General features: G+C 37.5%; 4 protein-coding genes and 1 long non-coding RNA gene across 6 annotated transcripts; 1 reads left to right on the top strand and 4 right to left on the bottom strand.

The window, feature by feature from the left end:
* Positions 1-25,423: 25,423 nt before the first annotated feature.
* LOC145042739 (Galactose oxidase/kelch repeat superfamily protein) lies at positions 25,424-28,148 on the bottom strand. Its single transcript, XM_078991207.1, has 5 exons — positions 27,607-28,148; positions 26,684-26,872; positions 26,086-26,592; positions 25,789-25,995; positions 25,424-25,692 (listed from the first exon to the last, which is right to left on the bottom strand). Exons 1-5 carry the CDS (start codon positions 27,823-27,825, stop codon positions 25,525-25,527), a joined length of 1,290 nt encoding a protein of 429 aa, XP_078847333.1. The 5' UTR covers positions 27,826-28,148; the 3' UTR covers positions 25,424-25,524.
* Positions 28,149-56,908: 28,760 nt separating this feature from the next.
* On the bottom strand, positions 56,909-59,924 carry LOC145042738 (protein SHOU4-like). 2 transcript variants are annotated; one of them, XM_078991206.1, is made up of 6 exons: positions 59,634-59,924; positions 59,122-59,243; positions 57,974-58,882; positions 57,735-57,890; positions 57,449-57,660; positions 56,909-57,355 (listed from the first exon to the last, which is right to left on the bottom strand). In XM_078991206.1, the coding sequence occupies exons 3-6, from the start codon at positions 58,853-58,855 to the stop codon at positions 57,163-57,165; spliced, it is 1,443 nt and encodes a 480-aa protein (XP_078847332.1). In that variant the 5' UTR covers positions 58,856-58,882; positions 59,122-59,243; positions 59,634-59,924; the 3' UTR covers positions 56,909-57,162. The 2 variants fall into 2 exon arrangements, with proteins under 2 accessions (XP_078847332.1, XP_078847331.1); XM_078991205.1 differs by lacking the exon at positions 59,122-59,243 and having other exon boundaries at positions 59,634-59,923.
* A 1,302-nt stretch (positions 59,925-61,226) lies between these two features.
* On the top strand, positions 61,227-61,903 carry LOC145042737 (uncharacterized). The gene is made up of 2 exons (XR_013680739.1): positions 61,227-61,509; positions 61,606-61,903. It is a non-coding gene; the product is annotated as an uncharacterized LOC145042737 (long non-coding RNA).
* A 45-nt stretch (positions 61,904-61,948) lies between these two features.
* On the bottom strand, positions 61,949-66,164 carry LOC145042735 (uncharacterized). The gene is made up of 2 exons (XM_078991204.1): positions 65,766-66,164; positions 61,949-62,192 (listed from the first exon to the last, which is right to left on the bottom strand). Exon 1 carries the CDS (start codon positions 66,054-66,056, stop codon positions 65,784-65,786), a length of 273 nt encoding a protein of 90 aa, XP_078847330.1. The 5' UTR covers positions 66,057-66,164; the 3' UTR covers positions 61,949-62,192; positions 65,766-65,783.
* A 3,314-nt stretch (positions 66,165-69,478) lies between these two features.
* On the bottom strand, positions 69,479-71,344 carry LOC145042734 (uncharacterized). The gene is made up of 5 exons (XM_078991203.1): positions 71,062-71,344; positions 70,530-70,787; positions 70,268-70,419; positions 69,984-70,120; positions 69,479-69,800 (listed from the first exon to the last, which is right to left on the bottom strand). The coding sequence occupies exons 1-5, from the start codon at positions 71,088-71,090 to the stop codon at positions 69,630-69,632; spliced, it is 747 nt and encodes a 248-aa protein (XP_078847329.1). The 5' UTR covers positions 71,091-71,344; the 3' UTR covers positions 69,479-69,629.
* Positions 71,345-72,089: the final 745 nt, after the last annotated feature.

The raw sequence follows: 72,089 nt of genomic DNA, 5'->3' as shown, positions 1-72,089 counted from the left end.
CTTTTTACTGTTCTTGATATTGTTTGCGTCCAGATTCGATTTGTGATATTCCAGATTAAATTCAATCTAGCATTGACCTTCGTAGTCAAATTAATTTTCGATTTCGATGGTTTGTCTGCTATTTTTTGATTTCTTGATCATCGACTGTTCATTACTTCATTGTTCTTGAATCCGATACTTTTGTGATTTGTTCTTATTATCTTCATCATATAACTCTCAGTGGATGAAAGAGATCTTATTTTCAACTTCATCATCTAAATCGAGAAATCAAAATCAAAATGTTTTTATTTCTCTTATTCTTGATTGATTTCATTAACTAAATCAATTTGGAATTATGTTTAGAGATGTTAATCTGAGTCGGTTTTCAAAGTTTAGTTCATCTGTGATATTGAATTCGAGTTAAGATTGCAATTGATATTGAATCGATGATTGGTGATGAGTTCAAATCAAATGAATTAAATTTCTTTGGAGTTGATTGTTGTGGAGTTTGAATCAATTTCATATCTATAATCGAAAGGTTAAACTTTAAGAAAAGTCAAAAGACGATTGATGATGAACAGTTCGAAATAATTTTGAAATCGAGTTCGGTTTGGTTATTTGGTTCATTTTGTGAGTTTGCAATTTTGATTTCTGCTGATTAATTTGATATTGATTGAAGTAATGGACGAACAAATGAGTTTTGGTTTTGGGTTCTTGAATGAAAAGCTGATTTCGATTTTTATTGGAGTCGACTATTGATTTCGAATTGTTTGGATTGTATGATGATCGATTTTGAAGTCGATTTTCAAGGGGTTAGTGAGTCACTGTTGATGATGTAGCTTCAAAGATCTGGATTGATGATCAATGGATCGATTGTTGATATTGGTATTGTCAATGATTGATCGGGAACAGATGATGAAAAATCAAACAGTTGGATAATTGGTTTAAGTTTTAACTTTCAAATAATTAATAATGGGTCAAAGCTTCATACGAAAATGATTTTATAGTCAATTTCTACTTTGGTATTGACTGGAATGAAGGATCGATTGGTTTGGATGAATTTTGGATTCAGGTTAATGCACGAAGGGTTTCTGTGTTTGTGATTGGAACGAAGAACTGGGTCAAGCAGTTTGAACGAAGGGTCACTGTTCGTTTGTTTTTAGGTTTGAATGAAATGGGAAGATTATTGGGTATTATACGAAGGGTTGAAAATTTCGGGTGTTTTAGATTCGAAGGGGGTATATTGAAAATTCATACGAAGTTATTGTTCATAACTGAATCTTCGTATGCTTCGGGCTTCAAATGAATTGAACAAATGGGACAAAGTTTCGAAAAAGACCCATAAACCTTCGAATATTTGACACTTCGCAAATTAACTCAAGTTTCGTGTGTTTGACACTTTTCACCCAAATTCGAAAAAATTTTGGAGCTTTGTATATTTTGGGCATGCTTCGTATGATTTGTGCATAAGGGCAGAATTTTCAAAAATGGTCCATGAGACTTCGAATTTTTAGCAGTTTTCACCCAAATTCGAAAAATGACTATTTTTTCTGAAAATTTAAGAAAGTGCATTTCATGTCCCTGTAGTTTGTGCAAATTGACGCTTTTTACCCAGATTTGAAAAAAAAGGGAGTGTTATGCATATTTTGTTGTTTTGGATGCAATGGGTCACTGCAGAATTTTGAAATTGACAATTATCACCCATTTTTGAGAAATTTCGTCAAAGGCGATCCGCGAACGAAGCTAAAAATTGATTATTTTTTGGATTTTCCGGATTGATATGAAAAATTCCAAATAGAGCACGTTCTTTTTCCAAATAGAGCACGTTTTGTTTTCCTTGGAGTTTTATAATCAAATTTTGATTATAAAAAGGGGGAGAAGTTTTATATGGAAATTCGAACTTGAATTTTTACGCGGATTTGAAGACCGAAGTGATCTTGAAGTTTTGAAGCCACGAGATGATACAATTGGAAGTTCGGAAGTAATGTATTCGAAATGGGTTTGGTTTTATTGAAGATTTTTGGGGTGTGTTTTTATGTGCAACTTTTGGGTGATTATTTGAAATTAATCATTCGTTGCTGGTCGGATTGTATGGTCTCAAATCCTAGAGCCCAAATTGAAGAATCATGGAAGAATTGAAGATTGAAGATCGTTTCAACATGTGTCACCTTTGAGGCTCGGACCGCGTAGTTGCTCTACTTTGGAAGATTTGAAGTGGGTCATTCATTCCTAACTTTGAGGGGGAGAATGTTGGGGTGCAAAGTTATTCATGATTGGCTTTGTAAATGTTTTACTTTTGTAAAACCCACTTGCATGTGGAGTATTAGCCTTTTGACACATGTTTAGATGAGTGTGAGAGAGAGACATCTAAACACCTCTATATAAGGTGGGTTTGTCCACTTATAGAGGTGTGCTTGAGAGATGTAGTCATAGTGATTAGTGAGTGAGATGTTTATGAAGCTCTAGACTAGATCCCTTTTTGTACTCATTTACTATGATCGAATATATCTTTTAGCACCCAAATCACCATGTTAGTTATGAAAACTTAAATTCCGCATGCCAAACCATGTTCTTTGTCACAACAATTTCACTCACAACTCGCCGAGTTTATCCTTGAACTCATCGAGTTCCTCTTCATATCAGTTGGGGCATTTTGCTCTCAACTCGTCGAGTACATCCTTGAACTCGTCGAGTTCCTCTTCATATCAATCAGGACATTTTGCTCTCAACTCACCAAGTTCATCCTTGGACTCGTCGAGTTCTTTGATCTTCAAGTCCATAAACATGCCTAACTCGCTGAGTCATCTTCTAGACTCAACGAGTTTGCTTAGTAACAACAAAGGTTTGGGGACCACTATGAAATCAAGATGATCTTATGCGTAGGGCAATGTTTGAAAACTCAAACCTTGAGTTAATGCTTAAGATCATTGTCTGCAACTAAAGAATGTTCCCGTCAAGTCTGGCAAGACCCGTCTAGTCTGAGTTAATGCATTCAACAAAGTATTCAAGACATAAATGAAGAATGGAGATAATGATCAAGGTAAAGACAATAAATAAACAAGAAAAATATTTGAGTGAATGATTTGAAAGAGAATTGAAAGTGAAGTAAACTAGAATAATGCTAACTTTGGTTGAGCAATCCATCTTGAATTATTGTCATTAAAAGCTCCATATATAGGAGAAGATGTTACATCGTACATACCATTTAACATACATAGGACCGGATAAAAGATTTGCACATGATACTCTGATTATCCATTTTGACAAAATGAACTAAGTCCTATGAGCTATTACTCTGATTATCCATTTTGACAAAAAGAACTAAGTCCTATGAGCTATTACATCACATAAACGACATGAATAATTAATGACAAAATATTTCTTCATTCCGGACACAAGTTGACTTCGGACGTCAGCCTTAAATCTTCACTCCTGACCATACACTGACTCCGGAACATAGATCATTCCGGACTAAAACTGACTTCGGAACATATGGAAATTATGGATTTCTAGCGGTTCACTTTCATGTACTAACAATCTACCCTAGGTGAGCTTAGCAATCCAGTTTGTTTAGTTCGAGTCCTCTTTGATGAACACATATGCTCTGTATATCCATTCTCTGACACCAATATACCATTGCGGTTGACTGACGAATTTGGACTTCACATGCTCGGGTGCTTTGGGCTTAGATGCTCGGCTTATGAACTTCTGAAGGGTCTTGGTAGGAACAAGGTGTTTGTTAAGGACTCGGAAGAAATCCTTCCGATTGGTTTTTCTTTGAAGGTAGATAAAGCCAGCACCAGATCATCGATGGGTCCTTTAGCTAAGACTTCAACTTCAGGCAGTTTAAAGTTGACTTTGGCCACATGCTTCTTTGTTTCAAATAGATGGGCCAATTCAAAGTTACATTTGCGAAATTCAGCTACATAATCTTTTAATAAGCATAATGCAGCATGATAGACTCCCATGCTAAGATCATTGTTTTGTTGATTTCAGAAATATGAAACTAATGTGAGTATATCGTTTGGATTGATGGCAGGAAAAATCAACATCAGTGATTGTCTTAGAAGTTGATTTGTTGCGGAAAATGTGATACCGGAATAGCGTGTAGTTCAGTTCAAACTTGGTCAGTATCTTCCTTCCGAATCCAGAGATCTTGGTGATCCTTTTCCGAGACCACACTTCTATTTGAGGAAGTGCATTCTTGGAGTAAAAGGTCTTCAATCTTTCACGCTCTGTCCGGATGATCATTTGAGGATCACATTCCGGATGGAGAGGAGCGAACTTGGTATAGAATTTTCCGAAAGGAGAGAGGGGAAAATCGATTTGTTCAGAATCTTGGTTCGGAAGATCAAAGTACATAAAGGGTACTAGTTCGACATCCTTTAAAATTCCCTCTCAGAAAAGGGGAGAAATCCCCAGCATCGGATGAGGATTATCATCTTTGAAGGATTGGATCTGGATGCTTTCTTCAAGAGCCTGATTAATGTCTTCTTGCGACCAACCAAGTTTTTCTTTGAGAGGAGGTCTGGAGTGAAAAGCTTCAGATTTGGGCTTTTTACCCTTGTCTTTTTGTTGGAGAGCAGAGATAATGGTTTGCATGTTTTCATCAATAATAAACCTTGGAGGAGAAGAAGGAAGAGGCTCTTTCGGAAGGTCATCAAGCTTCAAGAATGGAGAACCTTCATCAACATGTGCAATTTGTGGAGTAGGAATTGGTGGCAGCATGGATGTGGTGGCTTGGAAGACATCAACTGTTAATTTGCTTTTAGCCTTAGCCATTTCAATGCTTATTTGAATAGCATCAGGTAGTGTAGATGGCCATGAAACTACTAACCAAATTCTTTGTTCTTCTTCCGTCATCACTTTAGTAGGGAGCTTCCTGGGCGCTTGAAGTCCTAATACTCCATTTGTAGCATAAGCATCTGCATCTTCATCATAATCATCATCCTTATCATCACTTCCATGAGGAGAACTGGAGAGAACCTGAAATTCATCCGAACTTTCATTTTCATCTCGGAGCATAAATTATGTGGCAGGTTTCCATGATTGATTTGGGCCTTCTCCTCCTCTTGTAACGGTGGACCTAGTAACCGGTGCAAGCGACAGCTTTAAATACAAAAACTTTTCAAACAACTTCTGAAAGCTGGTGTTGAGCTGAAAAGTCAGGGTGTCGTAAGCTTCAGCGGTGGGAGCCTGAGCTTTGAGATGGTTGAATAGTTGTGCAAGGAATGACAACATCTCATCAAATTATTATTCAGAACATCCACGATATTCCAACACACCCTGAGTAGCTTCATGAGGACTTGTTGCATGATGAGGTTCATTTCGTCTTTCTTCCAGATTTCTTTCACCAATCACTGGATTTGTTTCTCATGACGAACATGAGTTTTCTTGATGAGCTCGTTGGTAGCATTGACTAGGTCATCTTGAGCTTTCAACATCCGAGTGATTGTATCTAGATAATGATCGATAGAAGTATCATATTTTTGTTCAACTTCTTCGATTGTATTTAAGATAGAGAGAGATAAGTTGATCAAACTAGGATTCTCGTTCAACAACGGCGGGTCCAGACTTATTTGTTTCGGACAATGATTAGAGAATGGCATCGAGCTTGGAGTCAAGTCTAGAGACTTTTTCATCTATCATGGTGTTGAGTCCGACCATGGTCTTTTCGATGGTATTAACCTTCTTCATTGTATCAGAGACATTTTCTTGGATGTTAAGGAGAGTAAACGGATCATTATAGTTTCCTGCAGAAGAACTGGTGTCCAAAGTGGAATCTTGAGGCTTGGCTTTGTTGGGTTCCAGATTAACTGGTGGTTTGGAAGAATTGGGTTTGTTTGTAGTAGCATCATCATGAAGCTTGGGAGTTCATTATGTTTCTGCATCAGAATTGCAGGAGGAGGATCCGAAATCGAAGGCTGATTTGGATGAGGATGGCTTGGATTAGAAGAAGTGAGAGACAAATGTTTGAGGAGTTGCAACGAAGGTGCCTTCTTCATTGAACATAACTTCTTCAGAAAGTTCCTCATTAGGATCTGAGTGAAGGTGGTTCGGATTGATGTGGCCTTGTGTTTCACCGGCTGTAAATTCCAAATTTGTTTCATCATCGTTAGAAATAACAAAGAGCATTTTGCTTTGGATGGACTTGTTCCTCATGGAAATGAGGGTTGCTTCGACCTGAGATCTTGTGAGTTCTAGATATCGAGTTTGAGCCCTGTCAACATAATCCTCCCAAGCAGGATCATTATCACCTAGTCGTCATGTACCCTTACCGGGTATCAGACCAGTTGAGGCATCCAAAGTAGGAGGGACTACTCCTTCTTCGGAATGATTGGGGTCTAGAACAGGGGTTTCAAACCGTGTATGTATAGAAGAGAGTGGGATATCAAAAGTGACACTTTTGTTTGTTCCAGGGGCAATGAACTTTTTTCAACACCGGCATCACCTTTTTGGGAAGGTGAGTGTGGATTATTTGTAGAATCCCCATGGGTGTGCTCATGTGATTTTGAAACATCGAGGGGTACCTAAGATGAGTGGTTAGGTGGGGTAGGCTGATGGCTAGAGTCAACCGGAGTGTCATGGGCTCCTTCCTTTTGAGAGGATGAACCAACTTTGGTTCTCTTTCTAGCTTTTGGCTTTGAGGGGGAAGTCTTCCTCTTAGCCGACTTCTTTTTCTTTCCTCCAGACGAAGTAGATTTGGCCACTTCCGGAATGGGCTCAATGGGGACCGGGGCAGGTTGTGTCGGGTTATACACAACGGAAGTCTCCAAGTGGTGTTTCAAGTGAATAGATCCAGAAGGGATAAGGGCCAACATGTGTTCCAACAAACGTCGAATAGGTCCAAATGATGATTGGTCCGGAATATGATAATGTTTAACAATTTTGAAAGAAACATATCCTCTTTCGGAATTGTAGCCGCCAAAATTGGTTCGGACCTCACTCGATATAATTGTTGGATCATCAATTCCCAAAACCTAGGGATCGAAATTTTATTTGCCTTGTGTTTGATGGCAAACTTCCAGAAATATTGCCATAGGACTTCAAGAAGATCCACAACATTGTTCTTTTAGGAGAAGATGATCTAAACGACATACAACTTGTCCTTGCTAAGGGTGTTCGTACCTCAATGTTTTCCGGACAATCCCCTGAGGATGAAGTGCATAAGAACGGTCCAAAGACCAAAAATGGATGATTTCTTAAAGTCCTTCGCCTTGTACTCCTGATCGTAACCAATGTGGTTCAAGAATTATTAAAATTCCTCGGCAGTTGGTTCCTGAACTTTTAACCCAGTGGGTTTTTCCTTAACACTGATAGCTTTGAGGAAGCTAGAATTATGGATTGGAACAATATGATTGTCGGTAATTTTGGTTTTCAGAACATCATTGTCGATTTTAATCCTCTCGAAGGTTGTGTGAATAAAAGTGAGTGGAAGTGGGGGTTCTTGGATTTTAGTGGGGGGAATGGAGATAGGATGATGGGCAATGAACTCAATCATCACTCTAATCGATTCATTGAAATCCATGGGATTGGGCGAGAATAATTGTGTAGTCTCCCTGATGAATGGTTCAGGCAACTGTGAGGACGATGATGCCTTTGAATACTTCTTCTTGTCAAGAGTTTTGGTGATTTTGGGGGCAGATTTGGAGGTTTTGAAGGGTGACGAGGAGGCCATTATTGTAGGTGGATGAGAAATTGAAGAGCACAACACGGGAAGAAGATAAGAGGATGGAATCGGGTCGGGTCAAAGATGGTAATGATGAAATCTGAATTGGGAAATGGATTGCCTTTAATGTTTTTCCGTTTTTGGGATGAATTGACTGTGATGACGAAAGGTTTCGATAGAATATAGTGGAGAATAGAAAACGTCATACGGAGAAGGGATGGTTGCTTTATGGAGACGTGAAAACATGGAGCGGATTTCGAGGGTGAAAAGATAAGCATCTTTGAAAAGTAACCGTTAGAAAAGCGTTTCACCTTAAAACCTTTTGGACTTCATGTTGTTTGTTTCCGAAACCTTTGAGTTCCGGACGGTATGAAACATGTTCCAGAATGAAGTGATTTTGAAAACAGGTCTGGAAAACATTGAAATGAAAAATTCCGGAACTAGGTTTTGAAAAGATTTTGGAACAGAAGTTTGAAAAGAGTCCGGAGTGAAACTTTGAGGTGGTTTTACGGAGTAAGGTTTTAGTGTTTTCGGAGCAGATTTTTGAAATTTCGAAACAAGATTTTAGAAATTCCAGAGCAAGATTTTGGAAATTCCGGAATGAGAAAAATTTGAGTAGGATTTTGAAAATTTTCTGGAGTGAGATTTACTACCTGTCCGAACCTGAAGTCTAGGATGATTTTATGAAGTCAATTCCTAGAAGCTATTATTACTAATGTGACTATATTAGTTTTTGAACTTCAAAAGACTTAGGAGTTGTACAACTTAACACTAAGATTGGAGGTTAGATAAAAAGACACATAAAATGATCCTGATTATTCCGAGAGACAATAGTTCCGAGATGTGATGAAGATTCTGCTTCAGAACTAATTTACTTTCTGATGTTGCCATTAAAGAGTGCATACCTCTTGAAAGAATTGTGGATCAGGCATCATCATACCCATTTTGTTCAGAAAATCATTGAACTTGGTTTCGTCTAATGACTTAGTAAAGACATCAGCAATTTCATCGTCATATTGAATAAAGACGAGTTCAATGTCACCATTTAAAATATGATCTTTAATAAAATGGTATCGTATATCGATGTGCTTCATCATGGAGTGCTAAATTGGATTGTGCGAAATAGCAATTGCACTTTGTGAATCACAATAGATAAGAATGCGTTGAAAGCAATAACCATAATCCAAAAGATGAGATTTCATCCAGAGAACTTGAGAGGTACAGCTAGCAGCAACAATGTATTATGCTTCGGCTGTAGAGAGTGTAATGCAGTTCTGCTTCTTGGATGACCAACTAACCAATCGACCTCCTTAAAATTGACAGCCACCATATGTGCTATTACTATCCAGTTGAAGACCGCCATAGTTTGAGTATGAGTAAGCTTGAAGAAGAAGACCTTCATTTGTTGGATACCAGATTTCGAGACTCTTTATTCCTTTGAGATATCAAAATATTTGTTTTACAGCCAAAAGATGTGACATTTTTTGATTGACTTGAAATTTGGCACAAAGACAAGTAGCAAACATGATGTCCGGACGACTTGTTGTATGATAGAGTAAGGACCCAATCATTCATTTGTACTTCTTTTCATCAACTGCTACACCTGATGGGTCCGAAAAGATCTTGTGTCCGAAACCCATAGGTACCTTGGCTGAGGCACAAGTGTCCATTGAGTACTTTTTGAGTTCCGAAATGTACTTTTCTTGGTGAATGAAAATTCCTTTGTTGGTCTGTTTGACTTGGAGACCAAGGAAGAAGCTCAATTCACGATTCATACTCATTTGAAATCTACTGACCATTAACTTAGCAAAGTCAGCAACCATTGATGAATCGGTGGATCCGAAATTGATGTCGTCAACATAAATTTGGACAAGCATGAGATGTTTTTCATTTGACCTTCGGAACAGAGTAGGATCAAGAATACCTCTTTGGAAACCTGAGCGCTTGAGAAAGTCGATGAAGGTCTCGTACCATGCGCGAGGAGCTTGCTTGAGGCCATATACTGTTTTCTGGAGTTTGTAGCAGTAATTCGGATATGAGAGATTGACAAAACCAGGAGGTTGCTGGAGATACACTTTGGTATCAATTTCACCATTTAGAAAAGCACTTTAACATCTATTTGGTAAACCTTAAAGCCTTTGTTAGCAACATAAGCAAGAAAGATCCTGAGGGCTTCAAGACTGGCAACAGGAGCAAAGGTCTCGTCGTAGTCAATACCTTCGATATGTGTGAATCCTTTGGCCACCAATCTTGATTTATTCCGAATAATGACTCCCGCATTATTTAGTTTGTTTCTGAACACCCATCAAGTACCAACAATTGGGTGCTCCGGAGGAGGAGGGATGAGAGTCCACACTTCATTTCTATCAAACTCTGTTAATTCTTCCAACATGGATGTAATCCAATCAGCATGTTCTAATGCTTCTTTGATTGATCTGGGTTCGACCATTGAGATAAATGTCGAAAAATGAGATTCATTTTGTACACTTGCAACAAATCGAGTTTGAACACCAGCGTTTGGATTTCTGATTACTTGATTTGGAGAATGATCTCGAGTCCAGATATGAAGTCTTGGTAGCTCTTGAGTAGCAGACGATCCGATATCAATAATGGGGTTGTGTTGCTACCCCTGAATAGTTTGAACTTGTGGATGATGCTCCCACTGAACTTATGAACTAGAGAGGTTGACATCATCATCAGGTGGGAAGTCAAAGAAATCTACATCATCATCGTTGTTAAACATATTGGAATCAAATTTAGCAGCTGCATCAAGGAATCGATCCATATTTGATTTAACGGAGGGTTGACCATTCTCCCCCTCAACCTGAGAAGGTTGAAATGGTTCAAAATCAAATGGGGGAAAGGTGGGTGTTGGAATGAATTTTTTTTTGAGAAACCAGGGTTTCAGTTGATGAGATTTGCCTTGTTCGAGATTCCGAATCAAGAGCTGTTTTTGAGGGTCTGAAGAGAGTTTCAAAGTGAACTTCATGGATTACTTGAATGTTTGGATATTCCGGTGGAGGAGCATCGGACTCCATGATGTGAGTGGTAACATGAGTACGACCAGAATTCCGAACGAAATTATCATCAAAGGTTACATCAAAGCTTTCCTCAATGACTCGAGTACAACGATTTAGTACTCAATAATCGTTTGATTTTGCAGAATAACCAAGAATGATGGCTTCATCAGCTTTAGGTTGGAACTTGGTAAGTTGATCACGATTGTTTTTGACGAAGCATCGAAATCAAAAAACATGAAGAAAGGAAATACTTGGCTTCCTACCATTCATGGCTTCATACAGCGTCATGTTGAGGCATCGATTAATGATACTTCGGTTCTGAGTGAAACAAGTTGTTGACACAGCTTCAGCCCAGAGATAGAGTGGTAGATTGGAAAAATTAAGCATGGATCTAGCAGCTTCGACTAACATTTTGTTGTGTCTTTCGACTACACCGTTCTGCTGTGGAGTGTTAGGAGCAGAGAAGTTGTGATCAATTCCTTTCTCGGTGAGGATTTTTTCAATGGTTCCATTGGTGAATTCCGAGCCATTATCACTTCAGATTTATCTTACAAGAAGTTTGACGAGAATTATTCCTTTGATGAAGTTAATGAGTTCAGAGGTTGTTTTAGACTTTAGCCTAAGGAAGAAAACCCAGGTGAATCTTGTAAAATCATCAACAATCATAAGAATGTATTTATTATGGTGAAGACTCTCTACAGTTGAGCGTCCACATAGATCAATGTGTAGATATTCCAAAGGTTCCAAGATAGATTTTTCAATGATGATAGGATGACCCTTCTTCAATTACTTTCCACACTCACACGCAGCACACAATGATCATTTTCAAACTTGAGGAGTGGCAGTCCTCTTATCATTTCACCAGATACAAGATCATTCTTGTACCGAAATTCAGATGAGCAAGCCTTCGGTGCCATAACCAACTAACGCCAGAAACATCTTTGGAGAGAAGGAAAAGCTGAGGTTTGCCGATGATCATGTTGATGTCGAGTGGATACATCTTTTTGTTGTGATTTGACTTGATTAAGCATTCTTTCTAGTCTTCAGTCATTACATAGATGTGTTTCTTGTAGAATTCAACTCGTCGATTTGAGTTAGTGGGTTGAGCTACACCAATCAAGTTGTGCTTCAGGTCAGCTACATAAGCCACATTCGAAATAGAGAAATTTCCATTTGTGAGGATGCCATAACCACGAATCTGAGAGTTGGAGTTGTTTCCATATGTCACGTAACCTGCATTTGGAGAAAGTTTGAGATCACGCAGAAAGTCCTTCTGCCCCGCCATGTGCATGAAGCAAGAACTATCAATATACCATATTGTATCTTGCTCTGAAGCACAAAGTGCCTGAAAAATGAGTGAGTGATGTAATTTTTAGGCTCCGAGTTAGGTTTTGGGATAAGAGTATGGGCTTTGGACTTGGGTTTTGACTTCAGGACAATAGTGTGTTTCTTTGAGTTATTACGAGAATTCTTTGGAACCAAACAGAAGGACATGGTTTTCTCATCTATCCAGTAATCATACTCAATGACATGGTGGTTCGGAATGACCTTCTTCAGATATGTGGCCTCCGGAGCAGTGGGTATCACTGTCTCGTCCGGAGTCAAGGAATTTTTTACTTTCCAAGCAAGTTTTTGTTTTGAAGATTTTTGTGAAATTGGTTTTTTTGAAAATCTTCTTTGTTTGATGGTACATATGATTTTGAAATGGATTGAGATTTGAAAATTGTACTATCTGCTTTGGCTATTAAAACTGATGAAACATTCCAAAAATAGTCATTTTGGATTGATTAAGTACTTGAACCTGACATTTCAGGAGTGTGATTGACAATTTTCTTAAATTCTGACTGACTAGGAGGATTGGATTGTCTTTGGATAATCTTAAAAGGAGAAAATGTGTTATGATTATGAGGAGATGTAACGTTCCGTTCCTGGTATGCATTTAAATTCTTTAAGTATTAATTTTGAAAGAGCTACTCGACGAGTTGGTAGCCCTAACTCATCGAGTAGATGCCAGTTTGAGCGTTGGATTTAGGTGGTCTACTCAACGAGTCGAAAGCCTTGACTCGACGAGTAGGTCCGTCAGGAGGAAAGCCTAATCTTTAGGGTTTGCACCCTATTTAAGCATCATATCAGGCCTCCACCCCAGCCTCCATCACCTCCACATCCTACTCTCGAAACCCTAATCAGCCCTCGAGTATTCTTAAGCTTTTTCTTGCCATTTGTGTGATTTGAAGCTAGGAGAAGGAAGGAGACCCTTGGTGATTCAAGAAGAAGCAATAAATCCAGAGCTTGTGTTGCATTTCAGACCCTTTGGAGGTATAAAGCTTATACATTGGCTTCTTTTCACTTAGATCTTCTTATAGGGTTGCATGTTGTCATTTTTGGGCCATTTCCAAGGCCATTTTCGAGTTGTGAGCTTTTGGAAACGTAAGGACTTCAGATTTGGGCACTCTTGAGCTTTAGAAGCTCAATGTTGCCACCTTTATTCAGCCATGTCCCCATTCCATGCATTAGGTCTTCATTTTAGCTTGGTTTTGGTGTTTTAGCTTCATTTTAGCTGAAGAACTCAGTGAGTCTGTGAAGGGAATCGATAAGTTGACTCGTTTTGTCCCAAGTCTGTACTAGATAGAACTCGGTGAGTCTGCGAAGGGACTCGACGAGTTGACTTATTTTATCACGCGTCTGATAGCATAGAACTCAATGAGTTAATAGATAAATCGATGAGTTGGGTTGACTGGGAGTTGACCTTGGCTTTGAATTTGACCAGAGTCTGGACTTTGACCAAGAGTAAAATGGTCATTTTACCCTGAGAAGGATTTTTAGATCTTGACTAAGTATTATTGTGACTTTGATAGCCGGGGAGACGTTGGAGCAACTATCATATATTCCTCACTACGATATTTCACAGACAGCTTTCCGAGGTGAGTTTTCCTCCAGTAGGAATGGGTTGAAGGCACCAATCCCGACCTGTTCATGTATGTTAGTGTATACCGGACTCAGGTCCAATGTCGGGGATAGCCCGATGCATTTTGTATGTTCCGAACATCGGTCTGATGTCGGGGCAAGCCCGAGGGATGTTGTATGCTTGATGTCTTTATGATTCTTGCATGTATTTGTTGTATGTTCCAAACTTCGGTCTGACGTTGGGGCAAGCCTGATGAAGAATTAGCTTATATGTTATGTGTCATGTGTACTGGACTTCGGTCCGATGCCGGTGCAAGCTCGAGGAAGTTTAGTATGATTATATGTTATATGCTTGTGTGTTATGTGCTTGTTGCTATAATATGTATTTCGGACTTCAGTCTGATACCGAGCGGGGCCCGATGTCGGATTAGTCTGATGTCGGGCGAGGGCCGATGCAGTAGGCAAGGCTCAATATGTGTTATTGTATGGTATGTGGTAGTTTAGGGGAGCTCACTAAGCTTCGTGCTTACAGTTTTTAGTTTTGGTTCCAGGTACTTCAGGTAGCAAAGGGATGGGCCTGTGATGATCGCATGGAACACACCACAGTTTTCTAGCCTGGGAGTTTACTCTGATATTTAATATTAGATTTTGAGATATTGATAGATGTTATGATGTTTTGGGATACATGTTTTATGATTTTATATTGTGGTGATGATCTTCATGGTATTAATAACGATTTAAAAATGAAAAATTTAACTGTATTTTTGGGATGTTTCAAGTTGGTATCAGAGCCTTGGTTTGAGGGAATCATGCACACTTTCGGGTGTGTCTAAACTCAAACTATGGAATTAGTATAGGATTTTTCAAAAGAAAAATCATTTTTATAAAAGGATTTTGAGAAAAGAAAAGATTTTTAGAAAAAGTAAAAAGAAAAGGGTTTTGAACAAGAGAAAAAGGGTGTGGTGTATGCAATCAGCCGAGCTCACGTAAGTACTCCCAAATTACCCATACAAGTTTATGTTATGATATGCTTATCAGTTATATGAGAATCGCATGCTAGATTAGGACTAAGGATCTAGGAAGGATGCCTTATGTGCATGTTATATGTGTATCAACTATAAGAGAACTGCATGCTAGTACAGAGTAGTCAGTATGATGACCTGATTAGAATATGCTTGATTATGTATACTCAATGCTCGAATGTTGCTTTCTTTGTGCTTTTAGGAGTTCTAGTTGTCTTTTACTAACTAGTAAACAAATATGTTAAGTTACATATTTCAAGGACTAAATAATTTCAGAAGGTTAGGTTTAGCCTTATTTCGTAGCTCTCGTTTGAGTCTAACCGTTGTAGGGTAGAACCTCTCATTCTAAGAATTATCTAGTCTTAATGATATGTAATAGTATTTGTGAGCTAGTTAGGGGAAGATAGTAGTGGCTTCTTATGTAGCTAATGGCAGAGAGTGGGATGGTGATTACCCTAGGGCAAGCCTAGGATCAGAGTAGTGCATGAAGCAGTAGTGGTAGAAGGGACTTGGTAGAGTCAAAGCAGTTCTTGAGGAAAGTATGGATAGATATGGAAGGTAGTATGGGCCCGTACTACTGAAAGCAGAAAATCCGTACTCGAATCAAGGAAGGCTGAGATGGATCCTGGGAACTTGTATTATATGTGATCCCTCGAGTTATGTTTAGTATTCTGATGTTTGTTGTGATGCATTTTTCAGAATGGTGGTTTCACGCCCTAGACCAGCAGTTGGCAGTTCAAGTGAGGGATCAGGCTGTGGCTCTGGAGCTGAGCAGCTAGACAAGAAGACTAGGGAGTTCATCTCCTCAAAGATCACATGCAGCATACTAAACTAGACTCCTGTGATTTTTGGCAGGACGAGAGATTGAGTGCATTCTACATTGAGGTAGCGGCCATGATGGGGTCGCGTACACTAACTTTCAGGGAGTTCAGAGCTTGTGGAGCTCCCGACTACCGTTGAGCGCGGGACCCCATCACGAGTACTAGATGGTTGGCAGATGATGCCAACGCATTCTACACCAGCAGATGTCCTGGGGGACATGGTTAGACTTGCGTCTTGTCTCCTGAAGGACAAGTCACGTGACTGGTGGGAGGAGGTCAGACATATCATTGGTGATGATGCAGATCTTGACGCGATGAATTGGAGTGACTTTACCACCAGGTCCAGAATCTCTAACAGAAGACTGAGACAGTGGCGGAGATCACTATGATGTTCAGGGAGAGGCCCCTTCTCGTTCCGCAGTATGTGGCGGACGAGGAGATGAAAAAGGCCTGATACCATGAGATGTTGTAGAGTGATATTGTAACATTCATAAAATTCGAGCAAATTTAAAACTTTTTAATTCATATAAAACCATTCAGTTATTACAATTTATTTTCAAAATAGTTTAAACATGAGAGTTCCCAGAATCATAATCATAAATCGAGGAAGTGTGTGGTCACACCTTCGCCTTCCCGCAGTCATCCGCTGAACCTAAAACAATAAATTGAAACTGTAAGCACGAAAGCTTAGTGAGTTACCCCCAAAACATCAACCTCATATAACCATAATCATATCAAATCAACAAATACATAACAACCATGCATCTAGATTCTGCAGTGTGACTAGTCCACCCGCACCGGGCCTTCAGTCCACCTGGTCCACTCCCTAAGTCTACAGTATGACTGGACCACCCGCACCGGGCCTTCAGTCTGTCTGGTCCACTCTCCGAGCCTCGGCACGTCTGGACCGCCCTCTCGGGCCTTCAGCCTATCCGGTACGCTCGCTGGGCCTTCGGCCTAACTATGTGACCTCTCGGGTCTGCAGTCTATCCGGTCTGCCCTAGGTATGTTGGCCTATAGCACAAAGCAGGACCCGCCTCAACCCAACCCCAAATAAACAACCATGTGCACGTATAACAAAGTAATCACATAACATTCCATAGACAAATAAAATGATCTAACAGATCATATAACATAGCAACCTCCTAACCAGGATACTAACCTAACCGGTCACTAACAATATACCATCCTAAGTACCAGGATGCAGACCAAATAGATCGATAAGCATATCAAACCAAACCAGTATACAATCCAATAAAGGGCCGGCCTTGGTGCCTTAGACCCTGTTGATATAATGAGGATAACTTACCTCGAAATGTCGATCTGACCGAAGAAGCAGATTCCCGAACCACCATCTCACCGACAATCCCGAACTATCCAAAATAGCGAATAACAAGTCAATAAACAGAAATATAAATTTGACCAAGAATCCCTTATAACAATAGCCTAATTTGCCTTTCCTTTAATTTGGGCCATGGCCCAATACCAAACCCATGATCCGTAAGTCCTTATAACAAGGCCTATTATTGGCCCAACTTTCCAAATTGGGCCCACTTACCTAATTTGGTCTAAATCCAAGATCCATTAACAAGAATTGGCCCAAAACACCATATCCATAATGTCAAGCCAAGGCCCAAGTCCAGCTAGCCCATAAACAGTCTAAAAATCAAAGCCCAAAGTCAAAAGCCCAACAGAGGGGTACGCACAGAGGGTGTATGTTGGGTGTAACGCCTCGTTCTTAAAGTATTTAATTATGAGTCCCTGAGATTTAAGAGGAAGGGTAATTTTGGTCCTTTTTCAGGAAATGGGTTTTATCCGAGAAGGTTTGGTCAGGTGTGTGGGTTGATAGAAGCATAGGGCTTCTCGCCACCCTCGTGTGAATGTAAAGTTTATTGGGAGCGGGTTTAGAGTAGAGGAGTTGCGGCGTTTTGAAGATGATAATTGATTATAGCTCTTAATGGAAAAAGTGGAAAAGGGGTCCCATGCAAGCCATGCATGTGTATTTGAGTTTGGCTGGGTACGCCCAACGTAAGCTGGACGTACACCCAACATAGTGAAGGGAGAAACGCGGGGGGCAAGGGTGAGTACGCCCAGCGTACTCTCAGAAACCCCAAACCCTAATATTAGGGTCAGCCACTATATAAGGAACATGTTGGTTCATACCCTAGCCTCCATAAGCTCACCCTCAACCTCAGAAACCCTAGAAATCTGTATTCCCTCCATTGTTAGGTGTGTTTGGTCTTGGAAAGATTATTTTAGCAAAAGAGAAGCTAGAAGAAGAAAGGAGAAGTTGTCAAAAAAGGAGAGGAATGATTGGAGCTTATAGATCTGGAGAGATATCATCCTTTGGAGCTTATTTGAGGTATAAAGCTTCTTGCTTGTCAATTATTTTGCATAAATCTAAGTGTTGTGAAGTTTTGGCATCTTTCTTGTCCCAAAAGTCCTCATCTTGATACATGCTTTGTGTTGGCCGAGATTATCTGTCCTTTCAGACCTTTGGAGAGGTCTTGAGTGAGAAAAATGAGGTCCCAAGGGCTGTAGTTGTTCCATGTGTGAGATATATAGGTTTTAATGGATTAAGACCTTGGATTAAGAGCTTTATGGACTTCCCAAGTGATAAAGTTTGAGACTTTATGAATCTTAGGCATATTTGGCCTAGGGATCTAAAGTTTGGGCTTAAGAGCTTAAGCCATTAAGAAGTTATGAAGACTTTATGAGTAACAAGGTTACGCCCTGCGTAACCTTTAAGTATGCCCAGCGTAGAGAGTAATTGCCCCGATTCCCTTCTGCGAACCAATGATGTACGCCCCGCGTACCAAGGAGGGTACGCCAAGCGTACTCCCCCTGATTGGACTTCCATGTTGAGCCTTAGAGTTTGGGCCGTTTGTGGGTTGTTGGTTTATGGGCCATGACTGGAAATTAATGGATGGAGTATTTTGGGCCCAATTACTGTTATGGACCTTGGATCTAGGCCCATTTGGTGAGGAGGGCCCAATTTAGTAAATTGGGCCAATATTGGGCTTTGTATAAGATTTGGACATTGGCCTTGGCCCAATAAGTGGATGTATGCTTGGCCTAATGTGTATTTGTGCTATGTTGGCTAGTTCGGGATTTACGGTGAGTTGGTGATTCGAGAATCTGCTTCTTCAGTTCAGAGTATCGGAAATCGTGAGGTGAGTTATCCTCACTATATCAACAGGGTCTAAGGCACCAAGGCCAGCCCTTTATCGGATTGAGATCCGGGTATTTGTTGTTATGTTATTGCTTTGATATGTTTGCATCCTGGTAGCTAGGATGGTATATGCTAGTGACCGGTTAGGTCGGTATCCTGGTTAGGATGATGATATGTTATGTGATCTGTTTGATCGGCTTGTTGACTGTGAACTGTTATATGATTGTATGTTTATGTGCACATGGTTGTTTGGAATGGAGTTGGGTTGAGGCGGGACCTGCTTTGTGTTGTAGGCCAACATACCCAGGGCGGACCAGTTATTCTGAAGGCCCAGCGAGCATTCCGGATAGGCTGTAGGCCCCACGAGGGCGGACCATACGTGCCGAGGCTCGGAGAGTGGACCAGGTCGACTAAAGGCCCGATGCGGGCGGACCAGTCATAATGTAGACTCAGAGAGTGGACCAGGTGGGTTGAAGGCTCGGTGCGGGCGGACCAACCACACTGCAGACTCGAGGGACATGACTAGACTCGGAGGGTGGACCCGGTGGACTGAAGGCCCGATACGGCGGACCATTCACATAGTAGACCCGATATGCATGGTTGTTTTGTGATCGGTTATGATATGACATGTTATATGTGTATGGTATATGTGGTTGGTATTTTAGGGGTATCTCACTAAGCTTTCGGGCTTACAATTGTGGTTTAATGTTTTTCAGGTTCTTCAGGAGACTGTGGCAAGGCGAAGGCATGATCGTACTGCTCCTCGTGTTTATGTTTTATGTTATGTTTCTGGGAATACTTTGATAATAAATGTATTGAAAACCTTTTCGTAAAAACTTAAAGTAATTGGGTTGTTTTGAAAAGTTAAAATTTGTTGAAAAATTTATGGTCGTTACACTGGGCGTACCCCTCTGGTACGCGGGGTGTACCTCGACTCAAGTTGACTGGAAGACGAGGACGTTGACCCTGTACATTGGGCGTACAGCTTCCTACGTGGGGCATACACAAACTGAACAAAAACCCCCATAAGTGCTTAATGGCTTAAGTACTTAAGCCCAAGCTTCAGATCCATCGACAAAATATGACTGAGACTCATAAATTCTCGAACTTTATCACTTTGGATGTCCAGAATGTTCTTAATCCAAGGTCTTAATCCATTAAGACCTTTCTACTACTTGCATCGGACCTCATAAGCCATTGGGACCTCATTTTTAACACTCAACACCCCTCAAAGAGTCTAGAAGGACAGATTATTTCGTCCAAAACACAACATACATCATCTTGGAACTTTTGGGATAAGAAATGATTCCAAAATTCTAGAATGGCTAGATCTATGTTATACAAACATAAAGATTGAAGCTTTTTACCTTCTTGAGCTTCTAGGGTACAACACAACTTTAGATCTACAAGCCAAACTTCTTCTCCAACTCGTTGATGCAATGACTCCACCTTCAAGAGCTCAAAATACCCACCAACTCACACTCTCTCACAAGGACTAGGGTTTTGGGACGTTTCTGAAAGATGGAGGCTGAGAGTGATGAGAAGGAATGGACCATAAGTATGTTTATATAGCCCCTAACCCGAGATATTAGGGTTTCCTTCGGTTATAAGTATGCCCAGCGTATACAAGATTACGCCCAGCGTACTAGGGCGCGCCCTAGTACGCGCAACGTACCCTCCTGTACGCGCAATGTACTTCTCTTGGTCCCAAAATTACAATCTAGCCCTTAGGCTCTTCATGGCTTTACCCTTCCACCGCCAGGGACTACAAATGACAAAACTTGGGATGTTACAGATATTTGCCAGTTTGTGAGCTGCTCCAGCTTCAAGACACTGGAGGACATGATCGACAGGGCTCGAGAGAAGGAGTTGGATTTAGAGCTGGAGAGGAAGAAGAAACCCGAGGGTGTTTAGTCAGGGAGCTCAGGCAAGAAGCCAAGGTATCAGACCACAAACCTAGGAGCCAGTAGAGCTGCAACCGTTGTAGAAAATGCGACAAGTTTCATGAGGGGACGTGCAAGGCAGGGAGTTCAAGCTGCTTCAAGTGCGGCCGAACTGGGCATATGAGCAGGGATTATACATCTACTACCACCACCATGACAACATCAGATCTGATTTTCTTTCAGTGCAATCAGAGGGGACACAAGCGGTCCCAATGCCCGAGTTTAGCAACTACAGGGTAGGTGGCAGTACCCTCCCCTGCAACATTGAGGATTACGGATGGCCGTCAGGGCCGGGGTAAGATGCATGTGGCAAAGAGCAGGGCTTTTCAGTTGACAGCCGAAGAGGCATGAGCAATTCCCGACGTGGTGACGGGTATGTATCTTTCTCTTACCTCTTATTTGATATTGATTGTTACTGATGTTTATATGTTTTGTTATAGGATCGTTCTTAGTGAACAATATATTAGCTTTGGTATTGTTTGATTTGGGTGCCACCCGATCTTTTGTGTTGCTCACGCTCAGCAAGCGATTTATAGGAGCTCCGGGGGAGCTGGATTGCCCACTTGATGTTGAGATAGTAGATGATAGGACTGTTAGGGTTGCTAGGGTTCACCTAGGATGTACTCCTCAGTTATTCGATCAGCAGTTTTCAGTAGATCTGGTTCCTATTCCCCAGCGTGGGAATAAGGTTATAGTGGGCATGGATTCGTTAAGCCCTAATGGGGTAGTGATTGATTGTGAGAAACAACTAGTGAGGGTTCGCACTCCTAGTGGGAAATGGTTAGTGATCCAGGGTGACAGGCCATAGTGTGGACTGGTTCTCTGTTCAGCAGCGAGGGCAAGGCACCATCTTCAAAGACAGGTTGAGTTTAGGATTGACCTGGTCCCTGGTGCAGCTCCAATAGTCAATGCACCATATCAGTTGGCTCCTTCCCCGAGATATAGGATTTGTCTACGCAGCTGAGAGAGCTGCTAGATAATGGTTTTATCAGCTCAGGTAGTTTACTATTGGGAGCCCCGATCCTGTTTGTGAAGAAGGACGGGTCACATCACATGTGCATAGACTACCAGGAGTTGAACAAGGTAACAGTGAAGAACTGTTACCCACTTCCGAGGATAGATTATTTGTTTGACTAGCTTCAGGGAGCATCTTGGTTCTCCAATATTGATTTACGATCAGGATATCACCAGATGCGAGTCAGGGACGACGATGTGCAGAAGATCGCCTTTAGGACTCGCTATGGTCATTATGAGTTTGTGGTGATGCCGTTTGGGATCACCAATGCTCTAGCCGCATTCATGGACCTCATGAACCACGTGTGCAGATCGATGTTGGATCGGTCTGTAATAGTCTTCATTGATGACATCTTGGTTTACTCCAAGACTCAGGAGCAACATGAGGAGCACCTGAGGGAGGTGATGGAGATACTGAGGAGGGAGAGACTTTTTGCGAAGTTCTCCAATTGTGAGTTCTGGTTGTGCAAGGTGCAGTTCCTTGGGCATCTTGTCATCCAGAAGGGTATTCTTGTCAATCCGGTCAAGATAGAGGTCGTGAGGCAGTGGGAGATTCCAGGGTCTCAACTGAGATTCGGAGTTTCCTAGGTCTGGCAGGGTTTACAAGAGATTTATTCAGGACTTCTCCAAGATTTCAGTTCCGTTGACCGAACTGACCAAGAAGTTTGTGGTTTTTCGCTGGGGACCTGAGCAGTAGGCATCCTTTTGAGACTCTTAGGCAGCGATTGTGTGAGACATCGATTCTCACTTTTCCAGAGGGTGTAGATGAGTTTATAGTCTAATGCGATGCTTCGATCACAGGCATGAGAGCAGTGTTGATGTAGCGGGGCCATTTGATATCTTATGCCTCGAGACAACTGAAGCCTCACGAGGCTAACTATCCGACGCATGATTTAGATTTGGGGGTTGCGGTATTCGCCCTCAATATTTGGCGACACTACCTCTATGGGGTCCGTTGTACCATTTACACGGACCACAAGAGTTTAAGGTACCTCATGGATCAGCCAAATTTGAACATGAGGCAACGTCGGTGGTTAGATGTGGTGAAGGACTACGATTGTGAGATCCTTTACCACCCGGGAAACGCCAACGTAGTGGCCATTGCTTTAAATGTAACTTGTTTGGTAGGCTCTTCGTTATCAATAGTTGCTCCAACTTTAACCATAAAGAAGCGGCTGAAGTTTGCAAAACATTTGACAATTGTAGACGAATCTGTGATTGAGTTTTTAATATTTCGTCTCTTTATCTTCTGTCGTCCATGAAGCGGGCATATTCTCAGAACCCAAAAACGCCTTGTGTAAATCCATCTGAATAAGAACATTTTTCAACTTTACTTGTCGCAGGAAACCCAGTTTTTCAATTCAACAATAGAATATCGTACTTCATCGAAGACATGATCAATGACTTGATAAAATGATCCCAATAAATTAATATGAAAACCTTGGACGCTCGGATACCAATTGTAGTAATACGTGTGTGAAACAAGCCCCAAGAGTCTGAATTATTTAGAATAATATTAGTTCGATGCGAAATGGAATTAAATTATCAAATGTAATCAACCACTAATAAAATACGAATGAAAGTGACATATAAAAAGGGACATAAGGATTATAAACCTTGACTTCATCAAAATATTCACATCCTTTAAACACTTTAGACTTTGTTTCCATCTTGTTTTTAACTTGAAATGGATTTAAGGGAGGGATTTTGAAGGAACTCAGTTTAGGATATGTATGGAAATCTTTAATGTCATGTGTCTTACAAAAAATCTACAAAACTGTACATGACATACTTACATCAAGACATGTTATCTATAATACTTTATAGTTTCGACTCCTATTCGATTTACAACCTTTATTTGATTTTTGGGTTTAGCTTTTAAGATTTTGAATGTGTCTATTGATCCACATTTCTAAATAACTAAGTACAAGTATGTATCTAGAGTACTTGTCAAGAAAAAAGATGAAAGATATGTATACTCTAATCCCTATAGGAAAATGCCCACAAATGTTGGTATGAATCATCTGTAATCCCTATAGGGAAAATGTCCACAAATGTTGGTCATGTCGTTTATGCTGATTTAGAAGAATCGCCATTTTCTCACCTTCTCGTGATATCATCAATTGATTCAGTCATTCAAAGTTGATTAAGAATTAAAAAAAAATTGTAGCCAAACATAATTTATAGAGGTACACTATAAAGCACTAAACCAACGGTATGAAAATTATAGTTTTGTTACAGAAATTAAATTCCAGAGTTGTACTCGAAACATAAAGAATGTCATGTAAATACAATATGTCTCCTTCTAACATGAACAAAAGAGTCTCGACAATTTCACCTGATATCTAGTTGTCTCGTACTCGAATGGTCTATTAATTTCTTCCTAAGACTGATAGGAGTTGGCCGACATAGATCTCGGCATATCCAATGTGGAGCTCCATAATCAAAGGCAGCACACCCTCAAACTCAATATGGGTGGTTCAATGAGGTAACTCAACAATAAGCTACCAAATAAGAGAGAATTAATTTTTAATTTTTTTTAACCATTTTCTTAATACCACATTTTTCAAAAATAATAATAATAATAATAATAATACTCAATTTTTTAAAATATAACTGTTTCTTTTTTTCAAATTTTAAACTATTCATCAACCATTATAAATCCTAACATCATTCTTTACAGTCAACCACATTCAAACTTTCTTAATTCATCTCTCCAACCTTTCTTATTTTCCACCATCTTGTAACCTTCTTCATCTCTCAAAATGGCCCGTATGTGGAACAAAGATGTAGAGATAATTTTGGCTCGTGCATGGATCGGTGTAAATGAAGATCCAAAACACATCAACTACCTACATGAGAATTCTCTCTCAAATAGAATCATCAACACTACAACCGCAAAGTAGGTAAAAGGAGTCAACGAAGTAAAGATCAAAATTTTGTCAAATAAAGAGCAACAAATGTAGTGGCAGTACAGTTTCACATTGTGTATTGTAGGATGAAGCATAATTCATAAAATGTTGAAAATGTTGGAATGTTGTTCATCAATGCTCTTCGAACTTTCCGTACAGAAAATAACTAACATTTCTGGTTTGTAGAGTTTTAGCAAGTTATGAGTAAGTCCGATAAATGTGATGGGCACTATAAGATAGACAAAATGGTTTGGCAAACTCACTCTAGCATAATGCTTTGTTTCAGGAATACCAAAAGCGAGTTCATATGATTTGAATCGTAGAACCAATACCAAGCACCAAGTGTATGTATGTAGGTAGAGTATTGGAAAACATTTCATAAATTCAAAAACCGTAGTCTTTACCTTTCTTTTCAACGTTTCATAAATTTAGGCTGCCCCTTTGAATGTGTTCATGTATCTATACAACTTCCACTTAGGGCCCCATTTTGTTCCACTTGTACTTCAACTTATCTTCCCTTATTATGAATTTATGATACATGGCTCATGAACTCTCTCTTCTTGGAATCAACTATGGTGAGACTCAGATAACACTTTCAAGTTTCTCGATCTTATGACGTTCATCTCTTTTGAGATTAATTCTTACGAGCAAAAACACTTAAAAGTTTTTGTGTTTATCAATATCATGTGCAATACCATAAAGAAGGTCTAGAATTCATACCCAGACACATCCAAAATTGAAGTTAAAGGATTTTATGCATGCATGAGATTTAAATTTTAAACCCATGCCACATGTTGAAACTAAAACATGAAAACAAAATTAATGATGTAAGAGTTCACAATGCAATTACATCATCTCTTCCAACATTCAATATGCTTTTTTCCATGTTAATTCGACTTGCAAATTATCTTAAAAAGAGGAGTTTCGTATAAGTAACAAATTAGACAAAATTTAAACTACAAACACAAGAAGAAGGGCTATAACTTGTATACATAATGTAAGTAGAATTGTAGATGCACATTCACATTTCATAATTTACTACTAACCTGAAAGAATGAAATAAAAATGTCATAACAATCTGAGTTTTGTTCTCCACATCTCTCCAATGACCTTTTTGGGTGTAGGATCATCCACTCCTCTATCTCTTTGTCCTGATGTAAAATACAACCATCCATCCCAGAATCCCACCAATGTTGTTTTCACACGAAAAGGAAGCTTCCCAACCACTGACCATTTCTACAAAAACAAACATTCTTAAATTCATATACATTAAGAGATACAATCAGATAATTTAATATCCAAATTCCAAACATTACAAAAAAGACAGCTTACCAATGTATCCAACTGAAACTGAAAGATTTCATTATTGAGGATCATTTTCTTGGTTACAGGGTGTTTGTCTGTAGTGCCACCAGCAATAACAATGGAATTGTTCACAACTGCCCAAGCAAACTCTATATGGGAATCAGGTTTTGGCATTGGAGGCAAAACTTTCCACTTCATCTCATCATCCAACATGTACACATCACTATACACAACCTGTATTCATTAATTATACAAAATTCATCAATGTAGTTAGTACACGACACAAGTATTAAAATAAAGAAGATAGGCGAATTTGAATAATACCTCATTCCTTCTAGAACATTTGAATATAGGCGAATTTGGTTTAGCCATAAAGTCGCCTTCTTGACCACCAATGGTATACAGCCTGTCATCAACCACAATACAAGCCCTATGTGGGCCCCCACGAGGTATAGGCATTTCAATTCTCCATTCTTTCTCCAAAACTTTTCCATCTTTCACAGCAATGCTCCAATGATCTACACCTGGTGTATATCTATCTTCTTTGCTACCACCCATCACATGGAGTCTACCTCTCCAAAGCTGAGTTGCAGGAGCATACCTAGGGACAGGTAAAGGTGGCATGTCTTCCCATTTTTTGGTCTTGGTGTCAAGGACAAATGTATGTGCTGTGGGCCCTCTACATTGTGGGCCATATTGTCCAGTCACTATGTAAATATATCTTCCATCTGTCACCATTCCCAGATGTGAATGTGCCATTTCTTTTGGCATATCAAATCTTCCTCCCCATGTGTTGCTTGTGAAATTGTATATATCAACATGAGAATGCACCTACCAAGTGCCAAGAATGAATAAAAGAATAAAACTTTAGCTTTTGTTTACATGTTTGATTGCAGAAGATTGTGAAAGATCAGGTTCTTACAAGATCAATAGTTCCATATCCTGCAAAAACAAAGAGTTCATCTTTGATCTGTATTGCTGCTCCATCAAGACGGGGGACTGGTGCTTCTGACATCTTCTCCCATTTTAGTTCTGGTCCAGGTAAATCAGCAAAAGTTTTAGATAGAATTCTTCCATGAAGTTCATCTTTTTTATCTTTATCTGCTATGACCTGTTGTAGAAAATTTGGGTATTCATTACAACTTGAAATTACATATTATAGCACCACATCACATAAATGATAAACAAACAAATAATGATTTATGTGGTAGAGAATGGGACCTTCAAAAGACATGAAAGTAGTGAATGTACAATTGCTGGTTTGAATGTGCAGAGAATATAAATGAGAATCTTAAGATGTTTTTGTGGACCATGATTGAAGAGAAGCTAATATAACACGGCTGGAATGGCTTGATCATCTTAATGATTGTGGAAAGACAAAAGATTTGAAGTGGAATACATATAAGGAACTAACATTGATTAGATAGCAGATCTTAAAAGGATGAAACACGTATATAAAAAGATCAAATGCCCTACTATCATCTCAAGTTTGTTATAGGTTTTGAGAATGTAATTAGACATGGAGACAGAAGGCTGCTTGTTGAATGAATGAAGTAGTTATCATTGAAGCAACAAACAATTCTAAATCACAATAGAATCATTCAGGCACTTGACTCTCACAAGTTCAATCGTATGTAAAAAGAGACTTCAAATTACAGTATCAAGGAAACTTGTTTCAAGCTTCTTTAACAGTAGATTGGTTAGTTGTAAGTTGTAAGCATGATTAGTTACCCGTTTATATGAATAACAGATCCATCTTTCTATTCTAATAATCACAGCAGTATCTTCTAGTTTTTATAACCACAGTAGGTCACAAATGCAGACAAGGAAGTATGAAGAAGATACCTTGGCAGAGTGATTGGAAGAAACAGGGAGGGGAAAGGAGTCGGAAGACGTTTTAGGCGGGGGCCAATCAAAAGCGGGTTTGTAAGTGAAAGATCGTGCAGAGGAAGATGTAGAAGACGCCCAGAGTAGATCTGCAATAAGGGCTACTCCCAGAAGGCCAACGCATATGAAGAGGATCTTGGCCGATTTCCTTTGCTTTCCGGCAGCTAGCCTAGGCATCTCTCTCAATCACTTGCTGATTCTGCGGCGATTGACAACGCACATATCTTGTTGGGAATCAATGCAGATTTTTAGAATATTGGTATAGATATGGCGGTGAATCGAGCAAATGGAGAGTTGAAGAGATGGATGGATTGATTGGGCAGACAGAACACCGGCAAGGGTTTTGTGGGAGTGTGCGTGTGGTCGATTAAAAAAAGAAAAAGCAGAACGCTGGTGGTATTAGCAGAACAACGGAAGAAGCGTCGGTGATGATGACAACTCACGCTGCTTAATATTTTCGATGATTTACATTTAAGTGGTGGGATATTTGATATTTTGATTTCTGTTTACAACGCTCTAAAGCTTACTCTTAAGTTGGATAACTCTACTCCCAAGTTACAACTTAGATCAATGTTCGTTTGAACACTTTTGAACCTTTAATCATTTCAGACATATAAAGAACCAAACGAAAACGAATAGATGTTTGTTGGTATAATTTTAACCAAACAAACGACCGAACATGAAAAAACAAATGAACAAAATTTATGTTTGTATTCGTTCGTTACGATATTATAACATCTTAAAAATCAAGATAAAATTTTTATTTTTCATTCTAAGTAAAAATCATTGTTTCTATCAAACCTAAGTCATAAAAACCAAACATTCAAATACAAATATCTCAAAATCAAAGTATCATAAAATCTCCAAAACATACTGAAGGATGTGTACGATCACATCTTCGTCATGTCTCAATCCTCTGAATTATCTGAAACATAACACTTAAACTGTAAACCAAAGCTTAGTGAGATCTCCCAAAATACAACAGACAACAAAACATATACAAATATGCATGTTGGGTCCATAGTCATCAGACTAGATTACCCTCGTGTCCACAACCATCGGGCTGGATTACCCCCAACCCACAGTCATCAGATTGGATTACCCTCGGGTCCACAGCCTTCTGGCTGGATTATTTCATTAAGATCTCACATCCAAAGCTCAAATATAGTCCTAAATATCATTCTAATTCATAAAATTTCCAACTTTATGACTTCTTATGGCTAGAAGGAGTCCAAAAACCAAAACCCTAACTTAATACACAAACCAAAGCATCATAACTCTTGCATGGAGGGAAGAAAGGGACCAAGATCATATTTTTATATTTCCTATCACTTAAAACGTCTGAAAGGACAACTCGTATGGTTTAGAGTAAGCCATACTCATGAATACCAAGATTATGGGACCAAAATGCATAAAAACTTAAGAAGTACCAAGATCCAAGGAAAACATTCATCAAGTTCCAAGCTTTATACCTTCAAGGGATGCTTGAGGGTGAGATACTTTTGGATCTAAGTTGTATTGAGCTTCCAAGATAATCTACCACCTTCTTCCTCCTTCACAAGCACAAGAACACAATCTTTTCAAGCTCAAAATCACACACTAAATAACTAGGGTTTACAAGGGACACTTTTGGGAGATGGAAGTTGATGGAGGAAAGGGTTTTGAGGGATAAGGATGTTTAAATAGTGCTCAAACCCTAAAAATTAGGGTTTGCTCACCTGCCAAATACGCCCAACATACTCATGAGTACGCCCAACGTACTCACATGCACATGCAACCCTCTTTAATGAGCTATGTCAAGCGTGCGCCCCAAGTACGTTTGGCGTAAGGACCAAAATGCAACATAATTATACTTTTGGGTCAATAAGGAAAATACTTGATGTCTAGTTGTTACAATTTTGCCCCACTTGAATCAGAATTCTCCCTCGAATTCCGATGTTGCGAATAACTCAGGGTAGTGCTCTCGCGTCTCCGCCTTGGGTTGCTAAGTCCATTTGAAACCCTTTCCGATTTTCATACTAAGGGGGTTAAGGTAAATACCTGGAAATCGAGTTGTTACATTTTATACTAGTTGTATTAAGTTAGCCCATTATTTTTTAGCCCAATCCACTAATTCAAGGGCTAATGCTAATATTGTTGTTGGATAAGGTGTCTAAGTCCATAACTTATTTGGTATATACTTGACCTGACCGGCATGGTCCATTTGGGTTGCATCTCATCCAAACTATTATGGATAATTTTATGAGAGTTATACACATATGTTTATTAATATATTATGAGTTATAATATATTAATATGAAGTTACGTTATTTAATTAGTTTTAGTCTTAAATTAATTATGAATTAATTTAGAGATTAAAAGGAAGACTAATTAGATTATGGGCTATTTGTTTTATATAGTGTGGGCTAATACTCATTTGTTAATGGGCTAGGCTTATGTGGAAGTCCATGGATGATCCATGGAGCTTTTAACCCATGGATCCTTGGAAAGAAAAAGACATGGGTTATTAGGGTTTCACCCTAACCATGCACACTATATAAGCATGCTTATGGAGCATGAAATGGAGCCTAAGAGGAAACTAGTGAACTAGTGTGTGTGTGCTTGTGTGTGGCCGATTTTATACAAGGGTGTATACTCTCTCAAAGTTTTCCAAGAGTTTGTGGTGTTTTGTGATTCCATTTGAGGCATTCACACTATTGGTGCTTGGCCCTCAAACTCCTTAGAACCAAACTCACCAAAAGGTATGTAATCTCTTCTAACTCTTTTATGTTGAAATGTTCCCCATGCCATGTTAGATAGGTTATAAACCTTGGAAAATTTATTATTTTGCATGTATTTAGACAAACATAGATCCAAGGTTTATTAGGGTTGCATGCACACTTAGGAAGTGTTAGATTGCTCAAAACCCAACAGTGGTATCAGAGCCTAGGCTTGCTTGTTTGATACTTGATGCAAAATAGTGAAAAAAAGTCGAAATCGTTTCTGTCTGCATGGTGGACTCGCCGAGTCCATTGGGGGGACTCGACGAGTCCAAGGCAAACTTCAACCTACTCGGCGAGTAAGTTCATGCACTCGACGAGTAGGATCGAAAGAGTGTAGTTTTTCGACTTTTGCTGCTGGAAATGGACTAGAAACATTACCCTAAACTGTTTTGGTGTTCTAAAACTTATTTTAGTTGGTGTAATGGTTGTTCTAATCCATTTGCAATAGCATATATCAAAATTCCATGATTTTATGTGTTCATATAATTCTTGAATTTTTGATGATCATGTTCATGTTCTTATGAATTTAGGAAATGATAGGAATTATTTGTTGAATTGTTTAGGATTAATTCTTGATCATTTATGTGTTTTAATGGAGTCCATAATTTGTCCTCAAGTTATGGATTTCCAAAGGTCACTCTTATTTAACACACACTTAAAACACATAAGTTACATGAAAATGAAGAGTCTTCATTTTTATGAACCTTTAATTCATAAGTTATGAAATGAAGAGTTTTGCAAAGTTACAAAACTTGCCCTCAAGTTTTGGAATTTGTAAAGTTTCACACACTTTAATAAACTTTAATTCCAACCCTTAGAGTTTTAATAGTTAAAATTCAACCCTTATACTATTTATAACATTAATGGTTAATTATTATATATATATATGTATAAGAATAAGTCGTTTTACCGTTAGTAGGCCTCATTCACGAAGCCGGTCTATAAGGTGGGTATAAGGTTGTTGCCTATAAAATGGCAACTTAATGGGTGTATACTCTCACCCACCGCTTGCTTGATCGGTGGAGGGTCGTTAGCCGAACGGGTAGAACAATGACTTTAAATCCTCATTAAAAGTATAATGAATATTATAAAGTAACTAAACTCTTTTAATTCCCAATCTTAGTTATTTTAGGAAAAATGTGAACATGGTGCTAGTCCATGGAATTCACACTTTGTACCTTACCAAGTCGTTGGTGGAGTGTGTGTGGTTAACCGGCACACTAACTAGGACTAGTAAGGATCACGAAGGGTGACTTAATGTTTGTCATAGATCAATGGAGCGTGTGTGGTTAACCGCCACATTGATTAGGTGATAATATTAAGGGTACCAAGTGAATTAGCATGGTTATTCACACCTTGTTTTGTGATCCTCGGCATCCCAGTCACAAAACTTGAAGGACACAATCGAGATTGAAACATGCCATTGAAAAGTTCAATGAATCTCAAAATAATCTAGGAATTTCAAATCCAATTAAACCTAATAAATCATTTCGTTTTCATGGTGGAAATTGGTGAATCGTCATTCACCTACCTTTCAAATATATTATTACTTAGATTACGGCATCCCTCTTCTAAGTGTAATATATTGTGATTGGATCCTAGCCTTAATATTACATTTGGGTGTCTTATTAAGGATCCTAAATATCTAATCTAAACTTACTCTCTTCTTTCAGATGTCTTCCAACACTAATGCTTCAGGCTCTAACCCAAATGGTTCTTTCTCTCTCATGAATCTTTGTGGGAGGGTCATCTTTGATGGTTCCAACTTCATGGATTGGATTAGGAACATCAGGATGGTTACTCATTATGAGGACAAGGAATATGTCCTCGATAAGGAGTTAAAAGAACTTGATGAGTCTACTGCTACTCCTGAGGAGATCGCTGAATTCAGAACTCATGAGAGAGATGCTACTAAGGTGGCATGTATCATCATGGCCACGATGACAGCCGAGCTCCAAAAGTCATATGAAGATTTTTACCCTTTTGAGATGCACCAAGACCTGATGGAAAGGTACCATCAGAGTGCTCGTCAGGAGCGGTATGAAATAATCTCCTCCATAATAACTACCTGCATGAAGGACGGTGAATCCGTCACGGGCCACATGCAAAAGATGCAAAGGTATGTGGACCGTTTGCTGAAGCTGAATGTTAACATCCCTGAGGAGTTGGCAATTGACATCATTTTGCACTCCTTGCCTTCTTGTTATGATCATTTTCGAATGACATATCATATGAACAAGGAGGAAGTTACCCTCAGCAAGCTTCAAGGACTCTTGAAGACCGTGGAATCCGGTCTTAAGGGTAAGGCGGTTGTTCTCTACTACTCCTACTCCAACATCTACCCCTGTTTTAGCTATTGGGCAAGGCAAAGGGAAGAAGAGGAAGCACCCTTCGAAGGGTACCAAGGGAAAGTCTCTTGAAGGCTCCTCATCAAAGACCAAGAGTGGTTCTGCCACTCCTTCTGCCATTCCCAAGGATGCTGAATGCTTTTATTGCCATGAAAAGGCACACTGGAAGCGAAACTGCCCTAAGTACTTGCAGGATCTAAAGGATGGGAAAGTGAAACCCACCCATGCAGGTATTTACACTATATTGTCTAATTACTCAACATAGTCTAACTCTTGGGTGCTTGATACAGGATGTGGTATTCACATATGTTCTTATTTGTAGGGCCTAAGAAGAAGTGAGGATGTGGAGCACGGGAAGATAAACTTAATCATGGGGAATAGGAAGGCTTCACCTGTTTCCAAGATTGGAGTTTATACTTTGTTGCTTAATAATGGGTTAAAATTAGATTTGAATAAATGTGTGTACTCGTCTGAAATGGAGAGGAATATTATTTCTTTTCATGCTATGTACAAACAAGGTTTTACCTTTTTGTTTGATAATGAATGTGGTGATATTAATGCTTTATTTAATAATGTGTTTTATTTTAAATCATTACCTTGTGATGGTGTGTATGAAACTGTGTCGATTGTAGACAACTTAGGAAATAATGTGTTGTATATTGATTCTTCTACTAGCCTAGATAAAGCATCATTGTGGCATTGTCGTCTTGGACATGTAAACAAGAAACACATAGGCCAACTCCAAAAGAGTGGAGTCTTGGAATCATTTGACCTTAAATCGGATGATAATTGTGAATCTTGTCTACTTGGAAAGATGACAAAATCACCCTTCACTGGAACTTGTGAGAGGGGTGAGGGTTTGTTGGACCTAATACATACTGATGTATGTGGGCCATTCAAAACCGCCAAAAGGGATGCTAATCGGTATTATGTGACTTTTATTGATGATTTTAGTAGATATGGGTATGTCTACTTAATCAAACATAAGTCAGAAACCTTTGAAAGGTTTAAGGAATTCAAACAGGAAGTAGAAAATCAATTGGGCAGGAACATTAAGATGCTTCGATCCGATCGAGGTGGTGAGTATCTTAGCACCGAGTTCCTTGACTATCTTAAGGAGTGTGGGATTGTCTCACAATTGACTCCTCCCAGGACACCACATCTGAATGGTGTAGCTGAGAGGCGTAATCGAACTTTGTTGGACATGGTTTGCTCTATGATGAGTCGAGTTTCGTTACCAATCTCTTTTTGGGGGTATGCCTTAGAGACTGCCGCCCATATCCTTAATCTAGTCCCTACAAAGAAGGTTACCAAAACACCTCATGAGATGTGGACTGGGAAGGTTCCCAATTTGGACCACATCAAAATTTGGGGTTGCGAGGCTTTCGTGATACGTGAAACTCATGATAAGCTTGAACCCCGAAGTGAAAGGTGTATTTTAATCGGCTACCCACAGAAACCCTTCGGTTACCTGTTCTACAGACCCAGTGAGAATGTGGTCTTTGTAGCACGAAGAGGGATCTTTCGTGAGAAAGAATTTATAAGCCAAGGAGACAGTGGGAGGCAGATTGATCTTGAAGAAATTCAAGAATCAATTGGTGAAGGAACCTCAGACACTAGCAATCAACCTGAGGAGGAAACTCCTGTTGATCCAGCTGACGAGTTTGTACCTCCAAGGCGTTCTACACGGGTTAGGAACACACCATCGTTTTATTATGGTTTTCATATTACTACGGAAGGTGATACGTTCATCAGTGATAGTACACTGGTAAATTTGGATGAACCTAGCAGTGTTAAGGAAGCCATGGCAGGCCCGGAGTCTGCTAAATGGAAGGAGGCTATGGACAGCGAGATACAGTCCATGTATGACAATCAAGTTTGGAACTTGGTTGACCATGTACCAGGCCGTAAAACAGTCGGGTGCAAATGGATCTTCAAGAAGAAGACATACATGGAAGGTAAAGTGCATACTTATAAGGCTCAACTGGTTGCGAAGGGTTCTACTCAAACTCAAGGTATTGATTATGATGAAACCTTATCACCGGTAGCAAAGATTAAGTCTATTAGGGTTATGTTATCCATTGCAGCATTTCATGATTATGAAATATGGCAAATGGATGTCAAAACCGCTTTCCTTAACGGAAAGTTGGCTGAGGATGTGTACATGAATCAGCCAGAGGGTTTTGTCGTGCAGAGTACCCTAATATAGTATGCAAGCTTGAGAAATCCGTTTATGGATTAAAACAAGCATCTCGTAGCTGGAATCTTTGTTTTGATGATAAGGTAAAAGAGTTTGGCTTCTTGAGAAGCGAAGATGAGTCTTATAGTTAGCTTCTTAGTACTGTATGTGGATGACATACTACTCATAGGAAATGACATCCCAACCTTACAGGAGGTTAAGTCCTGGCTTGGGAAGTGCTTTGCTATGAAGGACCTAGGGGAGGCTACCTATATCCTAGGGATAAGGATATTAAGAGAAAGGAGTAGAAGACTAATTGGACTTAGTCAGAGTACCTACTTGGATAAGGTGTTGAAAAGGTTCAACATGGAGAATTCCAAGAAAGGAGATTTACTGATCCAAAGCAATACCAAACTAAGTAAGACTCAGAGTCCGAGTACAGAGGCAGAGATAGCTGAGATGAGCCAATTACCGTATGCTTCCGCAGTTGGCTCGATCATGTATGCTATGACTTGTACCCGCCTGATGTGGCATTTGCTTTGAGGATGGTCAGCAGGTATCAAGGGAACCCTGGCAAGGCTCATTGGACAGCGGTAAAGAACATTCTCAAGTACCTGCGGAGGACTAAGGATTGGATCCTTACCGTTGGTGGCAGTGATGACTTGAGAGTATTAGGGTATAGTGATGCTGGTTTTCAGACTGATAGGGATAATTTCCGCTCTCAGTCGGGCTGGATCTTTACCTTAAATGGACGGGCAATCTCTTGGAAGAGTTCCAAGCAGGAGACGGTGGCTGATTCGACTTGTGAATCATAGTATATATCAGCGAGTGAAGCAGCGAAGGAGGCGATATGGCTAAAGAACTTCATCGGAGACCTTGGAGTTGTACCAACTATTAAGGAACCTATAGAGATTTTCTGTGACAACAATAGTGCGATTACCTTAGCCAAGGAACCAAGAGATCATGGTAGATCTCGACAAATTGACAGAAAATATCACTTCATAAGACACAAGATTGAAGAAGGACTCCTTGTGACAAGGAGGATATCGTCGGATGAGAATCCTGCAGATCCCCTTACGAAGGGACTGATGAGGGTTAAGCATTTTCAGCATGCGAGACGCATCGGGTTGAGGGACGATATTAGTTTTACAGTTTAGATAGTTTTCCTAGAACTTGTAAAATGTAATCGACGTTTGATGATGAATAAAATTTTTGATTTATTTATGAGTAAAGTGTTACTATCATTGTCAATTATTTACTATTGTTTCAGTTTTGCATGTTTTGACTTCCAGAATAATTAATTTATTCAAACCTCCACAATCGATCATACGTCGGAAGTAGGTATGAATCAAGATTGTCATGAATTGGGTTTGTAGATGCCTTAAAAGGTGTTTAGACATGGCAATGGTTGCTGCAACATTCATGAGTACTCATAAGTTATGAGTACTGGTATAAACCCACGCTCACTTGTATCACTTCATGGAATTTATCTCGAGTGATCGTGAGACGATAACATCATATAAATCTTTAAACCTAGAGATATGAGTTGTTACCTATGAGTTGGTTGTACATTGATTGTACGTAAACGCATCAGTAACTTGATGTTATAAAACGTGCCTTTGTGTACAATTCAATAAGTAGTAGAACAAGCATATCAGTCGAAGTTTATCTGTTCCTTCTAGAAATAGAAGCGATATCTGGGCCCCTCGATGATTTTGTGTTGACCCATGTACCAGGCCTGGTCAGAACTAAACCGATGTGTTCAGTGAAGTTCTTCGTCAAACAAATCGGAAAATCGAGAAACAACTGCTAGACAATAAGCAAGACATAGTTCCATGTGTTTGTCCGGCTGATATCATGAGAACAGAGGATTATGTGATCACTTATCTAAAATGGCGCTTCATAGTTCAACAGAGTCTTCATAGTTCGATGGAGTTTTCGAGAGCTACGATTGCTGGTTGGTTCCTGAAGTTATAGGCAAATACAGTTATTAGACTTATCCAAGTGGGAGTCTGTTGGATAAGGTGTCTAAGTCCATAACTTATTTGGTATATACTTGACCTGACCGGCATGGTCCATTTGGGTTGCATCTCATCCAAACTATTATGGATAATTTTATGAGAGTTATACACATATGTTTATTAATATATTATGAGTTATAATATATTAATATGAAGTTACGTTATTTAATTAGTTTTAGTCTTAAATTAATTATGAATTAATTTAGAGATTAAAAGGAAGACTAATTAGATTATGGGCTATTTGTTTTATATAGTGTGGGCTAATACTCATTTGTTAATGGGCTAGGCTTATGTGGAAGTCCATGGATGATCCATGGAGCTTTTAACCCATGGATCCTTGGAAAGGAAAAGACATGGGTTATTAGGGTTTCACCCTAACCATGCACACTATATAAGCATGCTTATGGAGCATGAAATGGAGCCTAAGAGGAAACTAGTGAACTAGTGTGTGTGTGCTTGTGTGTGGCCGATTTTATACAAGGGTGTATACTCTCTCAAAGTTTTCCAAGAGTTTGTGGTGTTTTGTGATTCCATTTGAGGCATTCACACTATTGGTGCTTGGCCCTCAAACTCCTTAGAACCAAACTCACCAAAAGGTATGTAATCTCTTCTAACTCTTTTATGTTGAAATGTTCCCCATGCCATGTTAGATAGGTTATAAACCTTGGAAAATTTATTATTTTGCATGTATTTAGAAAAATATAGATCCAAGGTTTATTAGGGTTGCATGCACACTTAGGAAGTGTTAGATTGCTCAAAACCCAACAATTGTCACACGCCAGATAAACTAATAAAATAGGAGTGAGAATATGTTGTGTCAAGCGTGCAATGTGAATTCCGATTTTTAAGGCTTATAAACAGTTTCTATGGAAACTCTAAATGTATCGACAATGCTTCCGCTTCTTCAGAATCCAGCTAACAACAATTACTTCTTGATGGTTTTATTTTATTTACTTCTTTTTATAGTTTATTTTAACATATTTCATTTCATTCTTAGTTAATTTTCACTTTCCCTTTTGTTATTTTATATCTATATCGGGTACTTTCTAATCTTTGAGTATAGTTTCAGATTTTTAAAAGACTAATATGGAGCGGATATGTTCGGGGATCGCAGGAATCCATTAGGCTTGAGATTAAGGAATCTTGGCCTTGGTGACACTTGTAGGGATGAATGGAAGATTAAATAAATACGGGCCTTGAACTTTACAAAAAAAAGATGGAAGAAATATTTGAGCTTGCAGATTTGATTGGTCGAGTGGGGGTATTCGAGCTTTGGATGACTAAGTGGTGGTGAATTGGGCCAACATTGAAGAAAACTTGAAGAATCATGTGCTATAATTTAAGAACCAAGATTTAGGTTAATTATGTTACAAAATGTCATTTTGATACGAAGGGCATTTTGGTCCTTTTTATGATATTAAAACTTGTGTACAAAATGTCACTTTGATACTAAGGGAATTTTGGTCCTTTTTATGATATTAAAACTTGTGGAATGCTTTGTTTATGTTTTTTGCCATTATCAAGTATTATAAAGTTATTAGAATGTAGTATTATGGTGTAAAATGGAATGGAATTGGTAAATGCAAGTATGGAATGGAATGAGGATGAAAAGGAATAGAAATAAGGAAGGAAGCAATCCCGCAGTGCGGTAGAAGGATTTTCACGGCGCGGAGCTCGAAGTACGTTGCTATGCAGTTTGGTTGCCATGGCGTGGAATAAGAGCTAATTGTGACTCATTAATGATTTTCGTAGCGCGGTAATCACCTTGCCATGATGCGGTTTCTATTAGATTTAAATCCAAGAGTTAGGGTCATTTGTTCTTTACCAACCCTTTTTTCTCCCCAAAGCTTTCCTCCAACGATTTCAAGCTTCAAAAAGGTTCAAGTGGCGATTTCACTTGCTTGGGTCTAGATAAGACCATCTCAAACCCTTTTAGTGGCTACTTTCTCTATGTTCAAGCTTTTGAAAGTGTTAATGGTGAAATTCAATTTTAGGGTTTTGATGTTAGTTTCTTCCAATTAATCTTGCTAATAATGTTTGATTAAGTGTCTAGAAACTTAATCCATGGTTTATATGAATTTTTCATGGTTGAAATCTGTAAGACACGCAGAATCGAGCTAGTCAATTAAGAGATAATAAGCGTCAAAAATGAATTTTTGATAGAAGATTATTTAGAATAAATAATCTAAACCAAGTTATAATATATGTCACAAGGGTTCATTACATATAAAGAACGTCGAAATCCAAGTTATAACGAAGAATTTATGACATGTCGAAGTTTTACGGCTAAACAGGCACGATACCACTTAACGTACAAAGTGAATTTTTGATAAATTACTTTTTAGCCTTAGCGATCTAAAAGAAAGTGGTATTATACGTTAAACCGAGAACGTGCATAAAAAGAACGTCCAAATCTGACTTCCTATGAGGAAATTATGAATTTTCTAAGATTTAGCATAACAGTGCACAACCTGGAATTTGAATTTTAGATCGATCGATTTTTAGCCGACATAACCTAAATAAGAATTGAAGATCTCATTAATAAGAGCTCAACTATAAAAAGACAGTCGAAAAAGGATTCCGTATGTTGAAATTATGAATTTTACATGGTCGTTAAACAGTGTAATCTTCTCATACTATTAGATTTAAAATCGGTCGAGAGATAGACAACGGAGTCTATACGAAAGTTGTAGAGTACATCTCCACCTACATGTGGATATAAAGAACGTCTAAAACAGAGCTTGTATGTGAAAGTTACAAAATTTAGAAGTCGGAATGGTGCTATTACGAAAGGGGTGGCGTGGCTTAATCTGGACCATAGCTTTCTCCCCACGCCTTGCCACAAGATGGTGACATGTGGCACCAACTCAATGAGTTGGAAGCTCAAACTCGACAAGTTGGACCAAAATTCAACCTATAAATAGCATGCGAGAGCACCCCATTTTCTTCACTTCTCTCTCTCCCTCTCTAACTTCTCTCTAAGCCCTCCCAAAGCCCTAGTAACTCCCAAGTGCTAGAGGAAAAGTCTCAGAGCGCTAGAAGGCTCTGAGAATAAGAGCTTTTCGCTTGGAAGTTCTGCACCCACAGAGCCCGTTTCCTAGTCAAACCTTCCGATAAGTGAGTTATGCTTACCCTACTTTAAGTATACCTTATGTTTAAGTTCAATATCATTATTATGAACTTATAAACAATAAATATATTATAAAATATAATATAATATAATATAATATATATATATATATATATATATATATATAAAGTGTTAATATAATAATTTTTAACTACTTGCGGTACGGGGAATCCGGTTTGAAGGGTCGCATAGGGTTGTTGAATTTCAGAACAGCTATAATGCCAAAATGGTCATGCCCTCCAGTGTTTCATGCCTGGCCCTTGTCTGTACATAATGGTTGAAAAGTATTGTTTAACAATTATAAAATAATAACGCTCGTAATTAGTTATGATAAATATTAGACTAAAATTTAGTGGTAATAATACTAGGTTTCATCGAAGGAAATTATATTGAAGCGAATCGTTGTCCAAGTTGGAATCACCACTTTAACAAGTGAGTGCATAGTCTCTTTCATGAACATAATTTTTAATACAAGTATTAAATTATATGTTTATGTGTGAAATTTCTGATATTTCCTAAAATACGTGTTAAAGAGCATACATGATAATATATGATGATTTAGGATACAGAGTAAACCTAAATTAATTAAGAGAAATATTTGGTAGTATCTCCTTACAAGTACGAGTGAGATTTACACGGATGGAATAAATTTCAAACTTGAAATTGATCCAAGAGTACGGATTAGTCTTCGTCAATTGTCTTGAGTTCGAGAGTATGGATAGGACATAGTTATTTGTCATTAATCTAGTAGTATGGATTAAGACATAGTTAATTGTCACTAGTTCGAGAGTATGGAATGGGCACAATTATTGATCCAGGAGCATGGACTAGACATACTTGATCTGAGAGTATGGATTTAGTGAAGAGGTTAATTTTAGGTTCGGGATCATGGATTAGGTAAATAGGTTAATTTTAGATCTGGGAGTATGGATTAGGTAAATAGGTTAATTTTAGATCTGAGAGTATAGATTGTGTCGTTGTAAGGATCGATAGGGTGGGATAAAAATTGCTTATATGAGGTGAAATTGTATAGGTTGTGAGATCTAAAACACACACACACACACACACACATATATATATATATATATATACATATATGATATAACATTGTGGGATTGAAATCCCTATGTACTCACCAGGTTTCTTAACTTGACCCACTCAGTTTATATATATATGTATATATATATATATATATATATATATATATATATATATATATATATGATATAACATTGTGGGATTGAAATCCCTATGTACTCACCAGGTTTCCTAACCTGACCCACTCAGTTTATTTGTATCACAGGTGTCGATACGAAGCTACATTACACTGAGAGATTAAAGGAAATGTAGATCACTAGTGTAAATGAATGTAAGGTCTGTTTATGCTTATGTTTCTGTATTCACGATGACATCCCAATGTTTTAATGTAAACAAAATACATTTCCTCGGAAATGATTTAATAATATGTTTATCATGTTTGTCTGGGAACAAATTCCGCAATATTATTCTTTAAAAATGAATACTCTGATTTTCAAATAAGCATAAATAAAAATTTTAAAATGACCATGAATTTGGGGATGTCACAGTTGGTATCAGATGATTAGTTTAAGCGAACTAGGAATAAGGATTTATTTCAAGACTTAAACTTAGAATGCTAAGTGATGATCGTGAGGAGTGTGTCTAATATATCTTAGGTAATACACATGAATAGACACAAGCACTAGCTTATTTACGGTAGATGCCTAAAATGTTTTTATATGCTAAATGATTTGTGATACTTTATGATGCTATCGTTTGATCGGATCTATGGTATGTTGCTGACCAGATCTGTAAACTTCATGTGTTCAGATTTCTAAGCGTTTAATTATGGTATTAGAACTGGCATGTAACTTTTCGAAAATATAAGGAAATTTATACGTCTATCATAAATAAAGCTTTCCTTATCTAAATTCTCGTCACTACACACTGAACATCTGATTTGGTGTATAGATCGACATGGTGGGGACTCGAAGCGGATTCGGAAACGTTAATGGAAGTGCTAATGCTAATGAACGACATGTGATTGAGCTTGCACCAGAGGTAGCATCTGTTGATGGGTTGTAACGATTCGATTTTTCAAAGGAAAATTTTCATTTTTGATTATCCAAACACATTTCCATAAATTACAAAAAATCCCATATACAATTGTTTTCAAACTCATATCAGTTATAGCTTTTATTTAAAATATCAGAGTTGTTGGATTAGTGTCTAAGTCCATAACTATTTTGGTATGTACTTGACCTGATGATGCATGGTCCTTTTGGGTTGCCTTCACCAAAGCAACTTGATAGGATGAATTATGGAGAGAAAGGATTAAATATGATTTATTAATATATTATGAGAATAATATATTAAAGGAGAAATCATATGTTTAATTAATATTAGTCAATAATTAATTGGTAATTAGTTTTGTGACTAAAAGAGATTAATTAAACTTAAGGGACTGGAATTGTAATTATAAGATAATTGCAATTTGGGCTAAGGATTGCCTTGTTAGATAACCCTAATAGCCTAACTATATATATCCCTTATGACCTAAAAACGTGGCTAAGCATCCTTCTAGGGTTTCACACGTTTTAGGGCAGCCTCCATCCTCTTTCCTCTTCATCCTCTTGCTCTTGGTGTTTGTGAACCATTAGAGGAGTGACATTTGTGACTTTAACCTTTCTAAAGTCAATACAAGTAGGAATTGGATTGTTATTGCTACATAACAATCAAGGTAATGTCTTAAATCCATTCTTATGTTAATATGATTACTTGTATGCTAGAATTAGGGTTTATAATCTTGGATAACTTGCATGTACAATAGAAAAACCGAGATCCAAGCATTAGGGTTTGTATGAGCACATAGGATGTTCTTATGACCAAAACCCATCAGTGGTATCAGAGCCATGATTGGTTTTTATTGTATTGATGCTTTGTTTGTTTGAGCTTAAAAATCGAAATTTTGGGATTCTGGGGGATGAACTCACCGAGTCTATAGATGAACTCGCCGAGTCCATGCTGACTCGACGAGTCCATGTCTAACTCGACGAGTCAGTTGGTCAGAAAGAGGGAAAAATGGGATTTCTTGCTGTCTTTGCTTGAGGATACTTGCCTTATCATATTAGATCAATATAAATCCGATTTTTTGATATATATATATATATATATATATATATATATATATATATATATAAGTATATTCTTGATCTAATTGAAGATATTTATCAATTAATAAAATATTTGTTTCCTTATGTGATAATTGATTAATTATTTTGATTAAATTGGTAAATTGTTTTGCAAGAAATCATTAAATAAATCAAATATGGATTATTATGTGATTAAATGTTAATTTAGATTATTTGTTATTTGACCCTTGTTGTTATGAAAAGTTTCATATTTTCCCTTTAGGTTTTATAGTTTAAATTTGAACCCAAAAGTTTTGTTGTTTTGAAATTTAAATAGTTGAAACCCTAATGTTTTGAAAAAGGTTTCAAAACTTTCCCTCAAGTTTTGGAATTTAAATTTTGATTAATAATTTAATTTTGATGTATATTTAAATTCTAAACCCTAATGTTTTGAAATGTTTCAAAACTTGCCCTCAAGTTTTGGAATTTAAAAGTTGATTAAAAGGTTTAATTAGGAATGTTAAATTCTAAAACACTAGTAATGTTTTGAAAAGTTCAAATCACACCCTTATGGTTTTATTAATTAATTAAGGTGTATAGTTAAAAGAGGTTTAATAAATCCATAGAGGTTTAGGTATACAATTTAATTGAATTAAAGGTATAATTATTAAATTTGACCACCTAGTATTTTCAAAGTGTAAAATACACCCTATACTATATATAACATTAAAAGTCTAACATTATATATATATATATATATATATATATATATATATATATATATATATATATATATATATATATGAGTAAAAGTCAGTTTTACCGTTAGTAGGCCTCATTCACGAAGCTGGTCTATAAGGGTGTTTAAGGAAATTACCTATAAAATGGCGATTGAATGGGTATCCACTCTTACCCACCGCACTCTTGACTAGCGGAGGGTCGTTAGCAGAACGGCTAGGATAGGACGAAACCTTCCATTATAAGTATAATGAAATACAAAAGTAACTAAATGTTTTTACAAATTCCCAATCTTAGTTACTTAGGCAAAGTGAATTGATGCAATTCCATGAAATTACACTTTGTGCCCTTGCGAAGACGTTAGTGGAGCATGTGTGGTTTACCGGCACACTAAATGATTCTAAGCAAAGGTAGCAAAGGGTAACTCAATGTTTGTCATAGTTCGGTGGAGCGTGTGAGGTTTACCGGCACATCGAATAGGTGACTGTAACATGTGAGGGCACCATGTAAGTTTGCATGGTTATTCACGCGCGCTTTGTGATCCTCAGCATCCCAGTCACAAATAAGAGGGGCATATCAAGATTTAAACATGCCATTGAAATGTTCAATGAATCTCAAAGGATCTAGGAGTTTTCATAGGTTTAAAACTTAAATTTCTTTTTCGTTTTCATGGTGGAAATTAGTGAATCGTCATTCACTTACCTTCAAATATTCTGCAATTAGGGTTACGGCATCCCTCTCCCGAGTTATGGAATATTGTGTTGGGTCCTAACCTTAGTATCTCATTTGGGTGATTTACTAAGGACTCAATCAATCAACTAACTTGAATTTGTTTCTCCCGGTTTGTAGATGTCTAAGTTCGACAACTATGGTCTTCCCAAATCCCATGGAACAAGCATTCCACATGAAGATGGTATTCCACGATTCAATCGAGGAACAAGAAATCATGTTTCACTTCCTCTACCTCCTCTAATTGTTCTCCTTAACCCACAAGATCGAAGAATTGAAAGGTTCAATATCACTAAAGCCCTATTGGAAATGAAACATGAAGATGGTAAACCCGTGTGTGCCCACGTTCTGGGAATGAAATCACACATTGAGAGGTTGATAATATTGGGTGTGTCATTCCCAGATGAGTTGGCTGTGAATTGGGTTTTGCAGTCACTTCCTGAATCATATAATGAGTTCAAAAGAAAGTATTATATGATGGATCATGACGACAACCTCATTGACCTAAATTACATGCTCATTGCTGCTGAATCAGAAATGATTTGGCGAAGCAATGGAGCGTATTTGTTGGGAAAGTCAACCGACCATGCTTCCGAGGATGTTCTAGGAGAACCGACCTGCATTTGCTGCCAAAAGAAAGGGCGTTGGATACAAGTCTGCCCAAAGAGCCTGAAGAGTCCAGAATATGGGAGAGTCAAAGTGCATGGCTACGCTTCAGGTAAAATCCACTATCTAACTCCATTAATTTCCTATTCATTGATTCTTAATACATGATGTGATAAGATTGCATTTGAATGTTTTGCAGGATTGGTGAAAAGAAAGGAAGCTTGGTGAAAGAGCAAGATGAATCTAATCACGAGGAATGGATCTTGATCGCATGGACTTGAAGATTAGAGTTTGATCTTAGATAGTTATGATAGAGTTGTTAGAAATTTTCCTTTTGAAATACATAGTTTTCAATGGATTTTGCATTGTAAGGACAAATGTTTTCCGCTGCTTTTATTAATAAAATAAATTTTCCTTTGACATATTTATTTATTTGTTTATTTCCTTGCAATGAAATCGTTATGAAAATTGGTGTTTGCATATTTATACAACAAATGGATATGATTCTTATATATGGTGTTTATGGAAAAGTCGAGAATTTACCAAATAGGGAGAGTTTCTCATCTCCCAAGTTTCAATTGGATAGAAATTTGGAATAATGCAACTTGGTTGCATGAAGAATGAGAAATTTCATATTTGGAAATTAGACTAATTCATTGACAAAGTGTTAAGTGAGGGACTAGGAGATCGAGTACACAAAGTTGTGTGTTGGTCAAAGTCCACCATAAGAGTAACAAGATATTCGTCATGGTTTACTAAAAGTTTAGTAAATATGATTATACTCATAAGATTAAGTGTAATTCTGAATTGATTGAAAAAGTTTAAATCAATAGCAAAACGAATAAGAAGAATCAAGTAGGCAGAAAGATAAAAGTTTCTCCATTATAAGAAGAAGGGAGAGTACCTTTTATGCTTTATGATAGATCTTAATGATTAAGAACCATATCTCAATTGATCCTCTAAGTGAGTCTTAGTACAATTGTATGTCTAAGAAGAGGAATCAATAATTGAAGAAATGGTTAAATCAAAATGTCAATCATACTTCGTTCCAATAACAAGTCTTAAAGTTAAGATTGTGGCAATAAGTGATAAGTATTAAGAAGGTTTTTAACATTCATCAAATGTGGAAAGTTGTGATGTCTTGGATAAGACAAAGACCAACTAGGACCATTTTATGAAGTGTTATGATAAAAACTACACTAAATCTTGAATATTTGGTTGTCAAGAAATGTTTATTGACAAGAGAATCTTATATGTCAAGGAGTCAGTGAGAGTCTTAATGGTCTTGAAAGGTTTCAAGAACAAATCAAATAAACCTTATCGATCATCACTAGCACACGAGTTGAGGTTACCTATCGTATTGACACTATTGTGTTTTCTATGCCATTCCAATTGAGTTAAGTGTGCATATGAGTCCTATGAGTTCTCGTTTGAATGCATAAAAGGCAAGGAACTTGATCAATGGAAAGTATTTTGATAGGCAAAGGTGAACTGCTTAACTACTTGGAAGACATGGTGGGCAGTTGTGCTACCATAAGGCAAGAAATCAAGATTAAGAAAGTTCGGTCCATATGAGTTTGAATTTGTCGTAAACTTTGGTTTTAACAAATTCACATGGATAGGAACACATACACCGTTTAAATCTAAGTGTCATAAGATTTTCTCCTTCATGAAAATGATTGTGATGAATTGCTTTCACTAAGAAAGATTTAAAAAAAAAAGTAGTGATTGTAAAATTGCATTCTCAAATTCGATTATGGTTACGGTATCCATTTCCATGATTTGAGTTGTGAGGTTTGGCAATTAGTCTTAATTGTTTAGACACACATATGAAATATCTAAGGCAAAGGTGTATAAGTTCAAGAAGCTTTGATAAAAGATTATCAAAGCACTAAGTATTAGAAACATGGACTTAAGAAATTCAATAGGTATTGTTTTTCTGAAAGTTAAGATGTTTATGAATACATGTCGAAACTAGTGGGAGCATAAGTGTTATGTTTTATAATAATCATCATGATAGTGGGAGCATAAATGTTATGATTGTATGATTATTAAGGAAAGTATTGCAAGTTGGCAATAATAATTATAGAAAACAAGAGTCATTCTTTGCAAAGTTGTAAGGATGGAATAGTTGTTTTGCTATAATTAAGGGAGAGAATATTATGCTTCATTTTAAATCTAAAGGCTTAGGTTGTGGAATATTAATAAATTTAGTCAAAAGTACATAGTGTGTTCTTAAAATTTCGATTATGATTACGGCATTCCTCTTCACAATTCAAATTTTGAGAACATAGCAAATAAAATATTATGGCAAAAGATTGATAAAGTATTAAATCTTTATGTAAGACATTTTTCATCGTGTCCCATACGCTTCGGGTACAAGATCGATTGCAAATGCTATAATATTTGACCATTCTAAAATTTTCCAAATGTTTAGCGCATTTAGAGGGAAAAAGGACTAGAATCAGTTTTTGACCAAAATAATTAAACAACTATCAAAGGACAATCTAAAGTTCGCCTATGATTAGTTGCTTGTGAGTAGTTGGAAGCATAGTATTGGATGTACCATATCGACATTATTATATAGATAAGATTCTATTGAGAATGAGTTGTCATATGTTAAGTATGGAAAGTTTTCCATATTGGGAATTGAATATTGAAAATCTATGTCTAGATTAGAAACTTTTTTTTTGCAAAAGGATGTTCAAAGGAATGTACTTTGAGTGAGAGACATCATATCTAAGGAATTGTATTGTAACAATCTCCGATAGAAGACTTTGTAATATCATTGTCAATAGTCTTTGTGACTTTGGTGCAGTGACATTACGAAAGGATCATTGCATAACATGTTAGAATCTAGCATATTCTATAAGTAGCAAGAATTTGATATTCTTTCACTTATGAAAAAAGGATTTGGAGTTGTAAAATGAGAATGATTGGAAATGTTTTCAATTTGATCTATTTCACAAAGTAAGAACCATAGGTAAACATTGTGTGCATGCGAAAGAGCATGGGACAAGTGTAATAATTCAAGTAAGAAGTTGATTACCCGAAACGACAAATAATGAGTAATCGATATGGTGATAAATAAAAGGTGTTTTATTTATACTCAAAGGTTTGAGGCCATATGGGATTAGTATTATTCTTGTGTTTCACTTTGCATGTTTTGACTTCCTGAATAATTTAATTGATTAAGAACAGTCAAATAATTCGAACGGGCCACAGTCATTCATATGTTGGAAGTAGGTATGAATAAAGACTATCGTGAATTGGTGTGTGGATTGTCTAAAAGAGTATTAGACATAAGCAAATGTTTGTTGCAACGTTCATGAGTGCTTATGAATATGAATTTGATCATTGGATCAAAGCCACGCTCACTTGGATCACTCCATGGATTGTATCACGAGTGATTGGTGAGACGATAACATCTTATATTCTTGAAACCGAGATGTGTGAGTTGTATCTTGCGAATCAGTTGCACATTGATAATATGTAAACGCACCACTAACCTGGTGTCATAAAACATATTGTTGTGTGTGATTCGGTGAGTGAGTGCAAGCGAGCATTGAATCAAAGTTTATCCGTTCCTTTTTATCCCAAGTAGGATAAAAGCGATATCTTTGGGCCCCTCGATGGTTTAGTGATGACAAACGTAAATGCTCGGCCGGGCTAGGGCTAATTTGATTTGTTCAATTAGTCAGTCATTATAAATCGGAAGTCGAGTAATAGTACAAAGAGAATGATTTGAAATCATATCTCATACGATATCTAGAATGGAGGAATATATGATCCCTTATCTAAAGGACACGCGTATATGATAGGATCAGAGTTGACAGCGGCTTTGGAAAGCTACGATTGCAGATCAGGATCTGAAGTCATACGCATAATAGTTATTAGACTTATCCAAGTGGGAGACTGTTGGATTAGTGTCTAAGTCCACAACTCTTTTGGTATGTACTTGACCCGATGGTGCATGGTCCTTTTGGGTTGCCTTCACCAAAGCAACTTGATAGGATGATTATGGAGAGAAATGATTAAATATGATTTATTAATATATTATGAGAATAATATATTAAAGGAGAAATCATATTGTTTAATTAATATTAGTCAATAATTAATTGGTAATTAGTTTTGTGACTAAAAGAGATTAATTAAACTTAAGGGACTGGAATTGTAATTATAAGATAATTACAATTTGGGCTATGGATTGCCTTATATTAAGGAGTGGACGAATTGTATGGGAAAGCCCATGAGGAAATAGTCCAAGGCCTTAAGGAAAGGAATCTATGGGTTGCTTAGGGCTTAAGCATCCAATTTAGGGTTTCCTTGTTAGATAACCCTAATAGCCTAACTATATATATCCCTTATGACCCAAAAACGTGGCTAAGCATACTTCTAGGGTTTCACACGTTTAGGGTAGCCTCCATCCTCTTTCCTCTTCATCCTCTTGCTCTTGGTGTTTGTGAACCATTAGAGGAGTGATATTTGTGACTCTAAGCTTTCTAAAGTCAATACAAGGAGGAATTGGATTGTTATTGCTACATAACAATCAAGGTAATGTATTAAACCCATTCTTATGTTAATATGATTACTTGTATGCTAGAATTAGGGTTTATAGTCTTGGATAACTTGCATGTACATTAGAGAAACCTAGATCCAAGCATTAGGGTTTGTATGAGCACATAGGATGTTCTTATGACCAAAACCCATCAAGAGTGTCCCATAAAACGCTTGTGTGAGAGTGCACGTCGCGCCATCAAGCCTTGCCCTTTCCCTTGGGATCCGATGTACCTGAAACAAATCCACAACTTGTAAGCTAATGCTTAGTGATTCCCCCACCAGAGAATACCTCGCACACATACCATATTAGCTATAAAAGCTACATATACCACATAAGCCATGCATACATAAACCTGTAAGGATGTCGTGGGCTCCCCCATGGTCTTACACCTTTGTGTCATGGGCTACCGCACATGGTCTTTAACTAGGAATGTCATGGGCTCCCCCACATGGTCTTATATCCAACTGTCATGGGCTCCCCCGGGGTCTTCCATGCAATAACATGCATAATCAACTAGCATATCATATATCACATAAATATCTATCATACTACATAACACATATATAAACATATAAGGATGTTGTAGGCTCCCCCAAGGTCTTATACCATCGTGCTATGGGTTACCCCATGTGATCTTTACCTAGGAATGTCATGGGCTCCCCCACATGGTCTTATATCCAATTGCCACGGGCTCCCCCGGGGTCTTTCATGCAAATTGTAACATAATTTGGTCCGACCTTAGTGCCTTAGATCTATTGGTATGGTGGTAAGACTCACCTCTCTCGAATGCTGAACTAACAAGCTAGAACCAGATATGTCACACGTGTTGCTCCAACTCAACTGTCTATAAGCATCATAAGATAGACTTGTCATAATCCCATAATTACCCTCAAGATCAACCCTGTTCAAACTTGGTCAAAGTCAAAGTCAACAGTCAAAGTCCATAGTCCATGTTGACCTCAACTCATCGAGTCCATCTAGCGACTCGTCGAGTTCCTACTGAGTCCAAACAACCTAATCAAACCCTAGCCAACTCGCCGAGTTGTTTCATCAACTTAATGAGTTCACTTGATATTTAGAAGGTGTGGAAACCCGATCTGACTCATCGACTTGCTAGGGAAACTCGTCGAGTCCCCCTTCTTGTTTGCTTGTTGTGAGGATACACCAAATCCAGGGACTCCAGGCTTAGATATGAAGCCCTAAGGTGTCTAAAAGGATAAAGTTTCCAACTTTACCCTCTAGAACTGTTCCAAATGCTCTAAGGCCCTTATCAAAGGTTGGAAAGCTCCAAAGCTTTGTCATATGGTCCAAAACGCTATGGATCTGAAATCCCTCCTTTCCAGAAAAGTTTCTAGTCCTCACAACGTTCCAAAGATGGAGGCTTTATGGACATGCATGTCTAATGCATGTCCCAAGGTCAAAATGGCCAAAAATAGAGAAATATGCCATAAAACCCTTGCATGGTGTCCTTGCTCGACCAAAGGCTAGATCTAGCCCACCTAGGGACCATTTTTCCCTAGAGATTTATAAAGTTGCAAACTTTATGAACCCTATGCATGCAAGCAACAAGATGTAACACCCATAAAAATTCAAACCAATTTAAACTTTTAAAAAACATTTCAAATTTATTAACTATTACAATCTTGTTTTCAAAATGTATCATATCAGAGTATCCCAGAAAGAAAGTCATAAAAAGTGAGGAGTTGTACGATCATGCGTTCGCCTTGCCACGATCCCTTGATGTACCTGAAACAATAAACTGAAGCTGTAAGCTCGAAAGCTTAGTGAGTTCCCTCAAAATACCGATACACATACAATCCACATAACCTGTTAGCAATATCATAACAACTGAAATCATGTATTGGGTCCACATCTTTACAGACTGGATTACCCCATAAGCCCACAGTGTGAGTCTGGATTGCTTCCGGCCCACAACTCACATCTGGCTTACCATCAAGCCAACAGTATGAGTCTCCCTTATCCCGTAACTGGAATGCTCTTGAATTTGTTGGATTACCGCACAAAGCAGTCTCACCTCAACCCATCCCACATATCATATCAACATGTATGATAACTAATGCACATACACATAATCATACAGTATCACATGTAGTCCTACAGGTCTACCCTAATAGCATATCAACTAGCATACATCACTAACCCAAACTAATTAGTCTCAATAAATATCAGACTAAAACTTAGTGATAGTGACACTAAGTTACGTCAATGGAAAAGGCAGTTGCTATAAGCGAAGCGCTGCCCGAATTTCTAGTCGTCAATTTAACAAGTGAGTGCATAGTTACTTTCATTTTACAGATAGATATGAAGTATTTAATATTAATACATGTTATATGTGCTTATTATCTGTGTTCCTGATACATGTGCTAGATGAACGATTTATACATGTTTTACGTGATTTAAATTGTATATATGTATTTTTATATTTATAAATATATGGGGTAAAGATAGGTAGATGAATTATGAGAGATGAAAGATGATATAGATGATGAGAGGTGAAATATGATGAGAAGCCTTGACTTTAAAGTTGATCTAGTCATCTAGCAGAGTGTATGTAACATCCTGTTCTGGATCGTTTTGTGATTTAAGGCTCGGGGGCCATAATCCAAGTATGAGAAGGTTTTGAGGCTTTAAGGGTGAAAGTCTAGGCCAACTTTGGATATGGATAAGGTATCTTGTGTGATAAAAGAGTTCGGGTTATGCTTTAGAGTCCAAGAGTATCAGAGAAGGCGTTGGCTCGATTTTTATGAATTTTGGGTTTTTTTCGTGGAGTTTTGAGGTTATGATGAGTTGCTCGAAGCGTAGGGCTTCTTGCCACCTTTCTGTGGATATAAGGTTCGTTGGAAACGGACTTATAATGAAGGAGATATGATAGCTTGAAGTTTTGGCAAGATTAGTCCTTATTGAGAAATGGTTGGCAATTGGGTACGCTGGGCATACAGTTTAGTACGTGTAGCTTACTTATACGCTTTGCATGATCGTGAATGCCACCTAGTACGATAGGCATACCATAGGGTACGCTGGGCGTACTAGGTCTAGAAAGAAAACCCTAATATCTTGGAGTGTCCCTATTTAAGGAACATGATGGCCTCATTTCCAACCACCATTTCCAGTATCCAAGCCCTCTCAAACCCTAATCCCATTTCTCTAGATTGTGTGAGGGTTTGTGGCTCATTTGAGTGTTCTTATGGAGCTTGTGGTGAAGAAGGAGTCTTGAAGGAAGGAAAGCTTATGCTTCTAGCGTGTGGATTTGAGTTCTAATCTAGTTGGTGCATCCTCTAGAGGTATCAAGTTCAAAACTTGCTTATTGTTGTGATAGTTTTGGTTTTGGGTCCATTTCTAGTGTTTTATGTCCCAAGCTTGAAGCTTTATGAGTTTGATGAACTCCATAGCATAATACCTGTCCTTTCATGAGTATTTGGTGGTCTAGATTCACAAAAATGAGATCTTGGTCTTCTAGACCTTCCCATGCATATGTTAAGATGAGTAAAGAGAGTCTTAATGGTTATTTTTGGAAGTTAGGTCCCATTAACACATGCAAACTGATAAAGTCGCCAACTTTATCAGTTAGGAGCTTGTAATGAAGCCTCCCCGAGGTTTAGATGTTTTTGGTTGAAGTGGTTAAGTCGCAAATGGAGTTTTTAGGTCTGAGTATTACGCCTCGCGTAAGTCACGGTGTACCCCGCGTACTGGTCTAGTTGCCCCAATCAGGATTTAAATGTACGCCGAGCGTACCAAGGGAGGTACGCCCCGCGTAGTCCCGCTGTGGGCTTGTTGCGTTTGGGCTTCACATCCTTGGGTTGTTTGTTGGACTTAATGTTGGGCCTCTAGGCCATCTTAGAGTATTGTTTTACTAAGATAAGCGTTGGTCTTAAGACAAGGTGCATATGGGGGTTGGGCCCAATTTGGAAAGTTGGGCCGTTAGTGGGCCTATGTGAACCTTTCTAGTCTTGGGCCATGGTGGGCCCAATGAGTTGGGTCAATAGTGGACTTGGTTAGTCGGGTCATCCTTGGGCTTAGTGATGAGGTGTAGCCTTGCATAGTTTTTGATTATGGCGTTGGGTTGTTTTAGCCAGAGTTCATGAACCAGTGTGCAGCGGCAGTGTAGGATTTTGCGTGTAGCGGTTGAGGTGGGTCTTTTCACTATACTTACCTGTGTGGTAATGCATGAGTGCTCGGAGAGTCTTATTGTGTTATTGATCAGAGGGTTTTATTGTTTTATTGACCGGAGGGTCTTATTTATGTTGTTGACCGAAGGGTCTTATTTATATTATTGACTGGAGGGTCTTATTTGTATTACTAGCCAGAGGGTCTTATCTGCTTTATGTTTTATTATGCATTCTATCTTTGTGACTTATGTTGTTATATTATTCTGTATATATGTTGAGCTATGACCGAAGGGTCTATACCGAGCCGTGAGACCGGAGGGTCTTCACTGAGACACATGACCGAAGGGTCCATACCGAGCTGTGAAACCGGAGGGTCTTCACTGAGACATATGACCGGAGGGTCCATATCGAGTCATAGCCATGAGAGGCTTATTATTTGTGTATGTGGTATTTTGGGGAACTCACTAAGCTTCGTGCTTACAATGTTTGTGTAAAATGTGTTTCAGATACATCTCAGGATCGCTGGAAGGCGGAGGCATGATTATACACATTCGTTGGCTTATGGAGATTTGAGGATTTTAGGATACTCTGATATTTTTTTGATAATAACTTAAATAATATGTGATGACCTGAATTTATCAGTAATATTTTGAGAATTAAAATTGAAAATTTTGTCTCGAAATTTGAGGTGTTACAGTATAGATGACGACCACGGACTATTCTAGACAATCCAGTGGAATTCTAGCAGGCTCGCAACCTGTAGGTGTTTGTGAACAACGTGTTCACCAGATGTATTCTAAAAACCATGACAGTTATGGACTTAGTGCCTTACAAATGAATTGACAGTTATGGACTTAGTGCCTAACAGATAACATTGGCATTTGTGCCATTGACAGCTATGGACTTAGTGTCTGTTAGATAACCCTGACAGCAATGGACTTTGTGTCTATTCCTTAGGAAACCCTTAGGAATGAATAAATTAAGAATAAGCGATTCTTAGGAAAGATCCTTAAGAATAAAGAAGATAATGGGGATCAGAAATTGGGCTAATTGTTTGATGATTAAAAATAATAATTATATTATTATGGGTTGAAAACTCTATGTACTCACCAGGTTTCCCAACCCGACCCACTCAGTTTATTGTCTCACATGTGGCTATATGAAAGATACATTATGTCGAGAGATTAAGGAGTATTAGGTCACTAGTTTAACTACTGTAAGGCTTATAATATTTTGTTATGCTTATGTTTCTATATTGACGATAACATCCCAATGTTTTAATATAAATAAAAAATACATTTCTTCAGAAATGTTTTGATAATATCATTATCATATTTTTCTAGGAACAGATTTTGCAATATTATTCTTCAGCCGTGAAAATGAGGATGTCACACATACCATGTGATAAAAGTAACTATTTATACTCTCTTATTAATTTTCATAAAACAATAATTCTCCAATTAAATAAAAGTTTTGATAATGTTTATTAATAATCAAATTCTAATATATAATTAATAAGTGACAACTTGCTATAATGTGTGACTATAAAATCATATGCTATTAGCAAATATCATTCTATAATGATTATTGGACATTTAGATCTTTCATTTCTTTGGTATTTAAGCTTTTTCATTATGGCATGTCTTCTTCTTAAGAGCAACATATTTTGTAACTTGTTCGAAAATTTGGATTCCTTGATACCAATCATATCCTGTCTCATCTCTCATGGACTCCACGCCAAACCAAGACGTCTACTTAGCCACTTATTGGACCTACTTGATATATTCAGATCATGAGATCCGTTTAATACGCGACACTGACTCGACCAAATCTTTCATTTGCATTTAAAAAAGTTTGTCAATCCATGCTAAAGAGTAAACATATAGGCACCACTTGTCAACTGACAATTATCATACATATTGTTTTCCACCTTCAAGACTCCAATGCTCATGGGCTTTTCTTTCATCTTAACTTTCATCTCCTTTTCGACTAGACTCATTGCATCCACACATTTAGAAGGTTTGTGTGGATTACTGAAAATCCACTGGATTTTTTCCGATCCTCCGAGGCGCACATTTGGGTTTTATCTCTTATATCATAATTACGTTTTCCTTTCTGCTTTCCTTCATGATTACGATGCGATATCTTGGAGCCACCTTTTTCTCCTCTAACGTCGTGTTTCATACACATGAAACATATTGATGTCAACTTCCACTCAGAGAAGTGAGAAAGTCACACAAAAGGATTAATATTAGTTGATCTCTACACATGATCAACTTGATGATACCTTTAGCAAGCAATCACGTACTCTTTGATTTGTTTTTCTTTGTTCCAAGCTTCAATCTGCTACTCGTCATCATCATCCGCTTGTAGGATCATACCAAACCTAGTATATCTAGGCTAAATGTACTATATAGTTGGATCTCTAGGGCTAGGATTAATGTGAAGCATTCCCAATATATCACTTCTTACGTCATACTCATTGTTCAATACAAGGCAAATACACACAAGAAGAGATTTTCAGAACTTAATCTATCCTTTGCATAAACAAACTCATTTTTCAATACAAGGCAAATACACACAACAGAGATTTCCAGAACTTAATCCATCCTTTGCATAAACGAATGACCCAAAGTGAATTTATATACCACCTTTTTGGGTGGAACAACGAATTGTTATCTTTGTCATATTTATTACAATCCTATTCCCAACAAACATGATACAATACCATTGTATTAAACGGGGCTTCAAGTATTTAACAAAACCAATCCGATCTAATTTCCTAGAACTTATCCTATCAAATATGTGGGTATATTTAACTAAAAAAAGTAAATCCGCAAGCTTTTGTTTTCTTCCGTTTTGTGATGAAGAAATAACAAAACAAAGAGAAGTGCAAAGGAAAGACAATGCTGAAAGCAACACCACCCACCACCAACAGTTGAAACTGAAAACAGAATCAAACATATCGTTTTACTCAAAGAAACTTGGAAAACCCACCCACCACCATCTTCCATCAAAAACCTATTCACAACAACATACATCCCCACTAGTATCTACCTACTATATATCTTGAAAATCATAATAAAAGAAACAAAAAAACAAAAAAAAAAAAAAAAAAAAAACTGCAACTTTCAAACTCCAATTTTGATGCATCTTCTACATAGCTACACAGGTATGACATCCACCTTTGATGCATCTTCACATCTCAACACTATGCCCTCCAAGCTTCCTGGCAGCATACACTTTGCCCATTGACACCCTGTTGTGAATGCATCCCCCGGTGGAACTATCATCAGCACATTCTCATTCCTCTGCACTACTCCCATCACACTTACTGTGCTCCCTTCCTTGATATAACTACATCATAAATAATAAAAAACCCCAAAACTCTTTTAATCATATTAAATTATTAAAATATTCATTTCCCCACATAATCAATCAAACACTTACCCTTCTTTCAATCTCATCACACGATCATCACTCGACAGGTTTCTCTCACCCAACCACCTCACAAACTCTGGAGACAAATCTTTATTCAAAGGGTTCACATCAACAACTACGGATTCATCCACATAAGGTGTCACCCTTGCTCCATATCCAGTCTTTACCAATGCCCTTAATCCAGATTGGAAATCAGATATGTAAAAATCCACCACATGCCTCTGTCATTTTTTTAAAAAATTATTAATTAACCTTTCACATGATGACACAATCACAAACACAAAAGGCTACTCACTTCTGATGACCTCAGCCCCCATGTAAACTTCCTATGTGTAGGGTTGGCTGCTTTTGAATCCCATCCTCTGTATTCATATAAACTTGTGGAAGTATACACGCATCTTGGAACCTTCTGGAAGGCTGATTCAAGTGGCACGTTTCCACATGTCACCACCTTCAAAATTCATAAATAAAGTTTAGAAAAGTAATATGTGATTTGATTTAAGAGATGTAAGTTGAAGAATGAAGATTACATACCCCAGAAACCTTGACATATTGACCATCTTTTGCAGTTCTAAGTTCAGCATCAGGATAACGAGCAATGAATCCAATGATGGATTGTCTACCATAACAAGTATTCCAAGTGAACAATGCTGCGACAATGATGAAAAGAACCACCACAATCACAAGGAGAATACCATTGTGAACAGCTCCAAGAATAAACCCACCAGCAATGAATCCCATCACGAACAACAGAATCATGGACCATAATATTATCTTCGGGAAACCCTTCTTGAATGAGTAATCATCGTCTTTAGTGAGAGTAGTCACAGCCTGATTGTTAACAACGCCGTGTACTTTCATCGAGCCCTTAGAGTCCAGAGGGCCAGAAAATTTCCGGGGAGCTCCGGATGAAGTTAATGGGCCGGAAGAGATTGGGCCGGATGTGATTAGGCCGGTAGCAGGGAGGACCGGCGGCAGAGGGCCTGAATTTTGGCGGTTCACCGGCGTCACTCCGCCAGATTGAGGACCGGAAGACTTTTTTATAGGTTCGCCGTGTTTATTTAGTGGCCCTGAGTTTGACTTTTTGACAGATACAGGAACGCCGCCGGTTGACACAGGGCCTGATGTGGAGTAGCTAGACCTGGCGGCGTTTGACATGATCGGTCCTGAATGTGAAGCGACGCCGGTGAATGATCCGGTTCTTGAAGGACCGGTTATTGGGCCGGATTTTCTTGATTTTGAGCCGTCAGTGTTGATATCAAACATCTTTCCTAGCTCACCGGATTTCTTGATGTCACCACCGGTGTAAACCATGGCTGAAGAGCTCATGGTCGGAGCTCTTTCTTTTGGCTGCTCCGGTCGCCCTGACACATACAGCCCATTACTGAGCTGATGAGATGGGAATCTTGAACCCATCGGCTTTTCTTGTAGTTGCTAAACACCCTGAAGACAAATATAAGTCGATTAAACAAATGGCTTAAGATTTCAGATAAATAAATGAACAAATCGTTATAGATCAGAGATACATAGCATGTTCTTCATACCAGACTACATCTTCAAGTGGTAGAAATTAAGAAAGCCGATAGTTTTATATAAATGGACCTCAGATTGTATGATTTTACAAGTATAAAACGTAATTCAAAACCGGACCATCCTAGAAATAGGAAGTGGTATATGCTTACAAATTAAAACATAGCGTATAAGCAACAGATAGTTGGTCCAACAAAAAGCTAGATCCCAGAAAAAGGGTTAAAAAGATGGCACATAAGCACGAACACACCCTTTCAGTATCCACATAGCATGCCTACAAGAGTAGATCCGGGGAGTTTAGATGCTTGTAGACATCGAAACAACAACAGATAACAATTGCAAAAGTTAAGAGGAAGAAGTGATAGTTAAATCTATGATATTCGACATTTCAAACCCAAAAAAGCATACGAGAGCACAAAGTGAAAGACATTAAAAGGGATTTCATGAAAAGTGCATTCATGGCCGATTTACTTCATTTTCGAGATTTGTGTTGGTTCATAAGGGGTTAGCCCAAATACATGAGGAAGAAACAAGTAGAAAGAAGATCTAACAACCCCCAAATAGAAAAAAGTAAACATACATTAGCCATGTCGCCATTTTCATCCGAAACAACAGAATTGAGTAAAATCAAAATAGGGTGAGGGGTGAAGGGTGAAGAGGGTACCTGGGTCTGAAGTGAAGAAATCAAATCTGAAGGGGATAGGGGAACATGTAGTGAACAATAGGGGTCAGAAGAAGAGGCAGATGAGTAGCGAGCAGTTAAGAATCAAGGGGTGTTGATGTGATCCCATCGACATATGATATCGGTATGAAAAAAATCTAATCTTTTCTCTTTTCCTCTCAGTCGTGAGAGAGCAGCAACAATTGGTGGGTTGTCTCTTCGCCCCCAAATACCCTCAAACACACACACACGAGATAAAAATATATAAAAAAATCGAAGTGGCCAGTACAGTACTACCTGATATACATACAACTAGGAGAGAGAGAGAGAGAGAGAGAGGTGGGGGTAATATGTAGATCACTATATTGTAATTAATAATAAATTATTAGATGAAGAAAAAACCCTCCAAAAATATTTAAATAAAAAAATAAAAAAAAAGGTGGAAACAAAAGACAATGATGGATGGAAATCCTCTTCCCATCTTTGCGTATACTTGTTTAGGGGAGAAGTGTGGTGTGGCCTGTGGTGGGTCGACCCGACTCAAACAACTGAAGTCTCAACAATTTATTGTTTTTTAAAATAAAGTGGTTGTGTAATTAATGAAACATAAACAACAAGCAAACATCTGGTCTGGATGACACTAATTCTGAAAAATGCCAAAAACTACTCTCACTCCCAAACAAAAGAGTCATTAGGCATGATGTGTTACTTGTATATGTATGCTATTGGTTTTTGTCATTTTTACTTTTTGTCGTATTAGTTATGTACGGCAAGACTCTCCATAAGTATTAAATATTGTGACACAAAGCAATTGAGCTACATAAATAATGAAGAACACCACATGGAGGTGCTCGAAAATGCCCAATTATGTTGGTTGATGAGTTTGATAGTACTATAAGCAACATTTGAATTAAAATGAAAGTAAGGTAATAAATACAAGGTGAAGGTATGAGGTATGTATGTATAAGTTGAATGAGACGATGATGATGAAACGGAGGATAGAGGAGTTGGTGATTTGGTGGGGGCTGTGCTGTGCTCAACAGAAATTGATAAGGAAATATTACCACCTAATATTATTACCTATACATTCATGTCCATTCAATTCATCATTCCCCAATTTGTTTTTTTACATTTACTTTTCACCACAACATATAGTATATATGTAATACTAATATACAATGGAAAACCCAATGAACTCCCCTCATCAATAAATTGAAGTAGGCCAAGTGTAATGGTAAAAATGTAGAAAAATCGTAGACATGTACTTGTTTGTTGTGGAAGTTGACAAATGAAGCAAATCCACACATTTAAGTTTTGATACGTCATTCTTGAAATTAGTTTTGAATTGACGGTTGAAGAAACATCATGGCCATCACCATATATTTATTTGTCGACATACTTACACAAATACTGCCAACTCTAATAACGTTAACATATTAAATCCAACTGAAACTATAAGATCAAATATGTCGTGTATATCTTAAAAGAAAAGGAAATAAAAAATAAAAAATACAAATGCAACGTAACGTTTATCTAGAAAATATAGTCTTGATTTTAAAATATTAATTATTTTATTAGAATTAGAAGCACCGCTTAAAACGCCACGTGAGTGTCGACTTACCCCCCACCGCCATCCGCGAAAGGCTAATAAAACACAAGAACCCACCCACATCCGGTTCATATCTCAAAATCAAACCGCCGTTGCCAACATGAGAATGAAGACTTCTTTCATCGTCTTGCTTCTCTCGTTACTCATGTTCTTCCTTTTTACATCAGACTCCATTCAAGAACAGCAGCAACAACAACCTCTTCCTCTTCATATGAAAATTAAGACTCTTCTCACAAATATCCAGTCCTACCTATTTCCTCCCAACCTGGAGTAAGTTATTCCCTTTTATTTTATTTTTTTATTATTCATTTGTGGGGAAAATCTAAAAACAAACAGCTAACATTGAATTTTTACGAATTGTTCTAGTTTCAGAGGAAGCGTTAGTGTAAGCAAAGATGAACCCAGAGTGACCGGTGCAAGTGAAACAGAAGGCGGCGCTGGGGACAAGTTTAAAGAGGCTGTCACCAAGAGCCTAGGCGAAGGGAAAGCAACCGTTGAGGAAACTGCCAAAACCGCCGCACAAAAACTCAAGGACACCTTTTCTTCCCATCATGATCCCCAAGAAGACCTCTGATCACTATAATGTAGAAAACATCTTTTTTTTTTTTTTTTTTTCTTGTAATCGGTTTTGTATTATTAAGTAAACATATTTTATTTCTTTTGATTTTGCCGTTTTTGAATACGTCTCAAATGGCTCCACTCACGCGCATTGGAAAGTGTGAACACAAGATTCTGGATATAATAAAGCAAGCAATACCATCAACAACAGACAGACAGAGAGAGGTTTAATGAATCATGTGTGTTTTCCTCGCGCAACCAAAAAATAAAAAAGATAATTGTTTATTTTGGGGCAGTTTCTTGTAATCATCCTCCACCTTTGAGAACCAAACAAGAAACGACGGAAAAAGCGGAGGGGACTTCAATTATTCTGATACTCCCAAAACCGAGCGCCACTGCCAAAAACAAAATAATGAAATTTTAAGATTAAAATAGTAAGATGTGTATGTAGTACTAGTAAGAAGGTTGGTTATACGTGAGTGAGTGAGATAATTGAGTAGCAGGCCAGAAAACAGATTATTAGATATCCAATAAAATTATTATGTCCTATGGGGTATAATTATTATTGTATTCTAAAAGCATGGAAAAGAGAATTTCCCACTACCAAAAATACACAATTAAATAAAGGCCAGGCCGAGTAATCATCATACTTAACATACAAGGGTAGTAGGACGTATTTATACAGGACTACTTATCACACACATTCACGCTCCTCATCATTCTTTTTTTTTTTTTTTTTTAATTTCATTACCGGACAGAAAGTGAAACATATTGATTGATATACAAATTGTTTCTACACAGCTTCAAACTATTCTTAATTGTAAGATACTTTTCACATGTTCCATGACATTGCCTAAAAGCTTCCTTCCTGTTCTAAAGTGCTCACACTGCGGAGTGGAAGCTTTTGTGAAAGGTGATAGTTGAAACTTTGATTAGGTTATAAACAGCTTTCCATCAACTTGGATGAGATTGAGGGTTATCTTATCGCCTTTCATTGGGGGATGCACCTCGGTTTTTGTATGTGGTTAACTTTTTGGGACTTTACGCCCTTTTACTTTAAACAGAAACCAACCAACCTACCCGATTAAACATCATTATCATTACTATATACAGCACAAAAGATAAATAAAAGTCAAAATATCAAATTTAAGGCCTACACCCTACTTATAGTATGTGTGTGTGTGCATCTATGTCTCTTTATCCGTTCCTATAAGTCCGTCTCTAATTTATGATTCCATTTATGGGCTCGAGGATGATTAAACAGATATCTTGTTTTATACTAAACAAGGTTATGCACACTAGTAGGGTCCACATGAGGGCTAAAGAATATGGTAAAAATTGTTATCTAATAAAAAAATATTGTCATTAAGCATCACAAACATGATAAATCAGAGCCTAAACATGAGTTGTAAGACTAGAGGCATATGGCATGAGCATGTGGTATCAAACTTTGGTGATAAAGCTAGTAGCCCTGCATTTCAACAAGATCTAGAAGAAGCTAATGAGTTCTAAATCAGGCTTAAAGCAAGTCGAGTTTTGCTTTACACAAAATGATATTACGATTATATAGCAAAAATATATGTTTTATTGCATATTAAAATGATGTTAGGACACTTGGTATTGGAAGTCGGACATGATATATACTTATAAAACAGCTGTAAATTGACCACGGGTTACTATAAGTTCATGTAAGACGTTAACAGTTATTCTTGCACCAAATTCGATAAGATGTTTAGGAAAAATGCTACATTATAGAACCATAACTATTCACAAAGCTTAAAGGTTATATTTTCCATACATGTGTATATAGAAAGTTATTTCGTGTACAACTTATGAAAAGTTTGAAAAGAAATGGTTGAACACTTGAACTAAAAGGTAAAATACTTTGTTGATGGGAAGTAGATCAACTTTGGTTAAACCCATGTTTGGAAGTTCGGTTAGTATCTTCTAACAATGTTTAGATCTCCAACTAGGGTTTTGAATGATCTTGAAAAAATGGGTCACTGGGTCAGTACATTTTTCTGGAAGGCTCCATGAGTGTATTTGGTTAAAAACATTAATGGTTCAGTTGATCATAATTTTGGATATGGCTTCTTTTATGACAAAATGTAAGTAACGGTGTATAGGCATGACACACAAGGTTGATCATAAGTTGGCTACATGGTTTCTATGATTGTATGATTTGGAAAGGTTGCTTCGTGTTATGTGGGGGTGGGAGTGTAAGGAATAAAAAATAGTGTAATCCAAGTTCCTTTAAATCAACAATCCTTGTCCAACATAGTGAAGACACCTCAGAGAATGTAAGGAATGGAAAATATTTGGATATTGTGGTTATGACCAGCGACTACCTTATGAATGACTTAAATGTTTTGAAACAAAATTACTTTTTAAGAAGGAGCCAATGAAGGAACTTTACTTATGGATTTCGGCTAGAAGTAGAACTTTAGTCCAGTTGGGCCAGAAGACTCAAACTCCATCGCTTGATTCTTTGAATTTTGAATGTTATATTCTGGCTAGCTCCTTGCTAATTTTGGTTTAAGAAAATTCAACTTGTTAAAAAAAAAAAAAAAAGATGCATCTCTAAAAAGGAGTAGGAACCACAGGAAGTGGTAACGATTTTAATTGTTTGTTGTATTATAAGTTGTCAAGAGATAGTATTATACGTCTCTCCGGTTATGTAATATTGTTGTATCAAACCACGATGATGTAACGAAAGATAATCTGAGCTATAGAACTTTCTAGTTTGTATACAGGTTGCAAGATACTGAAGATGAATGTGGATGGGGTGTTACAATATGTATGAATGCATACATTACATATACACACAAAGCCTAATCCAACAAAATAACTATACAATGAATAAACTATATACTAAAAAAACACATGCTCAAGCTTAAATCTATTCATGTTTTTTTTACTTATTTGGCATTCTCATATCAGTTGTACATCAAACAACAAAAACCTGTTGCTTCACCTACTCTACAAAAGCATAACATGTATATTTAATTTTATAATTCTTCAGTTAATCCCAAGTTTCATAATTTGTGACATTCAAATCTCTCCACTTAAAGGGCAAATTTGTCCGGTTTTTAAACTTGTATTTATGACATATCAATTCAGGAATAAGTTCAACACCACATCCAGTGTGCAAAACGAACTTCCTATAAGTTAGCAGCAATTACTCAAAATCAACTGTAAATACAAACAGTCAAACACCATAAATGCCAGTACAACCTCGATTATATATTTATATTAATTCTACTCTTTTGTCCTCCAGGCTTATTTTGGTCCCCTCCTCCAGTAATATGTGTTATCCCAGGAAGAATATGCTATAATCTTATTAAGGTTATAATGTAACTAGTCATCTTTCACAGGTATTGTATCACCACATTTAAATTAATCACCACATTAAGACAACACATATAATGTAACTAGTCATCTTTCACAGGTATTGTATCTAAATCTCCTTGGGGTTATTTCAAGCATCTCCTTCTATTCTATTAGTATCCTATATAGAACTATTGATCTTCCCATATTACATCTGGGAGGAAATGCGCATGCTTCAAAAGCCTACCCTAGGATGTATGATAAGGAACATACAAACAAACACCAAATGTTATCTGTCACTAATTTCCACAAGGACAGAATGAAACGGCAATCCATGGCAATGAATTGATGATGGCCAATCAGGGTCTTGATCGACATGAATCAGATAAAAATCAAATTTTACAACATACTATGTAAACGGGGATCAAAGTCATCATTTGTTAGAATGTAAAGTGATCTAGACTCATTGCTACGCATCCGCAACTATCATTCCCCAATATAAATTCACATAGAAAAGACAACAACAAACAGAAGTTTCCTTTAATCGTTCATGTCCACATATGTTAACCGATTTCAAAAGTGTGGTAGATCTTATTCGCGATAACATTAAAATAAAAATCGACCAAACTAACGGATTTTACCTCGATCGGATAAGCAAATCAGTGGCCGCCGTGCTCTTTGGCATGCTGCTGATGTTCAAGGTGGCGTCGCTCCTCAGGAAGGGCGACGAAGTAAGAGAAGATCATGCCACCAAAGCAGATATGGTAGAGAGGTGCGATCGAGTCCGTCAGGATGTATTTGGCATGGTAATTATCCAATGATCTCTGAATAAAATTTTTCGCGTTGCTCGTTGTCACCATCGGCTTCACATGCGCCGGCACGTCTTTCACTTTCATTCCCTTGATCTCGCTGAAAAATTTCCTCATCGCCATTTCCACACACAGAGAGAAATATAGATCGAATCTGCGAAACCCTAACCCTTAGCTTGGTTGATTGAAGAGGTAATTGGGCGAGCGACTTTGTGGTACTATTGACGAATCCCCGTTTCCTTTTTTATTTTATTTTTATGGTTCAACAAATTACGGAAATCGCCTCGGTGGTTTGGTTAAAATTACGAGTTTGGTTCCTAATTTTTTTTGTATTTAGACCGTCCTTGTAGTATGATTTCATTTCGTTTTTAGTCCCTGCCACATTTGAAAAAGACTATATCACCATTTGGTTTTTATTTGTCAATTTTTTATTAATTGTTTATTATTTACTAATTAATAAAAATGATTTATATACATGTGGGACCCACTCATATTGCTACTTCCATCGGCAACACCGCCCACCTATTCTGACACCACTACTATCCATCTATTCCGGAAACACCACCTCCCATATCATCGATTTCATCAGGCAACACCCCAAGATCAAATCTCGGAAATCAAAACCAGACCAAGATCAAATCCCGAAATCAAAACCAAATCTGGAAATCAAAACCCAAAACATAATCTGAAATCGGAGATGATAGAAAATTTTGATGTAATCCCAAAATCAAAGATGATTTTCAGAAGAAATAGTGTTAAAGGGGAACGACACTCTTTGCGATTTTTGATTTGGCGATCCAATTTTCAAAGATTTTTTATGGAGATAATGGTAGTCGGGGTTGCAGAGAAGGAGACGGTGGTGGTGGTGGTGGAAGGAAACTACTATCAAGGATTGACAGGTCTGATTGTCTCATTTTTCGGCACAGCGCTCCACCTACGATGGTGGAAGGAAACAGTCGCCAAGGCGATGGTGGTGAAGCGATTTAGATTCAACGAAGGGAGGTGCTTCCTGTGTTTGGTTTATCCCAGATGATGGAATGGTGGTGTTAGATTTAGGGATCCAAAGACAGTGCATGTTATAGAGAAGAATAAGGAAGACGAAGATAAGTTTCAGTCGAAGGGAAGGATGAGATATAGGGTAACGTTGAGGAGATAAAAGAGTTCAGGTGGGTCCAACATGTTTTAATATTTTTTAATATAATAAATAATAAAAAACTGAAAAATAAAAAACAAAGGGTAATACAGTCTTTTCAAATGTGGCGGAGACTAAAAATGAAATCATACTGTAAGGACGGTCCGAGTACCAAAAAAAAGTTAGGGAACAAACTCGTAAATTTGACCAAACCACATGGACGATTTCAGTAATTTGTTCTTTAAGTTTTGACATTGATAAAATTGCAAAAATGGTCCCTATCGTTGGCAAAAATATGTGTTTTTAGTCTAAAAAGTTTTGATGGTATATTAGTGGTCTAATTTTAAATATATTTTGTAGTTTTGGTCCCTATAATTGATATTCTTGTGTGTTTTTGGTCCATACTTAACTTAAAATGATGAATATTCCCTTATATGATTCTTTTTTTAATTTTTGTAGTTAATTTCTTATTATTTCAATTAAAAAGAAAAAGAAAAAACACAACTCACTTACTTACTCTCTCTCTCTCTCTGTACCACCATACCACACAAATACAATTGTTTGTGTTCTCCATCTCTTCCCATCAACCCTTTTACAGATGGGTATAGTTGTGTCATAACCCAAAACTGAAGAACACACATCCATTTCATAGTATACAGATATGAAAACTCTTCATCTTCATCGAATTTTGACATCAATGTGAACGCAGTTTAAGTTCCGGCAACCACTTTCGGAAGTCCTTAAAGAACAGCAGCCAAATGAACTTTGGTACCTTCGACCAACCAAAGTTGTTCATTTCTCCACCATTCTTCTAAATCAATCCATAAACATAGAAATGATTTGAAATCCACGGACAAAATTTAATTTTTTTGAAATTGATTATTCTTGAAAACCCATTACCTATAAGCTTTTTTAGATTTCGAAATTGATTTCTAGTTCTAGAAACAAACCCAGAAATTCGATTGCTTGAAGAGACAACCCAAAAAATCGATTGTTCGTTTGTGTATTTATGTGTTAAAGAGGAGTTGTATATGCATCTATGACCCCCACTTCAAATCATCGATAGGTTCAAACATGACTTTGACTCATCTGTCGGCCATAAACTGTTCACCACCATTCATCGATATATTTAACCAGGATTAGGGTTGATAAGGAAATGCAATTTTAGATCAACAGAAGAACCTACATCTAGATCTAAAGTGGTCGTCGAAGTTTGAAGGTAGGTCTTGGCCTAGTTTGTTATCCTATTCTTTAGCCGTTCTCCCACCGCTAAAGGATTCATGTCCATTGGGTGGTTTGATTTGGGTTTAAATTCCTCCATCGTCTCTGTTGATCCAATTGGTCGCTCCTTCCCCAATGTACAAACAAATTGGTGGTGTCTGAAGGTTTTCGGGTGGCATCTGGTGGCGGACGGTGTTGGTGAATGGTGGTGGCAGTCGGGGTGTTCTTGAGAGAGTGAAAGAGATGTAAGAGGGGTAGAAGAGATGAGAGAGAGAGAGAGAGAGAGAGAGAGTATATGTGTCTGAGTGAGAGAGAGTGACAGAGGAATAATGGGATATTCAAGAATTTTTAATTACTAAAAATCATTAACATTAATAAAATATAAATAAACAAATAAGAGGGGCATAATCATATTTTTAAGTGGTTAGGGACTTAAACTGATAAAAAGATCTGATTTTAAACCTTTTGTGCAACATCAAAATTTTTTGGATCAAAATCATAGAATTTTACCAACCACAATGATCATTTTTGCAATTTGATCTTTGACATTTTTTGAATGCAATACAGATCAGATCCAAACTTATGTTTTTTATACTACATAATTAGCTTAATTGGTATTATAATATATTAAAAAAGATGTTTGAAATAGTTCATATGCTACTAAAACCTAATAAGTGATAAATTGTTATTCGGTGATTGATAAATTTTGTTTATATATTTAAAATGACCAAAAATACAATGGTAAAAGGGTAAAATGGTATGCATCATGTATGTTGTTGGTGATAAACAAAGGAAAATGAGGTTGCAATCCATGTAGGTTTTCTTAGGATTAAAACAATCGAAAACAGTAAATTGATTTCCACATATACTAAACATTTTAAAATAAGTTATAAGGCTTTAAATAAGTTAGAATAAACCGACTTATCAAAATTGCTCAATAAACATTTTATGTATCTAACACTCAAAAAATACTAATTAATAGTATCAGTAATGAAGTAGTAATCTCAAACACGCTTGGGGCCTCCCTAAACATTTCATGTTTACATACATCTTTTATTGAGATTATTACTAGACTAACAATAATGGAAGAAGCCCCGTGTCATAATTAAACATGTTTTATATTTTTGTCAAAGGTGACCTTCCCATCAGATGATCACCAAATTATCAAGAATTATATACAATAATAAAAGGATTAACCACTCAATTTCGAGTTAAATTAAGAAAAATATATTACATTACACATAAATTCATACACAACTTGCAACTCTATTTACACCATGAAAACTTAATTCTTCTTTACCTATTCATACATTACAACATATGATATCATCAACATTGACACACTAATACCCCAACCAGGTGGGTGGTATGGGCTGAAACTTCTGCTTTGCACAACCAAGCACATCATAATATTCCTCCATTCGGCTAAAACAATCCCTGAAATCCGTAAACAGCTTCTCAAACACCTTCCACAGGACTTCATATGATCTTGAATATGGGAATGGAAGAAATGCCTGTAGATACAACCAACATCAACATAATCATATCCATAACTTGCAACTTCAATCTAATTAAAACCTTCTCCATCATGACTGCCCCATCTGGATAAGACAGGGTATGACATGAACTGACAGGACAGGACAGAACAGAACAGAATCAGGTTATAATGTGAAAGATATGTTGAGAAGACGACTTACATCTCCCTCGAGCGCAAGGCGCTTGAGCAAGAGAAATGTTTTCTCACTTTCTTCTAAATTTTCAATGACTGCCAACCAAATTTTAGAAGCAAGGTCATGAGCCTTCTCCTTTGACATGCCACAAGCTATAAATTGATCTAAAGAAACAATTTTGTAATATACGAAAAGACACTGGTCAATAATTTTTAATCTGAGGGGTAAATTTGGTATAAATTAATTCATCAAGTAAGTCAGCAATTAATAAAGTGATGCAGGAAGAAATACAAAAGAAAATGCAAGCTCACCTATTATGGTTCCATGAAGTATTCCAGATGAACAAGGCATTTTTGTAATCTCAAGTTGATCTTTCAGGTACAGATAAGTATGACCTACAAGCTCATCCATTTCACCATCCAGTGAAAATAAATGTTTGCTCACATATAATGCAGCATACCTCCTGAGAAAGTAGGGTTGTTGACTTGTTGTTGAAGATGTATAGTAAAGAATCCATATTGTTCATAATAATTCTGTTTCTGACAACTATAAGAACTTGGTTATGGCATGTACCTTTTGCTTGATCCTTGAGGAATTGGACCAGGCCACCTTTTAGCCTGGGAAAGTAAAGGAAAACTTCTGATAAGAGCAGCATGCCACAGGCATTCTTCTTGAAAGAGATGAGCCCATTGCCTTGATACACAAGATACTACTCCCCAGTCTATGATGGGAACTCGGTTAAAGATTTCAACGAGTAGATGATCAGGGAGTTTACCAAAAGGATCATCTGAATTAGGTAAACAGACACTTCTGTTCTTATCCGCCATTACCCTGAAGAAGCATACGATCAGCCAAGCAAGGATCGTATAAGTATAAGAGAGGAGATACTATCAATTTTTTCTAGATAAAAGTTTCAAATTAGTCACAGTCAGTTAGCGCCCCTTGTTCTTCTACTTGGTTAAGATGGATTATTCTGCTTATTAAGTAAGCTAAATTTTTGGAAGGGCAAAGAAAAATATTCAATTTCTAGTATCTATTCGGCTTGTGGTTAAAAATTAAAGCACAAACATGAGGGATCGTATAATATGGAGCAGAAATTACTTACTTAGTGGTGAAAGGAGACAGGGGAAGCATCTACAGCAGATATTCAACTGATTGTTGAAAATTCCGCATTCATCAAGGACAAAAGTCACAGAAGAGGATCGAGAAGAAGATGATGAGATCAACAGAAAACGGCAGCAGCAAAGGAGATGATGGATGAAGAAGATGGATCAGTAAAGGAGGAAGCGATCGATACGTGAGAGATGGAGAAGAGGAGACGGTGGTGGCTGGGATGTCATGTCTTACTTCTTACATCATAAAAGTCGGAATATATGATTTTTAGGGCAAATGACACAAAAGCCCCTTGTCGGATATTTATATCATTTTAACAGGTTTTCAGGTAATCTATTATACCAGGAAACCCTTGAATTTTTTAAAAATTTTGTATTCTTTTAAAATTTTAAAAATATTCAGATTTATTATTATTATTATTATTATTATTATTATTATTATTATTATTATTATTATTATATGTTAAATAAATTGTACAAAAATATTTTTATATATTTAAAAATATATTTTCTTGTATTTAGTATTTAAAAATATATTTACTTCTATTTAGTATTTATATACATTTGAAAACCAATGTAGGTGTATTTATATATTAAAAATATATTTATTTGTATTTAATATGTATAAATATATATGTATTTCGTATAAAAATATAATGTATACATATAAATATAAAAAAATATCTATTTATAAGGTTTATATTGTATAAAAGATATAGGGGCTGTTTGGTAGCCTCTTAATTGACAAATTAAGAGACAAACTCTTAATTATTCAGATTAAGAGTGTTTGGTAGGCTATGAATAAAGCCTCTTAAACTTTAAGAAGCCTCTTAAACTTTTACACTTGGGCTTGTATCTGAAAAATAAAAAGCACACATCATTCCCTATTTTACCCTCACTGATATGCCCGCCTCCAAAACAACACACCCCCTTCAGATCGTCTCTTATGTCTTCAGACTCTCCTCTTACCTGTGACGATGTCGAGCGCCAATCACCTCCTCCGTCGTTAAGCTCCTTGAAA

Source organism: Lactuca saligna, chromosome 4, assembly GCF_052625555.1.
Source record: "Lactuca saligna cultivar CGN05327 chromosome 4, ASM5262555v1, whole genome shotgun sequence".
In the NCBI taxonomy this organism is placed as follows: Eukaryota; Viridiplantae; Streptophyta; class Magnoliopsida; order Asterales; family Asteraceae; genus Lactuca; species Lactuca saligna.
Note: the sequence above shows the minus strand (reverse complement) of the source record. Positions and strands in the feature narration are given on the sequence as shown.

Bases quoted from the DNA above. Each gene is read 5' to 3' on its own strand.
- LOC145042739 (XM_078991207.1), bottom strand. From the start codon at position 27,825: ATGCCTAGGCTAGCTGCCGGAAAGCAAAGGAAATCGGCCAAGATCCTC. The intron at 26,593-26,683 runs GTAAGAACCTGA...GGCACTTGGTAG, and splicing joins GATATGGAACTATTGATCTT to GTGCATTCTCATGTTGATAT. The intron at 25,693-25,788 runs GTAAGCTGTCTT...TTGTTTTTGTAG, and splicing joins AGTTTCAGTTGGATACATTG to AAATGGTCAGTGGTTGGGAA.
- LOC145042738 (XM_078991206.1), bottom strand. From the start codon at position 58,855: ATGGGTTCAAGATTCCCATCTCATCAGCTCAGTAATGGGCTGTATGTG. The intron at 57,661-57,734 runs GTGAGTAGCCTT...AAAAAATGACAG, and splicing joins GGGGGCTGAGGTCATCAGAA to AGGCATGTGGTGGATTTTTA. The intron at 57,356-57,448 runs GTAAGTGTTTGA...TTTATGATGTAG, and splicing joins GTGATGAGATTGAAAGAAGG to TTATATCAAGGAAGGGAGCA.
- LOC145042735 (XM_078991204.1), bottom strand. From the start codon at position 66,056: ATGGCGATGAGGAAATTTTTCAGCGAGATCAAGGGAATGAAAGTGAAA.
- LOC145042734 (XM_078991203.1), bottom strand. From the start codon at position 71,090: ATGCTTCCCCTGTCTCCTTTCACCACTAA. The intron at 70,121-70,267 runs GTGAGCTTGCAT...TTGTTTCTTTAG, and splicing joins ACTTCATGGAACCATAATAG to ATCAATTTATAGCTTGTGGC. The intron at 69,801-69,983 runs GTAAGTCGTCTT...TTGTATCTACAG, and splicing joins GCCTTGCGCTCGAGGGAGAT to GCATTTCTTCCATTCCCATA.